We start from the raw sequence: 72,089 nt of genomic DNA on the forward strand, positions 1-72,089 counted from the left end.
GCCTTCCAGCATTTTGTAAATGAAATCTCCCTGACCTTTTTAAATGTATCAGTTGTACTATATAATTATGATATTCCAGTTCTTATCTTTGGGTAAAACAAGCATCTGAAAAACATCTTAAACAATCTCAAAAACATGATGCAAAAGCCGAGAAGTGTGAATTCCACAATTTTAGGGTTTTCTCCAACAATGGAATTAAAATGGTTTTCTGAAATTTTTATGCTGATGATGACCAAAGGACCTGCCAAAGGACCTGCTCTAAGCGTGATCTTGTGGTGACATCATCATTAGATGGATGCACTTCTTTCTAAGTGACTGTTAAAGTTTTTATTTCTTGTCAACTAAGCTCATCTCTAGTCAATTGGAACTTATCAGTAGATGTCCAACACCTCCACTGATCAGCTGTTTGAGAAGGCACTGGCTCTCCTGTGAGTGCCGCAGCTTTTTCCATGCTCACCAAGCACAGCACTGTAATTTATATTGCGGCTGTGCTTGGTCTCGCGCTCAACCCCATTTACTTTAAAGACCATGTGACTGATGAACGTGCCGCCACTGGCCTAGAAAAATCTGAGAGAAGGCTGCAAAGCTCACAGGAGTGCCGCTGCCTTCTTAAACAGCTGATCATCAGGGCCCCAGGTGTCGGATCACCAGCGATCAGATAATGATGACATATCCAGGGGATAGTTCATCAGTATAAAAAGATCTCATAAAATACCTTTAAGGATAATCCAAGAAGTTAATCAGGAATTTTTCTACCATTGTACAACCTCTTACTTCACTCACCAGCACAAAGAATGCTTTCCATTGGTCCAGTATGCACAATGAGTTTTTTAATGCTCCGCTTGTTGTGGTTGTTGATTGTTGCAGATAGGAAAATCCTGGCTATAAAATTAGCCCTTAAAGAATAGAAACATTTTTTTAAAGTGCTATTCATCCATTCTTGATTATTTCTGACGTCACAAAATTTGATTACCTCAGCAAAAACACTGAGGCCTCGACAAGCCAGAAAGATCCTTTTCTTTTTTCTCTTTTCATATTACCTAGCTCCCAAGATCCAAGAATGGCAGACTGGTTCTTTATCCAGAATGCACTCATTGAAATATTTGGCTCACCAAAGTTGTTGCTGTCAAATTGACATTACTAGCGCTGTCTTGGTGTTAAAGAGTTTGAAAGTAGTTACGTGCAGTATCGGAGATCTCAGAATGTCACGCAAGATTTTTCAAGGCAAGTGGAGCACTTTCAATTAGGGCTGAATTTGCTGTATTTTTTGTTTTATAAGACGCACATGATGAGAAGATGCACCTAAGTTTTAGAGCAGGAAATTAAGAAATAAAATATTTTTTATTAGATCAGACACTCTATCTTCATCAGATCTCCAAATGAAACCCCCAATTTTCATCAGACCTTAGATCAGACCCTTAACCTTCATCAGACGTTAGTTTAGACCCCCAATCTTTATCAGACCTCAGATCAGACCCTCTAATCAGACCCTCAATCCTTATAATACCTCAAATCAGACCCTCAATCTTCATAAGACCTCAGACCAGACAGTAAAATAAATAAAACAACTTACGTCATCCTTTTGCTCCAGACAGCATGCTCTTCTTGCACTCACCACACCTTGGTTTTCAGTCTGCACTGCACGGCAACCTGATATCACAAAGTGTCAGATAATAGGGCACCCCTATGTGCACTACATTCTGACACTGTATGCAGTCAGGACACAGCACACTGGGCATCTAAAAAATAGACTAGGGAGCGGTAAGGTCAGCCACCGCTAGCAGCATTACGCTTCCCATGCCACATGCCTCCTACATACTAATAAGTGCTTTATAAGATACACAATTTTGTGCGATTCAGAGCTGAAACCAATTTAATCTCTGTTTATAACATTTTGATGTAAATCTCCTTTGAGAAGGACAGTTTAAGCAGTAGAACTTAGAAAACTGCCATTAGTGTTTCCTAAACATTAGAAACCATTCAGTGTAACAAATGCCCAATAATAGGGAACATCTAAAAGGGGGGGGGGATAAATAATTTTTCTCTTCAATAGGCATTTTATTCTTTATTATCAGTACTTTTACCACACAAACTGCCAATACAATTATTTTGAAAATTCATTCCATACATAATTACCCTGAAGAATAAAGGCCCAAGAGGAATTATTAGCTTGCAGGAAAATCCCCAGGTGATATATCAAAGTTATATACAGTGAAGGGAATTGATACAATAAGCTTACTGAGGACACAAGCCATATAGCAAGAATACAGTATATATACTTATTGTACTGTATTGAGAGAGGTCATCAGGCCCAGACATTAGGATGCTTGTGCTTTAATCTCTCGATGGATAATACACTGACTGAGCCATACCAGCAACAGGCTCAAAAGATGTGCAAATGTGAAGCAACATTTTTAAGAAATGATTGCCCAAAATATACTACACCTCTCTAAACGTACACCTCTTTGAGAAGACCTTACTTGATCACATTTTTGTGTGATGGAGTTCCAACTGCCTTATATCATGTACATGGACTTTGAGATGATTATGCCTCTACAAGACAATACTTCAAAACTTTAAGGGTTATTCTGTTTATACAGCAGGTTTAGATTTGCTCTTGTTTTAAATGTAGCTTGTACTTACCTTACATGAACATCAGTTATTCTCAAGTATTATGAGTCACGTAAATTTATTTTATACAGCTCGTTTTACTGGGGGAAAAAAAAATTATCTACAGGATCACCAGAGTGTTTCCCAGAGAAGTAAACAAAAAAGTCAAGGCAAAGGGGATGACTCTAGAACAAGGTTCCAGGTGAATAAAGAGGGTGACAAATAGTGATGAGCACAGTTTTGAAAAATTGTATTTGATCGATTTGCCGAACTTCAACAAGAAATTTGATTCATTACAAATTAAATTGTCATGAATTGCAATAAATCAGGTACAGTTGCAAAAAAAATTATGTGAACCCTTTGGAATTATATGGATTTCTGCACAAATTGGTCATAAAATGTGATCTGATCTTGATATAAGTCACAACGATAGACAATCACAGTCTGCTTAAATTAATAACACACAAAGAATTAAATGTTACCATGTTTTTATTGAACACACCATGTAAACATTCACAGTGCAGGTGAAAAAAGTATGTGAACCCCTAGACTAATTACATCTCCAAGAGCTAATTGGAGTGAGGTGTCAGCCAACTGGAGTCCAATCAGGAGGTGTTGTTTATAGCTGCCCTGCCCTATAAAAAACACACACCAGTTCTGGGTTTGCTTTCCACAAGAAGCATTGCCTGATGTGAATGATGCCTCACACAAAAGAGCTCTCAGAAGACGTATGATTAAGAATTGTTGACTTGCATAAAGCTGGAAAGGGTTATAAAAGTATCTCCAAAAGCCTTGCTGTTCATCAGTCCACAGTAAGACAAATTGTCTATAAATGGAGAAAGTTCAGCACTGCTGCTACTCTCCCTAGGAGTGGCAGTCCTGTAAAGATGACTGCAATAAAACAGCACAGACTGCTCAATGAGGTAAAGAAGAATCCTAGTGTCAGCTAAAGACTTACAAAAGTCTCTGGCATATGCTAACATCCCCATTAGCGAATCTACGATACGTATAACACTAAGTAAAACAATAATTAATTTCATGGGAGGATACCACAGAGTTAGCCACTGCTGTCCAAAAAAACATTGCTGCACATTTACAGTTTGCACAAGAGCACCTGGATGTTCCACAGCAGTGCTGGCAAAATATTCTGTGGACAGATGAAACCAAAGTTGAGTTGTTTGGAAGAAACACACAACACTATGTGTGGAGAAAAAGAGGCACAGCACACCAACATCAAAATCTCATCCCAACTGTGAAGTATGGTGGTGGGCGCATCATGGTTGGGGCTGCTTTGCTGTGTCAGGGCCTGGACGGATTGCTATCATCAAAGGAAAAATGAATTCCCAAGTTTATCAAGACATTTTGCAGGAGAACTTAAGGCCATCTGTCCACCAGCTGAAGCTCAGCAGAAGATGGGTGTTGCAATAGGACAACGACCCAAAGCATAGAAGTAAATCAACAACAGAATGGCTTAAACAGAAGAAAATACGCCTTCTGGAGTGGCCCAGTTAGAGTCCTGACCTCAACCCGATTGAGATGCTGTGGCATCACCTCAAAAAAGCGATTCACACCAGACATCCCAAGAAAATTGCTGAACTGAAACAGTTCTGTAAAGAAGAATGGTCAAGAATTACTCCTGACCGTTGTGCACGTCTGATCTGTAACTACAGGAAACGTTTGGATCAAGTTATTGCTGCCAAAGGGGGTTCAACCAGTCATTAAATCCAAGGGTTCACATACTTTTTCTACCTGCACTGTGAATTTTTACCTGGTGTGTTCAATAAAAACATGGTAACATTTAATTCTTTGTGTGTTATTAGTTTAAGCAGACTGTGATTGTCTATTGTTGGTGACTTAGATGAAGATCAGATCACATTTTATGACCAATTTGTGCAGAAATCCATATCATTCCAAAAGGTTCACATACTTTTTCTTGCAACTGTATATGCCGGCTACTCTGCCTAATCATATTTATCCCAGTTATTGGCCCAATCTCAGTGTGAAGGCTTGAAACTTAAACTGCAGGGAATGTGCATTACATTCTAGTGCACCCAAATTAATTTTTAATCTGTTCTGTAGGTGCTGTGCTGTCAGTATTACAGGCAGTTGTATTTATCAATGTCTACATCACTGTGCAGGGCAACCAGATTTACAGTTAATCCTCTCTGTAAAAAGAAAAGGAAAGCATACAGCACCCTTCAGTAAAGCAAAAGAAAATGTGTGTGCTCCTGCATGAGCTGTGTCCAAATGTCACCTTAGTGGAACAAAATAAAGAAATGGAGGCAGGACCAATAAAGTAGTGGAGAATAAAAATTGTTATTTCAATGCATGTTGTGGGAGTCCAAACACATGCTTTTTAATCCCTTCTGTTAGCTGTCAAATCGCTGTGCATCAGTGGTACAGGTCATTGTTAGTGTCAGGTCTAGTTTATCACTGTGGACTTAACCATGCAGTGCCCTAAGATTCAAGTACAGGCCCAATGAGAGAGTGGGGAGGGTGGCTGCAGCAGTGGCAATAACAGTGACAATAGTGGTCCCATGACAAAGTGAGGAGGGTGGTAGCAGCGGCAGTAACCATGACAAAAGTGTTCAGATGACTAAGTAGGGACAGTGGCAGCAGTGACAGTAACTGTGACAAAAGTTTCCCAGTGACAGAGTGGGGGCAGTGGCAGCAGTAGTAGCAGCCCCATGAAAGAGTGGGGACGGTGGCATCATCAGTAGTGGCCCCATGACAGAGTGGGGATGGTGGCAGCAGTAGCAATAATAATCCCATAACAGAAGTGGGGATGGTGGCAGCAGTGACAGTAGTGGCCCCATAAAAGAGTGGGGAAGGTGGCAGAGACAGTGACAGCAGTGACCCCATGACACAGTGGGGAGGGGGGGGCAGCAACATTGGCAGTAATGTGTTAACATCACTGCTTACTTTTCTGTTCTTCTAATCCGTCTTCTAAACAAAAAGAACAGCTCAATATTTTGAGCATCCATAAAGCCTCTTTCAGGAGGTCAGTCTTTGGTCAGTGTTTTGCATCAATCTTTAATCAGTATGTGTAAGCCAAAAACAGGAGTGGGTCCAAAACAGAGATAAAGTGTAATGAATTATTTGCATCTCATCTGTCTATTAGATCTACTCCTGCTTTTGGATTACCAATTCTTATCAAATATTGATACAAAACACTGACGTGTGAAAGAGGCCATATGGATGCTCAAAATACAGGATCTATCTTTTTTTTTTTTCTGTTCTTTAGAAAAAATAAAAATATAACCGATGAAGTCAACACAGACAATATTGACTCCATAATAGAGTGGGTATGGGGGTCAACAGCAGTGGCAGTAACAGGGACAATAGTGGCCCTATGACAGAGAGGGAGGGAGGCAACAGCAGTGGCATACAGTACAAGATGGTGGCAGACCACAGTAGTAGCAGAACCCAACATTAGCAGTGTAATAACAAAGCCCCGTGGCATGCATATCATATAAAAAAAAAAAAATTCACATGTATATATCAGTAGGCCAAGAATCCTCTTTGTATGAATGGCAGTAGAGACAGCAGGTGGGTGGCAGTGTCAGAATGGTGGAAGCAGCACGTGTCCAGAAGTAATGGCCCATTTTGCAAAATATTCCAGTGTGCCAGTACACTACAGTATGATCATTAGTGGCAGAATGATCTATTATGTTGCATCAGGCGCTGGTGTCTGAAAATCCTGGTTGATCTACGCCTGATTCATCTTTATGAAGGTTAGTCTCTGAATATTTTCAGAGGAAAGGCAATTTTTTTTTAGGGGTAACTATGCCCCCCGCAGCACTGAAAACCCGCTTAGATGCCACACTACTAGACTGACAGGAAAGCATGCCCATGACAAGCTAGGTCACTTGTGGCCACAATTCAAGTTTGCATGTTCAGTAGTCCAGGGGATCTTGGATAATGGGTGACAGGGTGCAGTCGAATTATGCCACAACCTGCTGGTTGAGATTCTGCTGCATTTCATGCGGCTGTTGCTGGGTGGATTCTTCAGCAGGTGGCTAAAGAAAACTGCTCATCCTAGACTCCAAACATTACCACCTTGACCACGCCTCACCTTCTGCCTACATATCCTGCATACGGCCACACTATTATCCCCCATAGACTTGGTGAAAAATTCACACACTGCCGAGTATGTCACTGCCTTTATGAACCCGTGCACTGCTGGTGGGTTCCTAAGTAGTCTCCTGAGTAGCACACAGTGAACCCCTCAGGCATTTGGCTGCAGATCTCCCACTACTTCCATCCTGCTGTCTCACAGGCACTCGTCCATGCTGCTGTCTAATGGGCATGATGCCACCATGCTATCTCACAGGCCCTCTTAGAACTTGCTGTCTTATGGGCATGTTGCCACCCTTGCCCCTGATGATGATGATGCCCCCTCTTTAAAAAAACTTCCTCTTGCGATCGACAACATTGTCGCCTACATTGGTTTGTTCCTCACCTGTCTTTTGTGCACGTCCCTGATCTCTCACAACATGTGCTCCTACCTAACTGTCATCATCAGTAGAGGAGTTTGCAGGGGACCCTTCCTCCAAGTCTGTTCTGGCCTGTAACTGCTGACTGTCCGCAAAAAGCTCATCCTCGCTGAAAAGCAGAGCAGCACCTGCGGCATACCTTACTTGGCTAGCAAAAGGAGCAACAAAAGCAAGAGGGAGATTCAGGACAGGTGAGGACACAGTGGCAGTTCCTTTGCAATGCCAACTAAACAAGGTGTCAGAGGAAGCCACCGATTCCTGGCTGTGTGTATCTGTTGTCACCTGAGATGATGTTAAAGAGCGAGTCAACCATTCCAGTACAGCTGGACTGTTATTCAAAGCAGCTCTGGCCGCTGCTACAACCAACTCTTTTTTTGATATATTACACTGCCTGTTAAGACTAAGTCTGACAGACAGTAAGTCTATGTATTATAGAACAGATTAGGTATGTATGGTGCAGGCGGTGAACAAGATAAACGCGGATATATATTAGACCGCCTGTTGAGACTAAAACTACTTTCACTTCTGTGTTTTTAATGTACAGTTTTGAGTTCCGACATCTCCATTCTAATAATAACAGATCCGTCACATAATAACGGATCCGTCACTAAAAGCGTAAGTCAATGGGCGCTGGATCAGTTTTTTTATGTCTGAAAAAATGGATCCAACACCATTCACAGTAAGTGTATTTAAAACAAAACAGATTAAGTCTGAATAGTACAGTAGGTGAACAAGATGCACAGGACGATTCCACTGAGTCTGCACTGTCCCTGCAGTCTCCCTATGCTTTTATTGTGCTCTTCCTACAGTCTCTAAAAACTGTCTCTACGATCTCCTTGCATTGTCCTTACACTCTACCTCACCAATATTCTTTTTTTAAGTATTTGTAACAACACTGTCCCTAGCACATGAGTGCTTGTCACATCTCTAATTTCCGGGCTTCTTACTTTCATTTTGTAACACGTGCAGCAGCAATTTTAGAAAAAAATCTGATTTGTTACCACGAAGCGCAAGAAAATTTAGCTTTTCCGGCAAATTAAATTTTTCCAAAACTTCGGATTGAATTCCACTTTGGATGCTTCGATTCGCTCAACACTAGTGACAAAGTCAAGATAGAGAAAATTGGAGGTCACCTACAAATGACTGAAGCATTGGTTTCAGAAAACATTTGTTGTTTTCGGTCTGATGAAACCTCAATAAGGATATTCAAACACTACAATGTAACTGGATTTACCTGGTTGCGCTGCCAATGTATCTCGTGCTCTCTTCTTCATTATATCAACAGCTTTGCATGACGTGCCTGGAAGGAGAAGGCCTGTATCGGGTGTTGCACCCTCAGCGCAACCCTTCCAGTTGAAAAGCTCTAACACACAAGCTTACCACGATTTAAAAACATTCCTTCTTATGAAGCTGTGCTCTCCTTTTCTCTTCAAGCTCAGTGCATGGCAACAGTTCTAACCACTGTGCCACCGTGCTGCAAGTTTGCTTCATTTCCATGTGATATTGTGAGTCAAAGTGCATTTGTTTAAATTCATAAAGAACATAGTTCAGCAGTAAGATTCTTTAAATTTACACCTGCCTAATATTGTACAATTTCACAACTAAAATGTATGAAAATGTAGGAAAACTTTTGTTTTCCTTGAACCTCCATCTCCCATGTTAGTAGTGGCTATTACAAATTATACTGTACAAGAATGCAATAGCTGATGAACCTTGATGAGCAGCCATCTCAAGACACCTACTCTACATTGTTGTCAGTTATTAGTGTCATTATAATATTTCATATGTAATACCTTTAACCTATCACCACTCATTTGATGTAATTGATGAAATTGTAAATTTATATTTCTTCTTGGTTTTAAAATCGTAAAAAAATATTTTAAAAGAAAACCAAAGAATGCAGATTCCAACTAGATTCGAGTAACCACATTCCAGCTCTCATTTATCAGAGGCTCTGTTGAAAGTTGGCTTTCTTTATAGATCGTTCTTATTATTATGTTTATACAATGTCTTTTGTTGCTCACTAAACATTTCATATTTCAGGTATAAGTCACGTACTATAACAGCTACTTCATTCTTCTGGAGACTATGACAGTGACCATTGTAAAACCAAACCCTGATGAGATGTTCAATACTACTAAAAGTTTTCTTCTAATAGAAATACATTATACTAGATCTCTTCAGATCTTCATTTTCTCACTACTTCTAGTCTCCTACTTGATCACTTTGGCTGGAAACATTCTCATAGTTGCTCTAACATTAAATTGTCCAAGTCTCCACACTCCCATGTACTTCTTTGTGTCCAACCTGTCTATTGTAGAAATATGTGTCACTACAACAATCACACCAAAATTTCTGTCCATTGTTGGATTTGGCAACCGTGCAATCTCCTATTGGGGTTGTGTTTTCCAATGTTATTTCTATTTTGTATTAGCTTCCGTTGATTTCTTCCTCTTAGCAGTTATGTCTTTTGATAGGTATGTGGCAATATGTCAACCTTTACATTATGTTACTGTGATGAACCATAGAGTAATCCTGTACCTTGCTGCAGGTTCTTGGTTGTGTGGCTTTGCAGATACTTTACCAGCTACTATTCTTACCTTTAACCTACCATTTTGTGGTTCTAATGTTATTCAGCATTTTTTTTGTGACATTGATCCATTTCTAAAGCTTGTCTGTCAAGACACTAGCCTAATTGATCTTCTAAATCTAATAGCTTCTTCATTTACTGTTCTTGGATCCCTTCTCTGTATCACAGTGTCATATACACTTATTATCTCAGCCATTTGTAAAATACGGTCAAGTGGGCAGCGATGGAAGACTTTTTCCACCTGTTCTTCCCACCTTATCCTTGTTTTAATATTCTATTCAGGCTCTGTTTTCATGTGTTTGCGTTTCATTAGTGGATCTACTGTAGAATTCAACAAAATGGCAGTAGTCCTGAACACTATAATAGCACCAATGTTGAACCCTTTCATCTATACATTGAGAAACAACCAAGTAGAACATGCCATACGAGGAGTTTGTGGATGGAGCTAGAAGTATTTTCCTCTGATGACTGACATAAAGACTATTTTATTACTTTTCATACCTGATAAAAATTTTAAAAAGTAATTGCAGCTAAATATAGTGCGGTTTGTGTGATCAGGCAAACATAGTTGCGGTTGCCAATGCATGGCACGGGCGGCACACGTTCGGGTGCATGAACCTTAATAGAGATCTTTTAGGGTGAAAAGGATTTTAAAGAGTTTCTGTCTCCAGAATGAACCCTATTAAACTGGCTGACATTAGCGATGTGCTAATGTCAGCAGACTCTAACTGTACTATTTTTATGCTTATGGATGCCCCGGTTACTTCACAATTTTAACTTTGATCATATGCTAATTAGCCTCTAGGAGCAAGGGGGCGTTGCTCCTGCTCCTAGAGGCTCCGTTCTCCCACCTCAAGTCACGCCCTGCCGTCCTTGATTGACAGGGCCAGCATTTGTCTTCTCCACCGACGCTGTGTGCTGGATAAATCTTGTGCCTGCGCAGTCCTAGCACACACGGCTGGCAGGAAGAGACAAATGCTGCCTGGCCCTGTCAATCAAGGACGGCAGGGCGTGACTTGAGGTAGGAGAATGGACCCTCTAAGAGCAGGAGCAAGGCCCCCCCCTGCTCCTAGAGGCGAATAAGTATATAATCAAAGTTAAAATTGTGACGTAACCAGGGCACTCATAAGCATAAAAATAGTACAATTGGGGTCTGCTGACATTAGCACATAGCTTATGTCAGCCAGTTTTATAGGGTTAATTCTAGTGACAGAAAACCTTTAACATGCTCCATGCTCAGTTTTGCCTTGTGTAGAGCTTAGCTAGGAGGTTACTATGACAGCCCTGGGAGCCTTAACAGGCCCCAAGCTGTTATGGTAACCGATTGGAGCCCCTGCTGCCCCCGTATCTGAGGGGTTAAACAATGGGGTTTGGACTTGGAGAATCACGGCACTTGAAGTTTCAATAAAAAATAATATTTATTTAATTCTTAAGATTCACATATATAAATCACATCCAACGTTTCAGTCTGTCACAGACCTCGTTCATGGCCCAAACAGCATAGAGAAATGAGGTAGAAGGATGGCGTCTTTCTACCTCATTTCTCTATGCTGTTTGGACCGTGAACAAGGTCCATGACAGACCAAAACGTTGGCAGTGATTTCAATAAGTGCATCTTAAAGGGGATGTCCAGGTTCAGAGCTCCGGGATGTCCGGACATTCCTCCATTTTCACCCAGGCAGCTCCCCTGACTTGAGCATTGGAGCAGTTCATGCTCTGATGCTCTCCTTTGCCCTGTTCTAAATCGCACAGGGCAAAGGCATTTTCAGGAGTTCATGTGACGAACCGGGCTCTCCATGGGGCTGCCAGGAAGCCCAGTGACGTCACCGGCATGGATGGGCGAGCTTTAGCGCTGCCCTAGACAATTAAAACGGCTAGAGCAGCGCTCATAGGTGTGCACACAGGGTGTGCCGGGTGTGCCTGGGCACACCCTAACCACACCCCTGTCCTCCGCCCCCTGCACTGCCGCCTGCCAGCCCCGCACTAGTGTCCGCACAGCTTCAATGTATGACATACATCGACTGACGATGAGTATAATACTGTAGTGTATCCACTGCTCCTGTGCTCCGTGACTCTGTCTCCCGGCGGCTGGCCGCATAACGTCACTCACTCCGTCACACGCCTGCTCCGCCTGCTTCATTAATAAAGTGGGAGGAGCATGCGCGTGCGGCGTGATGGAGTGCGTGATGCCACGTTACGCTGCTGCCAGGCCGCTTAGTTTGAATGTTTGAAGAGCGGGAGCCTGTCTGCCAGCCCAGTGAATGGATGGTGATGTCTTTTATGCATTGTGAAAAACTGATGCGAATACTATCTGGAGTCCTGACTGTGCCAGTACGTTAGTGATAGATTATTAGATAGTAGTACAACTTGGCACAAGTTTATTTATAAGCTCACTTACATAAGGAACGGTGGGGTCTTACAATAGTTGCCGGCCTCCACCCCTGTTGGTGGTCAGTCACTGTCAGGGACACTGTTATGGGGGGGGGGGAAGATATATGTGGATGGTGACACATATATAGCTCAAGATGCTGCTGTATATGTGTCATCCACAGATTCCCCCGGCCCCCCATAACAGTGTCATCCACAGATCTCCCCGCATCTGTGTCAGATTCCACACAGATGCCCCCATAACAGTGCCATCCACAGATATCCCCTTAACAGTCTATTAAGGGGATATCTGTGGATCACACTGTTATGGGGGGGGATCTGTGGATGATACTTTTATGGGGGGGATCTGTGGATGACGCACTGTTAATAACAGTGCATCATCCACAGATGCCCCCATAACCGTGTGTCACCCACTGATGCCCATAACAGTACGTCATCCACAGATGCCCCCATAACAGTGTCATCCACAGATGCCTCATAACAGTGTGTCATCCACAGATGCCCATAACAGTGCGTCATCCACAGATGCCCCCATAATAGTGTCATCTACAGGAGCCCATAACAGTGAGTCATCCACAGATGCCCATAACCATGTGTCATCCACTGATGCCCATAACAGTGGAGTGTCATCCACAGATGCCCATAACAGTGTGTCATCCACAGATGTCCCCATAATAGTGTCATCCACAGATGCCCATAACAGTGCGTGATCCACAGATGCACCCATAGTAATGTCATCCACAGATGCCCCCATAACAGTGTCATCCACAGATGCCTCATAACAGTGAGTCATCCACAGATGCCTCATAACAGTGTGTCATCCACAGATGCCCAGAACAGTGTCATCCACAGATGCCCAGAACAGTGCGTCATCCACAGATGCCCCCATAATATTGTCATCCACAGATGCCCATAACAGTATATCATCCACAGATGCCCATAACAGCTGAGTGTCATCCACAGATGCCCATATGCAGTGTTATAGTGCTTCCTTGTTTGTGTGCTGGAAGTTTTGGTGGATTGTCTGCTCCAACTCATCTAAAGATAAGTCCTTTTTCCTTCTGTGTCTGTTTTTACTAGGCCCCTAGAGTGACGCTAGCTCCTTTGGTGGCTGAAGGAGCTGGTAGTCTCTTTCCCTTTCCCCTACTGCTGAGGGTTTGGTCCAGTGTGTTTCAGCTTAGGTACGTGGGCATGTGAATATCTACCATTGAGATATGCACATGGGCATAGCAGCGTAGGGAAATTCTTTTTTGGGATTGATAGAGGGTGACCCATTTGTTCCCTAGCTTTTGGAGCCTAGTCAGTTTTATTTTTGTTATGTATAATGCTTTTTGATAATAAATAAATGTAAATGTAGTGGTGCTGTAATGTGGACCCCAGGCCTCTCTGATGTCCTGCAGGCTGGGCTGTCACGGTGGAAGCATACGGTTGGTCAGGCAGCAGAAAGGCTCTGGGGCTGTCATTGTGTGCTCTGGAACTTTTCCCTTCACAGCCACTGCTATCTCTCTCTCGTACAGTGCAGACTCTACAAGAGGCATTCCGTTTGCTGTCCGTCCTCTTTAAAGTCTATGGGAATCAAAAAGGATCCATCTCGTTCCCGTTATGCAAGACGGAAAACAAAATCCTGTCGACAGGACTTTGTTTTCCCTCTTGCATAAGGGGACCCAGACGGATCCGTTATGCTTTGTCAGAACCTCCCAGGGAGCCAGTAGTGGGATGAGGAACCCACTGGCAGTAAGCAGCTGACAGCCCAGAATGCGGTACAAGTTTAGGGATAATCCAAGAGGGGTAGTCAATGTCCAATCCGGGTCGAGGCAGGCAGCGAAGGTTCAAGGCGGAAGACAGTCCAGGGGTCAGTAGCCGGGAAGGATACAAAGAAACAACAGGCAATAGAAGGATCTGCAGGGAGGCTAGGTGTTCACCATAAGGTGGAATAACTCAGCAATGAACCAGAGCTCAGGCCAGGTCTTTATAGCCAGGGAAGGTAGGAACCACCCTCCCCAGGAACCAATGGCAGGCGAGGAAGGTGGAAGGTGTGTACTGGGAATCTCCCTCAGCAAGGCTCACACCTGACAGCCGGATAATGCAGGAACTCTATGCACCCGGAAATGTGCGAGCAGCCTGTGTACTGCGCACACGCCGTGCACCCGCACCTCGGGCACCAGGTGTTCTACCGAGCTGAAGGGGAACCCGTGCCCTGCGCCGTGCCCGTGGTCCCAGAGTAGGGGTAACACCCCCTGCTTCCTGACAGAGCCCCCCACCAAGGAGCGGCCTCCGGACGCGACCCTGGGAAGGCCTCTCGGGGTGAGCCCGATGGAACGCCCGCACCTTGGCGGCCGCATGGACATTCCCCAAGGGCTCCCAGGAACGCTCCTCGGGACCGTACCCCTTCCAGTGGATGAGATACTCCAGGACCCCACGCCGGCGGCGGGAGTCCAGGATCTCCTGGACTTCATACTCATCATCGTTATTCACCTGGATGGGAGGTGGTGGAGCAGGTGCCCGGTCCGGGAATGGGTTGGCACGGTGTGGTTTCAACAAGGACACGTGGAATACCGGGTGGATTCCCAGGGAAGTAGGCAACTGGAGCTTGGCTGCAACGTTGTTGACCATACTCACGATCTCAAAGGGACCAAGGTAACGGGGTCCCAGTTTTCGGGAGGGACAGGACAGCTTGAGGTGCTGTGTGGAAAGCCACACCTTGTCCCCGTCTTTGTACCTGGGGAATTCTGTGCGTCTACGGTCTGCCTGCATCTTGTGCCGCTGCTGAGCGGCCTGGAGTTGTTGCGTTAGGGTCCGCCTCAGTTCTCGTAGGAGCCGGAGCCGTTGAGCCACTTCAGGCACTGGGACATCAAGGGGGAGATCCGGGAGAGTTGCGGGATGATAGCCATAGTTGGCATAGAATGGTGAGAGCCCGGTGGAGGAATGAAGCTGATTGTTGAAGGAAAATTCCGCGAAGGGGAGATGGCTCACCCAGTCGTCTTGTAGATGGGATGTGTAACAGCGAAGGAACTGTTCGAGAGTTTGGTTGGTCCTTTCGGTCTGCCCATTGGACTGGGGGTGATAGGCAGAAGACAGGCTGCGAGTGATATGAAGGCTACGGCAAAACTGGGTCCAAAAGCGGGAGGTGAATTGTGAGCCCCGGTCTGAGACGATGGAATCAGGGAGCCCGTGCAACCGGAACACGTGTTGGAGGAACAACTCTGAGGTTTTTTGGGCCGTCGGGAGACCGGAGGTCGGAATGAAGTGGGACATCTTGGTACATCTGTCCACCACCACCATGATGGTGGTACAGGCTTGTGAAGGCGGTAAGTCCACAATGAAATCCATGGCTATGTTGCGCCATGGAAGGGTTGGCACTGGCAGAGGCTGTAATAACCCAACAGGTTTTGAGGTGGGACGTTTGTAGAGTGCACACACGGAACAAGACTCTATGAAGGAGCGTACGTCGGCTGCCAAAGAGGGCCACCAAAACTGACGTAGGATGCATTCCATGGTGTTGCGCCTACCTCGGTGGCCTGCTGTGGGGTGGTCATGGTGATGCTGTAGTACAGGCAGTCGCTGGGAGACTGGGACGTAGATCCACTGTTGGTGGTAACAAAGCCCCTGCTTCATTGGCAGATGGGCTGCCTCCTCTGGAGCTGGCATGCTGGCCCGTCGGATCCTCTCGATCAAGGAGTGTTGGGTGGCTAGAAAGTATGCGGCTGGCAGGATCGGTTCCGGAGGTGCAGGATCGGCCTCGGAGGAGCACATACGGGACAAGGCATCAGCCTTGCCGTTCTTGGATCCCGGTCGATAGGTAATCTGGAGGCGAAAACGGGAGAAAAAGAGAGCCCACCTGGCTTGTCGAGGACGCAGTCGCTTGGCACTGCGGAGATATTCGAGGTTGCGATGGTCGGTGTACACCACCACAGGGTTTTCGGCTCCTTCCAGCAAATGTCTCCATTCCTCCAGGGCGTCCTTGATGGCGAGCAGCTCCCTCTCACCCACATCATAGTTGCGTTCGGCCCCGGTGAGTTTGCGGGAATAAAAGGCAACGGGATGGAGAAGCTGCTTCTCCCCTTGGACCTGGGAGAGAACAGCCCCGATAGCCCCCTCGGAGGCATCGGTCTCCAGAAAAAACGGGCAAGAGGCGTCCGGTTGTACCAGTATAGGTGCCTGTGTGAACAGCCTCTTAAGGTGCTGGAATGCCTGTTGGACCTTCGGGGTCCATTCAAACAGGGTGTTGCTCCTGGTCAGAGCAGTGATGGGAGCGCAGATCGCTGAAAAGTTCTGAATGAATCGGCGGTAAAAATTGGCAAAACCAATGAACTGCTGCACCATCCGCCGATTGCGGGGGACAGGCCAATTCTGGACGGCCTGGATCTTCCTGGGGTCCATCTCCACTCGACCTGGGGATAGGATGTAGCCCAGGAACTCAATGGACGAGACTTCGAAGGTGCTTTTTTCAAGCTTGCCATAGAGACTGTGGGTCCGCAGACGCTGGAGCACCGATTTGACATGCCGTTCGTGTTGTGGCAGTGATCTGGAGAAGACAAGGATATCGTCCAGATATACCACAACATGGGTATCCAACAGGTCACGGAAGACGTCATTGATGAAGCACTGAAATGTGGCAGGGGCGTTACAGAGCCCGAAGGGCATGACAAGGTACTCGTAGTGCCCAAACCGTGAGCGGAATGCTGTCTTCCACTCATCCCCCTCCCTGACACGAATCAGATTGTAGGCCCCACGGAGGTCGATCTTGGTGAAGAAACGGGCATCCTTGACTCTGTCCAGCAAGTCGGGAATGAGAGGGAGTGGGTACCGGTTTTTCTTGGTGATGTCGTTCAGGGCCCGGTAATCGACACAGGGCCGGAGACCCCCATCTTTTTTCCCCACAAAGAAGATGCCGGCCCCAACTGGAGAGGTCGAGGGACGGATGAACCCCTTCGCTAGGCTCTCCTCTATGTAGTCCTTCAGGGCCCTGGTCTCGGGTTCGGACAGATTGTACAAGCGCCCGTACGGCAGTGGGGCTCCAGGGAGCAGGTCAATGGGGCAATCATAAGGCCTGTGTGGCGGCAAGGCGTCTGCTCCTTTTTTTTCAAAAACGTCTGCATAGTCCCGATATTTGTCAGGTAGTCTGTGTTCAACGGTGCCCAGAACCGTAGGAGGGCTTGGAGCCGGAGACGCGTGAACAGGAGAACCGGAGGGGGGCGTGAAGGTGATGGAGCCAGAGGTCCAGTTAATCGTGGGGTTGTGTCTCCTAAGCCAGGGGATGCCTAAAATGACTGGAAACAAGGGGGAAGGCACGATGTCCCACACGATCTTCTCGGAATGGTAAAGGCCGATGCGGAGGAACAAGGGATGTGATTCCATGGCGATAGGTCCCGTCTTTAGGGTGCTGCCATCCACCAGATGCAGCTGGGATGGGTTCTTCTTAGGGCGCAACGGGATGCCTAGTTGGGAAGCCAGATCCTTGTCCATAAAACAGCTGCTTGCGCCCGAATCAATGATGGCAGAGAGATCAATATTGTTGTTGCCCAGCTGCAGGGAAACAGGGATGGTGAGATGAGACGAGTTGTTATACATAGGTAGGTTAATGCATACCGTGGGTGTCTCCGGCCTACCTTCGGGAGGTTTGATGGGACAGTCCTTCAGGAAATGGCCCGGTTTTGCGCAATATAAACACAGATGCAAGGTTCTTCTCCTGGTTCTCTCCACCGTGGACAGGGGACCCCGAACAGCCCCGATCTGCATCGGCTCCTCCTGGTTACCGTCTGCTGCCACAGGAACAGGAAGCCTTAAGGGTTCCGACCGGCGCTCCGTTAGAGGCGGGGTCTGTTGTCGCTCCTGTCGTCTTTCCCGGAAGCGGCGATCCAGGTGGGTTACTGAGTCCATCAGGCCCCCCAAGGAGCCCGGCACCCCAATGCGGGCGAGCTCATCCTTGAGCTGCTCGGACAAACCGATGCGGAATTGGTCAATCAAGGCCACCTCGTTCAAGCCCGTATCCGGGGCTACCTCACGGAATTCCATGATGTAATCCTCCACTGGACGTCTGCCCTGGCGGAGGGTGCGCAAGGTACCCCTGGCGGTTGAAGAACGCAGGGGGTCATCATAAAGTCTTTGCATAGCTGCGGCAAAGGACTTCCAAGATGCCAGCACTGGGTCATCGGCTAGTAGGAGTTGGTGCGCCCAGGTCTGGGGAGGCCCTGAGAGCAAGGAAATTGCCGTGCGTACCTTGACGAAGTCCGTGGCATATGTACGTGGCTTCAGGGAAAACAACAGCTCGCAGGAGATGATGAAGGAGCTGGTACTTCCTCCGATCTCCTGAAAACCGCTCAGGGAGGCTGACTGACGGCTCGCTAGAGACCACTTCCAGGGTGCGCGCCGGCGTAGGGGGAGGCGAGGGTGGTAGCGCGGTGCGCTCTGCGATGCGCTGCTCCTGTGTGGCAACCCTCTGCAGCAGGTGCTCATGACTCGCTTGCATCTCCTGGAAGGCCTGCGTCATGAGGTTAAGTTGCTGGGTCATGGCCGTCATGGGATCCACTGCTTTTGCGGGTTCCATGGTGAAGGCTGAGTTATTCTGTCAGAACCTCCCAGGGAGCCAGTAGTGGGATGAGGAACCCACTGGCAGTAAGCAGCTGACAGCCCAGAATGCGGTACAAGTTTAGGGATAATCCAAGAGGGGTAGTCAATGTCCAATCCGGGTCGAGGCAGGCAGCGAAGGTTCAAGGCGGAAGACAGTCCAGGGGTCAGTAGCCGGGAAGGATACAAAGAAACAACAGGCAATAGAAGGATCTGCAGGGAGGCTAGGTGTTCACCATAAGGTGGAATAACTCAGCAATGAACCAGAGCTCAGGCCAGGTCTTTATAGCCAGGGAAGGTAGGAACCACCCTCCCCAGGAACCAATGGCAGGCGAGGAAGGTGGAAGGTGTGTACTGGGAATCTCCCTCAGCAAGGCTCACACCTGACAGCCGGATAATGCAGGAACTCTATGCACCCGGAAATGTGCGAGCAGCCTGTGTACTGCGCACACGCCGTGCACCCGCACCTCGGGCACCAGGTGTTCTACCGAGCTGAAGGGGAACCCGTGCCCTGCGCCGTGCCCGTGGTCCCAGAGTAGGGGTAACACCCCCTGCTTCCTGACATGCTTTCTCATAAACTTCTTTTAGGACAGAGCAAAACGGAATGCCTTTTAAAGGTTTCCGTTTTGCATTCCATCTGGCCATTCCGTTATATTCCGTTTGAAACGGAACCTATAAAGGAATGGCATAACGCAAATGTGAACCCACCCTTAGGAATAGATTGTTTCTGAGTACTCAAGCCTACTGAGGAAGAAAGGAAAACTCATGAAAGCTTGTCTTTTAAGTATTAGGATAGTACAATAAAAAGGTATTCCCTGCATACCGCAATACTCTTGTATTTTGTAATCTTATTTATATATATACTTTTTTTTTTTTTTTCTGTAGTATGATTAAGTGGTGTTAATTATTAGTGCCCCCCCCCTATATATTGTTCCTAGAGTCGCAACTGCCTGTAACGTACGCATTCACATACACGCGTTCTGTGACATCACGCAGAGGTGGAGTCATGGCAACGCTAGGACAGCACAGTGTCAGAGCAGAGCCCGGCGTTTTCTCCCAGAACGGGTTCCAGGCGGCAGCCAGGTAGAGTAAGTTTAAAAAATGATTTCTTCTCCCTTCATCAGGCTGAAGCTTTTTTTTTTCACTCAAGGCATTATTCATTTACTTTCAGGGTCAGGGCGGCTCAGCTGTATCATCTAACTTAAAGGGTCAAATGTCTACTGCCTACTACTGATTAATAGTTAGTTTAGATTCAAATACAGATTTTTCTGACTATTTTAAACTTGGAAGATACACAGTCTGTTATCCTGAAAAGAGTAATTGCGAGATACAGAATTCCAAAGTATGGATCGGTTTGTTATCAAGAAACCAAAAAAAGCCAATACCTCAGACTCGGTGGCTAACACTGTGCCTGAGTATGTTCCTGATAAAAGTGCAGAAGAAGATATTTCTGTTGGTTCCGATTAGTTTAGTTTACACTCAGAAAATGTACCAGTTGATGACTCAGTGTGTAGCAGTGTATTACAAGCGTCAAGTCTTGATGAAGCTGAGGATGTTATTTTTTTTAGTTCTGAACAGAGCACTTCATATTTAAAGCCATCAGACATACAAACTGATGAACCAGAACCAAAGTGTAGTTCCAGTGAGTGCCAAGCGGCAGGTCAGGACCAAACAGAAGACATTATATATGTCATGGAAGGTGTACAGAAAACTAGAAGACACAAAATGAAGATCCGACTGACTGGATCCAAAACTAAGGAACAAAAGGGAGAGCCCTGCATTAGACCTGGCTCTCTCCCTAACTGCTCAGCCTATGCGAAACTCCCAATGGTAGATGATCGCATATCCTCGTACCTCGACTGTATAACACCTGAACACCCTATAATAGTGAGGGGACACGACCACCGGCTCCCTACACTTGATACGGAGGCAGTCAGGGTCACCTGGGATCCAGCAAACAGGAAAACACAAATGAACGAACAAAACTTATCTGTAGAAGACTCAGTAGTAGCATCAGCATGCACACACTCCAGGAAGTAATGTAAACCGCAAAGTGACGCAATATGGGGAGGGATTTAAAGGCATGCAATCAGTGCAACTACATGACAGCTGAGAGAGGCTAACGAGGTGAGAAAATGAAAGCAAAACAAAAGGAAACCTCAAGGAGGAGGTTCTGAAGGACGTCTGTCAGAGCTTCTCAGATGTCTGGTGGTGACAGTACCCCTCCTTCTACGAGTGGACTCCGGACACTCAGAGCATACCTTCTCAGGATGGGACCTATGGAAAGCCCTGATGAGACGAGTGGCCTTAATGTCCGTCACTGGGACCCACATCCTCTCCTCAGGACCATAACCCTCCCAATGAACGAGGTACTGGAGAGAACCACGGACAACACGAGAATCCACAATCCTAGAGACCTGAAATTCAAGATTACCATCAACCACAACTGGAGGAGGAGGCAAAGACGAGGGTACAATGGGTTGGACATAAGGTTTTAATAAGGGCTTATGAAAAACATTATGGATCTTCCAAGTCTGAGGAAGATCAAGACGGTAGGCAACAGGATTGATGACAGACAAGATTTTGTAAGGCCCAATAAACTTAGGACCCAACTTCCAGGAGGGAACCTTCAATTTGATATTTTTAGTAGACAACCACACCAGATCACCAACATTCAGGTCCGGACCAGGCACACGTCTCTTATCCGCCACACGCTTATATCTCTCACTCATGCTCTTTAGATTATCCTGAATCTTTTGCCAAATAGATGACAAAGACGAGGAGAATCTGTCCTCATCAGGTAAACCAGAAGACCCCTCTCCAGAGAATGTCCCAAACTGCGGATGAAACCCATATGCACCAAAAAATGGTGACTTATCAGAGGTCTCCTGACGACGGTTATTTAAAGCATACTCAGCAAGGGACAAAAAAGAACACCAATCCTCTTGATTCTCTGCCACAAAACAGCGCAGATATGTCTCCAGATTCTGATTGACGCGCTCTGTCTGACCATTCGACTGCGGGTGGAAAGCAGAAGAGAATGACAACCGAACCCCCAAGCGAGAACAGAAAGCCTTCCAGAATCTGGAAACAAACTGTGTGCCCCTATCAGAGACTACGTCCGAAGGAATACCATGCAATTTGACAATGTGATCAATAAATGCCTGCACCAGCGTCTTAGCATTGGGCAAGCCAGGAAAAGGAATGAAATGCACCATTTTGCTAAAACGGTCCACCACCACCAGAATCACAGTCTTCCCCGAGGAACGAGTCAGGTCCTTAATGAAGTCCATGGACAGATGTGTCCAAGGACGGGAAGGAATGGGTAAGGGAAGGAGAGGACCTGATGGCCGTGAATGAGGGACTTTGGTACGAGCGCAGGTCTCGCAGGCTGCCACAAAACCCTCAACCGACTTACGAAGCGCCGGCCACCAGAATCTCCGAGCGATGAGATCCACTGTGGCTCTTGCCCCCGGGTGCCCAGCAAGGACAGTATCGTGGTGTTCCTTAAAAATCTTGTGTCTTAAAGCGAGAGGCACAAACAACCTCCCAGGAGGACAAAGATCAGGAGCCTCTGACTGGGCTACCTGAACCTCTGCCTCCAATTCAGGATAAAGAGCAGAGACCACCACACCTTCAGCCAAAATGGGACCCGGGTCTTCAAAATTCCCACCTCCCGGAAAATAACATGACAGGGCATCCGCCTTAACATTCTTAACCCCAGGGTGGAACGTGACAACAAAATTAAACCTTGAAAAGAACAAAGACCATCTGGCCTGTCTCGGGTTCAGACGCTTGGCTGACTCCAAGTAGGCCAGATTCTTATGGTCAGTAAACACGGTAATAGGGTGTCTGGCTCCCTCTAGCCAATGGCGCCATTCCTCAAAAGCCAACTTGATGGCCAACAACTCCCTAACTCCCACATCGTAATTTCTCTCTGCGGTGGAGAGTTTCTTCGAGAAAAAGGCACACGGTCGCCATTTGGCAGGAGAGGGACCCTGAGACAAGACCGCACCCACACCCACCTCAGAAGCATCAACCTCAACTATGAAGGGTAGAGAAATATCAGGTTGTACCAAGATGGGAGCGGAAGCAAAACTCTCCTTGATATTAGAAAAGGCCTTACGCGCCTCTACCGACCAGGAGGAAAAATCTACTCCCTTTCTAGTCATATCAGTGAGTGGTTTACCAACAGAGGAATAATTCAAAATAAACTTCCTGTAATAATTGGCAAAACCCAAAAAACGCATCAGCGCCTTCTGATTCTCAGGAAGCTCCCACTCAAGCACAGTGCGGACCTTCTCGGGGTCCATGCGAAAACCAGAAGCGGAGAGAAGAAACCCCAGAAATTGAAATTTCTGGAACCGCAAACACACATTTTTTTTAAGTTTAGCGTATAATTTATTCTCCCGCAGGATGAGCAAGACCTGCCGTAAGTGCTCCTTATGAGTTTTGAAATCAGGAGAAAAAATGTCATCTAGATACACTAATACAAATTTCCCCATTAAATGATAAAAAATGCTGTTCACAAAATGCTGAAAGACGGCTGGAGCATTCATCAAACCAGAAGGCATAACCAAATTCTCAAAATGGCCCTCAGGGGTATTGAAGGCCGTCTTCCATTCTTCTCCTTCTCTGACCCTGACCAGGTTGTATGCCCCTCTTAGATCCAACTTGGAAAAAACTTTAGCCCCAAAAATCTGGTTAAACAGGTCCGGGATCAGAGGAAGCGGATAAGGGTCGCGAATTGTGATACTGTTCAGCTCCCTGAGATCCAGACATGGTCTTAAAGAACCATCTTTTTTCTTAACAAAGAAAAGAACAGCGGCAACAGGTGACTTCGAGGGTCATATGTGTCCCTTTCTCAGACTCTCAGAGATATAAGCACGCATAGCGACCCTTTCAGGTTGAAAGAGATTGTATAAACGAGATTTAGGTAGCTTGGCGCCTGGGGTGAGATTAATAGGGCAATCGTACTCCCTGTGCGGGGGCAAGTCCTGAACACCACTCTCAGAGAACACATCCGAAAATTCAGAGAGAAAAGATGGTACAGTCTTAGTAGAAACCTCAGAAACAGATGTTGTGAGGCAATTCTCTCTGCAAAAGTCACTCCAACCATTTATTTGCCTTGCTTGCCAATCAATGGTGGGGTTATGTTTAGTGAGCCAGGGTAGCCCCAACACTAGAGGAGTAGGCAACCCGCTTAGGACGAAACATGACACATCCTCAACATGAGTATCACTCACAATCAAACGGATATTGTGAACTATGCCCTTTAACGATTTCTGAGAAAGTGAAACGGAATCAATAGCAAAAACAGGTATATCCTTTCCCAAAGTGCATACCTGGAAACCATGAGTTATAGCAAATTGATTATCAATGAGATTGACAGCTGCTCCACTATCTACAAAAATCTCACAAAAAAATGTCTTGCTCTCTAGCGCCACCCTGGCAGATAGGACAAAACGGGAACTACAAGCAAACTGAAAACCTTCAATTTCCGCATCAAACTTGCCAATAGAAACAGATGGAATGTTTTTAGAGGATTTTTTCTTTTTGTTACTTTATTACTCTCAAAAAACTGCCTGAATCTCCTAGAGGGACAAACATTTGCCAAATGATTTATACCCCTACAACAGAAACAAACCTTCCTATGAGGGCTGAATCTTCTATTGTCAGAGGCAATCAAACCCAGCTGCATGGGCTCCTGCTCAGAAGGGATTGAGAGCGACTAAGACCCCTGTGCACTGAATGAGACCGCCGCACTGTCCTTGGACTGAGTATGACAGGAAGGAGTGAACTCTCCTCTCTCTTTAAGATGCCTGTCAATACGAACGGCCCGAGACATGGCAGAGTCCAAGGAGGTAGGTCTCTCATGAAAGGCAAATGCATCTTTCAATCCCTCTGAAAGACCATGGCAAAATTGACTTCGGAGTGCAGCATCATTCCTACCAGTATCAGCTGCCCATCTCCGAAATTCTGAACAGTATATCTCTGCGGACAGTTTACCCTGGCATAAAAGATGTAGTCTAGACTCAGCCATAGCAATACGATCCGGATCATCATATATCTGACCCAGGGCTAAAAAAAATTCATCCACTGAACGGAGGGGCCGTGCCCGCACTGGCAGCGAAAAGGCCCAGGACTGAGCGTTATCCCTGAGCAGCGAGATGATGATCCCCACCCTCCGCTCTTCATCACCAGAGGAATGGGGAAGTAGGCGAAAATGGAGATTGCAAGCCTCTCTAAAACAAAATTCTCACAACCCCCGGAGAACGTATATTAGGCTCAGAACAAACTCCATGAACGCAAGCTGAACCGGTCACCTGAAACTGAGAAAGAGTCTTACGGAGATCTGCTACCTCCAATGAAAGACCCTGCATGCGTTCAGTCAAAAGTGAAACCGGATCCATGCTTGAGACGGTTTTGGCAGTTTATAATGTCACGGAAGGTGTACAGAAAACTAGAAGACACAAAATGAAGATCCGACTGACTGGATCCAAAACTAAGGAACAAAAGGGAGAGCCCTGCATCAGACCTGGCTCTCTCCCTAACTGCTCAGCCTATGCGAAAATCCCAATAGTAGATGATCGCATATCCTCGTACCTCGACTGTATAACACCTGAACACCCTATAATAGTGAGGGGACACGACCATCGGCTCCCTACACTTGATACGCAGGGAGTCAGGGTCACCTGGGATCCAGCAAACAGGAAAACACAAATGAACAAACAAAACTTATCTATAGAAGACTCAGTAGTAGCATCAGCATGCACACACTCCAGGAAGTAATATAAACCGCAAAGTGATGCAGTATGGGGAGGGATTTAAAGGCATGCAATCAGTGCAACTACATGACAGCTGAGAGAGGCTAACGAGGTGAGAAAATGAAAGCAAAACAAAAGGAAACCTCAGGGAGGAGGTTCTGAAGGACATCTGTCAGAGCTTCTCAGATGTCTGGTGGTGACAATATATGTTAGTTCAGGTCTTTGTTCAACAAAGCAATCAAACATAGCAGCTAATGATCCAGTCTGTAGCATTCCCCAGAACAGATTTGAACGCCAGAATCGAGTAGCTAGAGGCCCTTTGAGCCAAAACTGAGGATGTTTCCGAGAACTAAAACAGGGAATAAACAAATAAATTTTCAGAGTGATTGGTATGGAAAATACAAGTGGCTTGAATACAGTCCAGCAAAAGATGCAGCATTTTGTTTCTACTGCCGTTGCTTTTCTTCTAGTGATGCAACACAAAAAGGTCACGTTGATCCAGCCTTTATGAAAGGGGATTCAGAAACTGGCACAGGGCTAATGAATGTTTTAAAACTTACCAACAATCCAAATCTCATATGCTGAGCACTTCTGCATAGTCAAAACTTTAGTGAAGGAAAACCTATTGATGTGTTACTAGTATGGATGAGCGAACTCGAACTGTATAGTTTGGGTTCGTACCGAATTTTGGGGTGTCCGTGACACGGACCCGAACCCGGACATTTTCGTAAAAATCCGGGTTCGGGTTCGGTGTTCGTCGCTTTCTTGGCGCTTTTGTGACGCTTTCTTGGCGCTTTTTGAAAGGCTGCAAAGCAGCCAATCAACAAGCGTCATACTACTTGCCCCAAGAGGCCGTCACAGCCATGCCTACTATTGGCATGGCTGTGATTGGCCAGAGCACCATGTGACCCAGCCTCTATTTAAGCTGGAGTCACATAGCGCCGCCCGTCACTCTGCTCTGATTAGCGTAGGGAGAGGTTGCGGCTGCGACAGTAGGGCGAGATTAGGCAGATTAACTCCTCCAAAGGACTTGATTATTGAACGATCTGCAGCTGTGGGTCATGCTGATACTCAATTGCTCACTGTTTTTAGGCTGCCCAGACCGTTTGGGGTGATCGGCGGCCATTTTGTGTCTTGTGGTGCGCCAGCACAAGCTGCGACCAAGTGCATTTAACCCTCAATGGTGTGGTTGTTTTTTGGCTAAAGCCTACATCAGGGTAAAGCTGTCACACCAAGTGCATTTAACCAGCAATAGTCTGTTTATTTTTTGGCCATATACTACATCAGGGGCAAGCTGCGCCTGTCACCAAGTGCATTTAACCCTCAATGGTGTGGTTGTTTTTTGGCTAAAGCCTACATCAGGGTGAAGCTGTCACACCAAGTGCATTTAACCAGCAATAGTCTGTTTATTTTTTGGCCATATACTACATCAGGGGCAAGCTGCGCCTGTCACCAAGTGCATTTAACCCTCAATGGTGTGGTTGTTTTTTGGATAAAGCCTACATCAGGGTGAAGCTGTCACACCAAGTGCATTTAAACAGCAATAGTCTGTTTATTTTTTGGCCATATACTACATCAGGGGCAAGCTGCGCCCGTCACCAAGTGCATTTAACCCTCAGTAGTGTGGTTGGTCAAGCTGTCACACCAAGTGCATTTAACCAGCAATAGTCTGTTCATTTTTTGGCCATATACTACATCAGGGGCAAGCTGCGCCTGTCACCAAGTGCATTTAACCCTCAATGGTGTGGTTGTTTTTTGGCTAAAGCCTACATCAGGGTGAAGCTGTCACACGAAGTGCATTTAACCAGCAATAGTCTGTTTATTTTTTGGCCATATACTACATCAGGGGCAAGCTGCGCCTGTCACCAAGTGCATTTAACCCTCAATGGTGTGGTTGTTTTTTGGCTAAAGCCTACATCAGGGTGAAGCTGTCACACCAAGTGCATTTAACCAGCAATAGTCTGTTTATTTTTTGGCCATATACTACATCAGGGGCAAGCTGCGCCTGTCACCAAGTGCATTTAACCCTCAATGGTGTGGTTGTTTTTTGGCTAAAGCCTACATCAGGGTGAAGCTGTCACACCAAGTGCATTTAACGAGCAATAGTCTGTTTATTTTTTGGCCATATACTACATCAGGGGCAAGCTGCGCCTGTCACCAAGTGCATTTAACCCTCAATGGTGTGGTTGTTTTTTGGATAAAGCCTACATCAGGGTGAAGCTGTCACACCAAGTGCATTTAACCAGCAATAGTCTGTTTATTTTTTGGCCATATACTACATCAGGGGAAAGCTGCGCCCGTCACCAAGTGCATTTAACCCTCAGTAGTGTGGTTGGTCAAGCTGTCACACCAAGTGCATTTAACCAGCAATAGTCTGTTCATTTTTTGGCCATATACTACATCAGGGGCAAGCTGCGCCCGTCACCAAGTGCATTTAACCCTCAGTAGTGTGGTTGGTCAAGCTGTCACACCAAGTGCATTTAACAAGCAATAGTCTGTTCATTTTTTGGCCATATACTACATCAGGGGCAAGCTGCGCCTGTCACCAAGTGCATTTAACCCTCAGTAGTGTGGTTGGTCAAGCTGTCACACCAAGTGCATTTAACCAGCAATAGTGTGGTTATTTTTTGGCCATATCCCAGTCTAATTCTGTCAGTAAATCCATACCGGTCACCCAGCGCCTAAATACTAGGCCTCAAATTTATATCCCGCTAAATCTGTCGTTACCGCTGTACTGTTGTGGCTGGGCAAGTTATTTAGTGTCCGTCAAAGCACATTTTTTGTTCTGGGTTGAAATACAATTCCCAATTTAGCAATTTCATAATTTAGTGGTTTCTGCTATATCAGAGCTATTTGAAATCTATCCCTAAAAGGGTATATAATATTCAAGGTGCACATAGGGTCATTCAGAATAACTTCACACACACGGTACTGTGCATTTCCAAGTCTAATTCTGTCAGTAAATCCATACCGGTCACCCAGCGCCTAAATACTAGGCCTCAAATTTATATCCCGCTAAATCTGTTGTTACCGCTGTACTGTTCTGGCTGGGCAAGTTATTTAGTGTCCGTCAAAGCACATTTTTTGTTCTGGGTTGAAATACAATTCCCAATTTAGCAATTTCATAATTTAGTGATTTCTGCTGTATCAGAGCTATTTGAAATCTATCCCTAAAAGGGTATATAATATTCATGGTGCACATAGAGTCATTCAGAATAACTTCACACACACGCTACTGTGCATTTCCAAGTCTAATTCTGTCAGTAAATCCATACCGGTCACCCAGCGCCTAAATACTAGGCCTCAAATTTATATCCCGCTAAATCTGTCGTTACCGCTGTACTGTTCTGGCTGGGCAAGTTATTTAGTGTCCGTCAAAGCACATTTTTTGTTCTGGGTTGAAATACAATTCCCAATTTAGCAATTTCATAATTTAGTGGTTTCTGCTGTATCAGAGCTATTTGAAATCTATCCCTAAAAGGGTATATAATATTCAAGGTGCACATAGGGTCATTCAGAATAACTTCGCACACACGCTACTGTGCATTTCCAAGTCTAATTCTGTCAGTAAATCCATACCGGTCACCCAGCGCCTAAATACTAGGCCTCAAATTAATATCCCGCTAAATCTGTCGTTACCGCTGTACTGTTCTGGCTGGGCAAGTTATTTAGTGTCCGTCAAATCACATTTTTTGTTCTGGGTTGAAATACAATTCCCAATTTAGCAATTTCCTAATTTAGTGGTTTCTGCTGTATCAGAGCTATTTTAAATATATCCCTAAAAGGGTATATAATATTCAAGGTGCACATAGGGTCATTCAGAATAATTTCACACACACGCTACTGTGCATTTCCAAGTCTAATTCTGTCAGTAAATCCATACCGGTCACCCAGCGCCTAAATACTAGGCCTCAAATTAATATCCCGCTAAATCTGTCGTTACCGCTGTACTGTTCTGGCTGGGCAAGTTATTTAGTGTCCGTCAAAGCACATTTTTTGTTCTGGGTTGAAATACAATTCCCAATTTAGCAATTTCATAATTTAGTGGTTTCTGCTGTATCAGAGCTATTTGAAATCTATCCCTAAAAGGTATATAATATTCAAGGTGCACATAGGGTCATTCAGAATAATTTCACACACACGCTACTGTGCATTTCCAAGTCTAATTCTGTCAGTAAATCCATACCGGTCACCCAGCGCCTAAATACTAGGCCTCAAATTAATATCCCGCTAAATCTGTCGTTACCGCTGTACTGTTCTGGCTGGGCAAGTTATTTAGTGTCCGTCAAAGCACATTTTTTGTTCTGGGTTGAAATACAATTCCCAATTTAGCAATTTCTTAATTTAGTGGTTTCTGCTGTATCAGAGCTATTTGAAATCTATCCCTAAAAGGGTATATAATATTCAAGGTGCACATAGGGTCATTCAGAATAACTTCACACACACGCTACTGTGCATTTCCAAGTCTAATTCTGTCAGTAAATCCATACCGGTCACCCAGCGCCTAAATACTAGGCCTCAAATTTATATCCCGCTAAATCTGTCGTTACCGCTGTACTGTTCTGGCTGGGCAAGTTATTTAGTGTCAGTCAAAGCACATTTTTTGTTCTGAGTTGAAATACAATTCCCAATTTAGCAGTTTCATAATTTAGTGGTTTCTGCTGTATCAGAGCTATTTGAAATCTATCCCTAACCCTGGGTTCACACCTGAGCGTTGCGCAAACGCGCGTTTTACGCGCGTTTTTGTCGCGCGTTTTTATGCGCGTTTTTTGTAATAGTAAACGCGCGTTTGACGCGCGTTTGTGTCATTGACTGCAGTGTCCTATGGCCACAAACGCGTGTCAAAACGCCCCAAAGAAGCTCAAGTACTTGTTTGAGCGTCGGGCGTTTTACAGCGCGTTCGTACGCGCTGTAAAACGCCCAGGTGTGAACCATTCCCATAGGGAAGCATTGGATTTCATGACTTGAGCGTTTTACAGCGCGTTTGAACGCGCTGTAAAACGCTCAGGTGTGAACCCAGGGTAAAAGGGTATATAATATTCAAGGTGCACATAGGGTCATTCAGAATAACTTCACACACACGCTACTGTGCATTTCCAAGTCTAATTCTGTCAGTAAATCTATACCGGTCACCCAGCGCCTAAATACTAGGCCTCAAATTTATATTCAGCTGAATTTGAATACAATACATTGGGCCAAATAATATTTTTGTTGTTGTGGTGAACGATAACAATGAGGAAAACATCTAGTAAGGGACGCGGACGTGGACATGGTCGTGGTGGTGTTAGTGGACCCTCTGGTGCTGGGAGAGGACGTGGCCGTTCTGCCACATCCACACGTCCTAGTGTACCAACTACCTCAGGTCCCAGTAGCCGCCAGAATTTACAGCGATATATGGTGGGGCCCAATGCCGTTCTAAGGATGGTAAGGCCTGAGCAGGTACAGGCATTAGTAAATTGGGTGGCCGACAGTGGATCCAGCACATTCACATTATCTCCCACCCAGTCTTCTGCAGAAAGCGCACAGATGGCGCCTGAAAACCAACCCCATCAGTCTGTCACATCACCCCCTTGCATATCAGGGAAACTGTCTGAGCCTCAAGTTATGCAGCAGTCTCTTATGCTGTTTGAAGACTCTGCTGGCAGGGTTTCCCAAGGGCATCCACCTAGCCCTTCCCCAGCGGTGGAAGACATAGACTGCACTGACGCACAACCACTTATGTTTCCTGATGATGAGGACATGGGAATACCACCTCAGCATGTCTCTGATGATGACGAAACACAGGTGCCAACTGCTGCGTCTTTCTGCAGTGTGCAGACTGAACAGGAGGTCAGGGATCAAGACTGGGTGGAAGACGATGCAGGGGACGATGAGGTCCTAGACCCCGCATGGAATGAAGGTCGTGCCACTGACTTTCACAGTTCGGAGGAAGAGGCAGTGGTGAGACCGAGCCAACAGCGTAGCAAAAGAGGGAGCAGTGGGCAAAAGCAGAACACCCGCCGCCAAGAGACTCCGCCTGCTACTGACCGTCGCCATCTGGGACCGAGCACCCCAAAGGCAGCTTCAAGGAGTTCCCTGGCATGGCACTTCTTCAAAAAATGTGCTGACGACAAGACCCGAGTGGTTTGCACGCTGTGCCATCAGAGCCTGAAGCGAGGCATTAACGTTCTGAACCTGAGCACAACCTGCATGACCAGGCACCTGCATGCAAAGCATGAACTGCAGTGGAGTAAACACCTTAAAACCAAGGAAGTCACTCAGGCTCCCCCTGCTACCTCTTCTGCTGCTGCCGCCTCGGCCTCTTCTGCTGCTGCCGCCTCGGCCTCTTCTGCTGCTGCCGCCTCTGCCTCTTCCTCCGCCTCTGGAGGAACGTTGGCACCTGCCGCCCAGCAAACAGGGGATGTACCACCAACACCACCACCACCTCCGTCACCAAGCATCTCAACCATGTCACACGGCAGCGTTCAGCTCTCCATCTCACAAACATTTGAGAGAAAGCGTAAATTCCCACCTAGCCACCCTCGATCCCTGGCCCTGAATGCCAGCATTTCTAAACTACTGGCCTATGAAATGCTGTCATTTAGGCTGGTGGACACAGACAGCTTCAAACAGCTCATGTCGCTTGCTGTCCCACAGTATGTTGTTCCCAGCCGCCACTACTTCTCCAAGAGAGCCGTGCCTTCCCTGCACAACCAAGTATCCGATAAAATCAAGTGTGCACTGCGCAACGCCATCTGTAGCAAGGTCCACCTAACCACAGATACGTGGACCAGTAAGCACGGCCAGGGACGCTATATCTCCCTAACTGCACACTGGGTAAATGTAGTGGCAGCTGGGCCCCAGGCGGAGAGCTGTTTGGCGCACGTCCTTCCGCCGCCAAGGATCGCAGGGCAACATTCTTTGCCTCCTGTTGCCACCTCCTCCTTCTCGGCTTCCTCCTCCTCTTCTTCCACCTGCTCATCCAGTCAGCCACACACCTTCACCACCAACTTCAGCACAGCCCGGGGTAAACATCAGCAGGCCATTCTGAAACTCATATGTTTGGGGGACAGGCCCCACACCGCACAGGAGTTGTGGCGGGGTATAGAACAAAAGACCGACGAGTGGTTGCTGCCGGTGAGCCTCAAGCCCGGCCTGGTGGTGTGCGATAATGGGCGAAATCTCGTTGCAGCTCTGGGACTAGCCGGTTTGACGCACATCCCTTGCCTGGCGCATGTGCTGAATTTGGTGGTGCAGAAGTTCATTCACAACTACCCCTACATGTCAGAGCTGCTGCATAAAGTGCGGGCCGTCTGTTCGCGCTTCCGGCGTTCACATCCTGCCGCTGCTCGCCTGTCTGCGCTACAGCGTAACTTCGGCCTTCCCGCTCACCGCCTCATATGCGACGTGCCCACCAGGTGGAACTCCACCTTGCACATGCTGGACAGACTGTGCGAGCAGCAGCAGGCCATAGTGGAGTTTCAGCTGCAGCACGCACGGGTCAGTCGCACTGCGGAACAGCACCACTTCACCACCAATGACTGGGCCTCCATGCGAGACCTGTGTGCCCTGTTGCGCTGTTTCGAGTACTCCACCAACATGGCCAGTGGCGATGACGCCGTTATCAGCGTTACAATACCACTTCTATGTCTCCTTGAGAAAACACTTAGGGCGATGATGGAAGAGGAGGTGGCCCAGGAGGAGGAGGAGGAGGAGGAAGAGGGGTCATTTTTAGCACTTTCAGGCCAGTCTCTTCGAAGTGACTCAGAGGGAGGTTTTTTGCAACAGCAGAGGCCAGGTACAAATGTGGCCAGCCAGGGCCCACTACTGGAGGACGAGGAGGACGAGGATGAGGAGGAGGTGGAGGAGGATGAGGATGAAGCATGGTCACAGCGGGGTGGCACCCAACGCAGCTCGGGCCCATCACTGGTGCGTGGCTGGGGGGAAAGGCAGGACGATGACGATACGCCTCCCACAGAGGACAGCTTGTCCTTACCCCTGGGCAGCCTGGCACACATAAGCGACTACATGCTGCAGTGCCTGCACAACGACAGCAGAGTTGCCCACATTTTAACGTGTGCGGACTACTGGGTTGCCACCCTGCTGGATCCACGCTACAAAGACAATGTGCCCACCTTACTTCCTGCACTGGAGCGTGATAGGAAGATGCGCGAGTACAAGCGCACGTTGGTAGACACGCTACTTAGAGCATTCCCAAATGTCACAGGGGAACAAGTGAAAGCCCAAGGCCAAGGCAGAGGAGGAGCAAGAGGTCGCCAAGGCAGCTGTGTCACGGCCAGCTCCTCTGAGGGCAGGGTTAGCATGGCAGAGATGTGGAAAAGTTTTGTCAACACGCCACAGCTAACTGCACCACCACCTGATACGCAACGTGTTAGCAGGAGGCAACATTTCACTAACATGGTGGAACAGTACGTGTGCACACCCCTCCACGTACTGACTGATGGTTCGGCCCCATTCAACTTCTGGGTCTCTAAATTGTACACGTGGCCAGAGCTAGCCTTTTATGCCTTGGAGGTGCTGGCCTGCCCGGCGGCCAGCGTTTTGTCTGAACGTGTATTCAGCACGGCAGGGGGCGTCATTACAGACAAACGCAGCCGCCTGTCTACAGCCAATGTGGACAAGCTGACGTTCATAAAAATGAACCAGGCATGGATCCCACAGGACCTGTCCGTCCCTTGTCCAGATTAGACATTAACTACCTCCCCTTAACCATATATTATTGTACTCCAAGGCACTTCCTCATTCAATCCTATTTTTATTTTCATTTTACCATTATATTGCGAGGCTACCCAAAGTTGAATGAACCTCTCCTCTGTCTGGGTGCCGGGGCCTAAATATATGCCAATGGACTGTTCCAATGTTGGGTGACGTGAAGCCTGATTCTCTGCTATGACATGCAGACTAATTCTCTGCTGACATGAAGCCAGATCCTCTGTTACGGGACCTCTCTCCTCTGCCTGGGTGCTGGGCCTAAATATCTGACAATGGACTGTTGCAGTGGTGGCTGACGTGAAGCCTGATTTTCTGCTATGACATGCAGACTAATTCTCTGCTGACATGAAGCCAGATCCTCTGTTACGGCACCTCTCTCCTCTGCCTGGATGCTGGGCCTAAATTTATCAAAATGGACTGTTGCAGTGGTGGGTGACGTGAAGCCTGATTCTCTGCTATGATATGAAGACTGATTCTCTGCTGACATGAAGCCAGATTGTCTGTTACAGGACCTCTCTCCTCTGCCTGGGTGCTGGGCCTAAATTTATGAAAATGGACTGTTGCAGTGGTGGGTGACGTGAAGCCTGATTCTCTGCTATGACATGAAGACTGATTCTCTGCTGACATGAAGCCAGATTGTTTGTTACGGGACCTCTCTCCTCTGACTGGGTGCTGGGCCTAAATATCTGACAATGGACTGTTGCATTGGTGTCTGACGTGAAGCCTGATTCTCTGCTATGACATGAAGACTGATTCTCTGCTGACATGAAGCCATATTGTCTGTTACGGGACCTCTCTCCTCTGCCTAAGTGCTGGGCCTAAATTTATGAAAATGGACTGTTGCAGTGGTGGGTGACGTGAAGCCTGATTCTCTGCTATGATATTAAGACTGATTCTCTGCTGACATGAAGCCCGATTGTCTGTTACGGACCTCTCTCCTCTGCCTGGGTGCTGGGCCTAAATATCTGACAATGGACTGTTGCATTGGTGGCTGACGTGAAGCCTGATTCTCTGCTATGATATGAAGACTGATTCTCTGCTGACATGAAGCCAGATTGTCTGTTACGGGACCTCTCTCCTCTGCCTGGGTGCTGGGCCTAAATTTATGAAAATGGACTGTTGCATTGGTGGCTGACGTGAAGCCTGATTCTCTGCTATGATATGATGACTGATTCTCTGCTGACATGAAGGCAGATTGTCTGTTACGGGACCTCTCTCCTCTGCCTGGGTGCTGGGCCTAAATTTATGAAAATGGACTGTTGCAGTGGTGGGTGACGTGAAGCCTGATTTTCTGCTATGGCATGAAGACTGATTCTCTGCTGACATGAAGCCAGATTGTCTGTTACGGGACCTCTCTCCTCTGCCTGGGTGCTGGGCCTAAATTTATGAAAATGGACTGTTGCAGTGGTGGGTGACGTGAAGCCTGATTCACTGCTATGACATGAAGACTGATTCTCTGCTGACATGAAGCCAGATTGTCTGTTACGGGACCTCTCTCCTCTGCCTGGGTGCTGGGCCTAAATTTATGAAAATGGACTGTTACAGTGGTGGGTGACGTGAAGCCTGATTCTCTGCTATGACATGAAGACTGATTCTCTGCTGACATGAAGCCAGATTGTCTGTTACGGGACCTCTCTCCTCTGCCTGGGTGCTGGGCCTAAATTTATGAAAATGGACTGTTACAGTGGTGGGTGACGTGAAGCCTGATTCTCTGCTATGACATGAAGACTGATTCTCTGCTGACATGAAGCCAGATTGTCTGTTACGGGACCTCTCTCCTCTGCCTGGGTGCTGGGCCTAAATTTATGAAAATGGACTGTTGCAGTGGTGGGTGACGTGAAGCCTGATTCACTGCTATGACATGAAGACTGATTCTCTGCTGACATGAAGCCAGATTGTCTGTTACGGGACCTCTCTCCTCTGCCTGGGTGCTGGGCCTAAATTTATGAAAATGGACTGTTACAGTGGTGGGTGACGTGAAGCCTGATTCTCTGCTATGACATGAAGACTGATTCTCTGCTGACATGAAGCCAGATTGTCTGTTACGGGACCTCTCTCCTCTGCCTGGGTGCTGGGCCTAAATTTATGAAAATGGACTGTTGAATTGGTGGGTGACGTGAAGCCTGATTCTCTGCTATGATATGAAGACTGATTCTCTGCTGACATGAAGCCAGATTGTCTGTTACGGGACCTCTCTCCTCTGCCTGGGTGCTGGGCCTAAATTTATGAAAATGGACTGTTGCAGTGGTGGGTGACGTGAAGCCTGATTCTCTGCTATGACATGAAGACTGATTCTCTGCTGACATGAAGCCAGATTCTCTGTTACGGGACCTCTCTCCTCTGCCTGGGCGCTGGGCCTAAATATCTGACAATGGACTGTTGCATTGGTGGCTGACGTGAAGCCTGATTCTCTGCTATGACATGAAGACTGATTCTCTGCTGACATGAAGACAGATTCTCTGTCACGGGACCTCTCTCCTCTGCCTGGGTGCCGGGGCCTAAATATCTGAGAATGGACTGTTCCAGTGGTGGGTGACGTGAAGCCAGATTCTCTGCTATGGGACCTCTCTCCAATTGATTTTGGTTAATTTTTATTTATTTAATTTTTATTTTAATTCATTTCCCTATCCACATTTGATTGCAGGGGATTTACCTACATGTTGCTGCCTTTTGCAGCACTCTAGCCCTTTCCTGGGCTGTTTTACAGCCTTTTTAGTGCCGAAAAGTTCGGGTCCCCATTGACTTCAATGGGGTTCAGGTTCGGGACGAAGTTCGGATCGGGTTCGGATCCCGAACCCGAACATTTTTGGGAAGTTCGGCCGAACTTCTCGAACCCGAACATCCAGGTGTCCGCTCAACTCTAGTTACTAGATGAGAGCAAGAAAGTTTATCTATGAAAAGAAGAAGAAAGGTGCAAGAACAGAAATCTATGGCAGCGACTAACATTGTTCGGTGTTTGGCAACAGGTGGCAGACCATTTCGAGGTCACAATGAAAAAACAGATAGCCACGAGAGAGGTTTATTTCTAAATATTGTCAATCTACTAAAAAAATATGATCCTGTCATGCAAAGACATTTGCAAGAATCTCTTCGAAATGCAACATATCTGAGTAAATGCATACAGAATCTCTTCGAAATGCATACAGAATGATTTAAATATGGCCTTACATAATATTGTGCAACAAAAAATGGTGTCAGCAATAAATTGAAAAATGATCTCAATAATTGCAGATGATACTGCTGACTGTGGACACCATGAACAGATGTCTGTTGTTGTACGATATTTTAATAATGAACAGCAAGGTCCAGCTGAGCATTTTGTTTCAATTCAAAGGCTCTTAAAAGTTGATGCTCAGTCGATTTTTGACCAAATAAATAATGTTCTTGAAATTTTTAAAACCAACTGGTCATCAGTGATCTCTGTGTGCTTTGACGGAGCATCTACTATGTCTGGATGCACTGCAGGTGTTCAGATGAAATGTAAAGAAAAAAAAACATGAAATACTCTATGTACACTGCTATGCACATTGTTTAAACCTTGTCCTTGTTGATGCATGCACCTTAAGTAGACAAAACAGAACAGTGTTTGACTTCTTTGGCATTATTCAGACTCGTTATGCCTTCATGGAGAGAAGTCCTGTGAGACGTGCTCTAATGGAGAAGATTTCTCAAGAAGTAGTGTCACGAGGGTGTCAAGAGCCACGTCTGACTCCGTTATACCCGGGGTCAGGAAGTCGCAGCGGGTGGCTGCGCGCTCTATGTCTAAAGATCACAGTGTTTCTTAGTGTTTGTTTTCTGTGTTTGCCTTGCTATCCTTTTTGTCTCACTCAGGGATCCGTAGCTTCTCCTCCTCAGCTGTTTCTTGTCTGCCACTCCCAAACTCCTTATATTCTCCTCTCACACTTCTCTTGTTGCCAGTTATAGAGCTTCCTGCCTGGACATCTATGCTGACCCACTGGAGCTGAGAATCTGGTTGTTGTTCCAGAGTGCTACCCTCCGCTTTTGTTGTCTCCTGTTGTTGCCCACCTGGGATTATATGTTTAGTTTGTATTGTCTGTCCTCCCCTTGGTGTTTTCCTTTAGAGCTAGTGGTGCGGACTAGTGTTCCCACCGCCCTGTTCACTATCTAGGGCTCATCCTAGGGAAAGCCAGGGTTTTAGGCACGTGATCGGCGTACGGGTGAGGAACCCGTCTAGGGACGACAGGGCAGCCAGGCGCCAGCCGCAAGGTGAGTCAGGGGTCACCACCTTCCCTCTCACTAGGGCAGGGCCTCCCTCTTTTCCTCCCTCCGTGTCACGTATGTGACAGTTACGCCGATCGTGATAAGTAGGAACTCAGTTAAAGACTGTAAAGTCACTGTCAAACACAAGGTGGGCTTTACAGTGTTACCTGTGACAAGCTGTTCATGTGAAAGAGCCTTTTCAAAACTGACACATGTAAAAACCAAACTGAGGAGTACAATGTTCCAAGAACGCCTGGATGCACTCATGATATTATATATTGAGCTTGGTCGGCTACTTATAACGAGGTCATTAAATACGGGTGCAAGTCCTCCTGGGGGCCTGAGACCAAGGTCCCGAATGTATATAGAAAAAAAAAGGCAGCACTCCAAATTGTGATGAAAAAACTGTGGACGGTTTATTCACCCATCTAGTAGCAATGTTTCAGTTCTCTCATTGGAGCCTTTGTCCAGCTAAATAACATGTGCATAGTGGCATACATAAGTAGTGCAAACTATTTCATAATTACAAATCGATGATTAAACAATAAAGTGCAAGAGCATCAAAAGTTTAACAGTGTTAAAAATACAATTCATCTGTTGCCATGATTTTATCCCAAATAGTTGTGAACATGATCATATGAAGTACATATTGAGATCGGTACAGTGAAAAAATCTATAAACATACATGATTGCCAATCAAATATAGTAAAGTGTACACAGTGTGTGGCAATGATAAATCAATTAAAACATTAAAAAACCTTGAATAAGCCACGTTGAATCATAGAAACCTGGTGGAATCTGCTGGCGTCCGGAAAGTGAGGTTTTTCCTCACTCGCAATTATTTTCTGTTTCAAGATGATTTTTTTCTGCAATTGCGGGGGACCGCGATGGGGTCCAATGTAACATAGTAACATAGTACATAAGGCCGAAAAAAGACATTTGTCCATCCAGTTCGGCCTGTTATCCCGCAAGTTGATCCAGAGGAAGACCCCTCTCTAGTAGCTATAGCCTGTAATATTATTAAGCTCCAGAAATACGTCCATGGCCCTCTTGAATTCCTTTATTGTACTCACCATCACCACCTCCTCAGGCAGAGAGTTCCATATTCTCACTGCTCTTACCGTAAAGAATCCTTTTCTATGTTTGTGTACAAACCTTCTTTCCTCCAGGCGCAGAGGATGTCCCCTCGTCACAGTCACAGTCCTGGGGATAAATAGCTGATGGGATAGATCTCTGTACTGACCCTTGATATATTTATACATATTAATTAGATCTCCCCTCAGTCGTCTTTTTTCTAAAGTGAATAACTCTAATTTTGATAATCTTTCAGGGTACTGTAGTTGCCCCATTCCAGTTATTACTTTAGTTGCCCTCCTCTGGACCTTCTCCAGCTCTGCTATGTCTGCCTTGTTTACAGGAGCCCAGAACTGTACACAGTACTCCATGTGTGGTCTGACTAGCGATTTGTAAAGTGGTAGGACTATGTTCTTATCACGGGAATCTATGCCCCTTCTGATGCAACCCATTATCTTGTTGGCCTTGGCAGCAGCTGCCTGACACTGGTTTTTGCAGCTTAGTTTGCTGTTTATTAAAATTCCTAGATCCTTTTCCATGTCAGTGTTACCGAGTGTTTTACCATTTAGTATGTACGGTTGACTTGCATTTTTCCTTCCCATGTGCATAACTTTACATTTATCAGTGTTAAACCCCATCTGCCACTTATCTGCCCAAGCCTCCAGTCTATCCAGATCCCTCTGTAGTAGTATACTGTCCTCATCAGTGTAAATTACTTTACACAGTTTAGTGTCATCTGCGAAAATTGATACTTTACTATGCAAGCCTTCTACAAGATCATTAATAAATATATTGAAGAGAATAGGGCCCAATACTGACCCCTGAGGTACCCCACTAGTGACAGTGACCCAATCTGAGTGTGTACCGTTAATAACCACCCTCTGTTTTCTATCACTGAGCCAGTTACTTACCCACATACAGATGTTTTCTCCCAGTCCGAGCATTCTCATTTTATATACTAACCTTTTATGTGGTACAGTGTCAAATGCTTTGGAGAAGTCCAGATATACGACATCCATTGATTCGCCGCTGTCAAGTCTAGAACTTACCTCCTCATAGAAACTGATTAAATTAGTCTGACATGACCGATCCCTCACGAAGCCATGCTGATATGGCGTTATTTGCTTATTTCTGTTGAGATGCTCTAATATAGCATCTCTCAGAAAACCTTCAAACAGTTTACCCACAACAGATGTTAAACTTACCGGCCTATAGTTTCCAGGGTCTGTTTTTGGCCCCTTTTTGAATATTGGCACCACATATGCCATGCGCCAATCCTGTGGGACATTCCCTGTCAGTATAGAGTCTGCAAATATCAGAAATAAGGGTCTGGCTATGACATTACTTAATTCCTTTAGGATACGGGGGTGTATGTCATCCGGTCCTGGCGATTTGTCTATTTTAATCTTTTTAAGTCGCTGATGTACTTCTTCCTGGGTCAGACAGGACACTTTTAATGGGGAATTTATTTTTGCATTCTGCATGTCATCTGACAATTTATTTTCCTCAGTGAATACATTGGAGAAAAAAATATTTAACAGCTTTGCTTTCTCCTCATCGCTCTCTGCGACTTCCCCCTCATTACTCTTTAAAGGGCCGACACCTTCAGATTTATACTTTTTAACATTTATATAATTGAAGAACATTTTAGGGTTAGTTTTACTCTCTTTGGCAATTAATCTCTCGGTCTCTAGTTTGGCCGCTTTTATTTGTTTTTTACATGTTCTATTTTTTTCCTTATAGTTTTTCAGTGCTTCCGTGCTCCCCTCCTGTTTCAGTGAATGATATGCTTTCTTTTTGTCATTTATTGCTTTCGTTACAGTTCTATTTATCCACATTGGTTTCTTTTTATTCCTTAACCTTTTATTACCATACGGTATGTACCTCTCACAATGAGATTTTAGGATGTTTTTAAAGATATCCCATTTTGTGGCTGTATTTTTATTTTTGAGGACTTTGTCCCAGTTAGTTTGGCCTATGGCCTCTCTTAGTTGGCTAAATTTAGCTTTTTTGAAGTTTGGTATTTTTGTTCCTCCCTGTAGAAACGCTCTTTTGAATGATAATTGGAAGGTTATTACTTTGTGGTCACTATTTCCCAGGTGTCCCCCAACCTGCACATCTGTTGTTCTGTCCGGCCTATTGGTTAATACTAAGTCCAGTATGGCCGTCCCTCTAGTCGGGTCCTGAACCAGTTGGGAGAGGTAATTGTCTTTGGTTATTGCCAAGAACCTGTTTCCTTTATGAGATATACAAGTTTCAGTTTCCCAGTCTATATCTGGGTAGTTGAAGTCCCCCATAATAACCACCTCATTATGATTTGCCGCCTCGTCTATCTCGTTTAGTAATAGATTTTCTGTGGACTCTGGTATATTAGGTGGTTTATAGTAAACTCCTATTAGTAATTTATTGTTGTTTTTAGCTCCATGTATCTCTACCCACAGTGACTCCACATGTTCATGTCCCTCATTTATATCTTCGCGGAGTGTGGGCTTTAGACCGGACTTTACATAGAGGCAGACCCCTCCTCCTCTCCGGTTTTGACGATCCTTTCTAAACAGACTGTAACCTTGTACATTAACCGCCCAGTCATAGCTATCATCCAGCCATGTCTCAGTTATTCCCACTATGTCATAGTTCTCCTCACACATCACTAATTCCAGTTCACCAGTTTTATTAGTCAGGCTTCTGGCATTAGTATACATACATTTGAGAGGTTTATGTATATTTTTTACCCTACACCTTTCCTTCTGAACTGTTCTAGTCCCTCCTTCCATTCCTCCCCCAGTCCCATTACTTTGCCCCCGGTCTCTATCTGCACTATCTTCCCGTCCTATAACGTAATTACCCTCCCCCCCAGTCCCTAGTTTAAACACTCCTCCAACCTTCTAGCCATCTTTCTCCCCAGCACAGCTGCCCCTTCCCCATTGAGGTGCAGCCCGTCCCTACGATAGAGCCTGTAGCCGATAGAAAAATCGGCCCAGTTCTCCAGGAACCCAAACCCCTCCTTCCTACACCAGTTCTTGAGCCACTTGTTAATCTCCATAATCTCCCGCTGCCTTTCTTGTGTGGCTCGTGGTACAGGCAGTATTTCGGAAAATACTACCTTTGAGGTCCTTGCCCTCAGCTTTTGACCTAAATCCCTGAAATCATTTTTAAGGACTCTCCACCTACCTCTAACTTTGTCATTGGTTCCGATATGGACCATGACCGCTGGATCTTCTCCAGCCCCTCCCAGTAATCTGTCAACCCGATCCGCAATGTGTCGAACTCTAGCGCCAGGAAGACAGCACACTGTTCGGCGATCACGGTCTTTGTGACAGATTTCCCTATCTGTTCCCCTAATAATGGAGTCGCCCACTACCAGCACCTGTCTGGCCTGCCCTGCTCTCCTGGTTCCCTGCTTACTGGAGCTGACATTCCCCTGACTGGCAGAGGAAGTGTCCGGCTGCAGCAGTGCCGTCCCCGGACTGACATCCCCCTCATCTGCCAAACGTGCAAACTTGTTGGGGTGTGTCAGATCAGGGCTAGCCTCCCTGGCACTCTTCCCTCTACCCCGCTTTCTAACTGTTACCCAGCTAGCTACCTCACTTTCCTCAGCCTCCTCTCTGTCACCCTCCCCCTCATCTACCCCAAAGAGTGCTTGCTCGGTGAGAAGCAAACTCTTTTGCAAATTATCAATGCCTCTCAGTGTTGCAACTTGCCCGTTTAGAGACTCGATTTGCGATTCCAAACGGGTTATTTGCTCACATCTAGAACAAAGATATGCACCCTTGAACTCCTGTTCCAGGACTGCATACATCATGCAAGATGTGCACTGGACTGCGTTGTAAATTGTGCAACACATACTAAATGGGGATTACAACAGTAAAAAAGTAAAACAGTATATATGATTCAGACCTAGACCCTGTCTGCTGTAGCCGAAGGGCTACGCTAAACCAAGCCAACAACACACAAGGAAATTATATCCAACCTTAGTTTCCAAACTCCTTTTCTTAAACTCCTTGTTTTTTTAACTCCACTTAATAAGAAGCCCACTTAGTAGAGCAAGCCCCAGGAAGAGCAGGCTCTGTGGTGCCGACCTACGCAAATCTTTACATGACACATCTTGAGGAGTCTGTCGTCTATGTGAGCCACCACTTCAGCCATGTGCTGGGGTGGTGGCGATACATCAACTACATTTTCCTGATTTGGGTCGGTGCCACAGAGGACCTCATGGCGTTTCACCTCTTTTTGAACACTATTGACCCCAGTGTCAAATTCATGTTGATGCATTCTGAGGAAACTATACAGTTTTTGGACACTCAGGTCAGCATTTGTAATGACAGGCTTGTCACTAACTTATATGTGAAGCCCACAGACAAAAATACTTTGCTACGTTTTGAGAGTCATCATCCTAGACCTATGATTAGGTCACTTCCTTTTAGCCAATTACTTAGAATTAAGAAAATTGTGCAAGACCCCACCTCAGTAGATTATGTATTAGTCTGCAAGAAATGGGGTCCAAATTTCGTACACGTGGATACCCTAAAAAACGTATCCAAGAACATCTAGGCAGAATTAAGCCCCTCACCAAAGAGGCCACCAGGGAGGGATTAGGTGATACTAAATGTTCCAAAGCCAGTATACCTTTTGTGTCTGAGTTCAGTACTAATAGTGATAATATTTCAGCTATTTTAAAAAAGCATTGGAGATTATTGACCAGTAATTTTGAGAATGTTGAAGAATTTTAATCTTTGCCTTTATGCTCATACCGGAGAAGTCGCAATCTGGGTGACAGATTGGTTAAGTCCGATATAGGTTCATCTAGGGAAACTTGTGAGACATATTTTGGATCCCCCCGCAAAGGTTGTTTTCCATGCTATAACTGTGTAAATTGCAACCTGATGTTACGGGGTGATTCATTTGTTCACCCGGTCTCCGGCCAAATGATTAAAATTAAACAATATCTAACATGTGACTCGTCCCATGTTATTTATTTGTTGACCTGCCCCTGCCACCTTCTATACATAGGTGAAACCACCTGGGATGTCAAAACTCGACTCAATCAACATCGGCATTCCATTAGAAAACAAAAAAATGGATCTTCCCGTATCTAAACACTTTACTGAGGCGAAACATACTGAAAAGGATTTACGGTTTAGATTTTTGGAACAAATACCTCTTTTGAGACGAGGTGGTGATAGAACCAAATTATTGAAAAGAAGAGAGCTTTATTGGATTTACACGCTAAGTACTTTGAAGCCACAGGGCTTAAATGTAGAATTTAGGGTAATCTAGTCACCAGTTAAGTATGTGCTCTCGCCTTGTATTCTATTTAGGGAAAACAACATGTCCTATATGTCTAACTGTGTTCTCTTTTTTTTGTAGGACAATATCTTTGACTTTATTATCATGAATGGTCACGTTTGGTGAAGACTGGAGGAGCTATGCAGCGATCCATTTATATGCTATTAAACAATTAATTATGTTGGGATACCACCTCCGGAATTTTTTAAATAGTGACAATCCCTGTCTGTGATTTGATGCCACTCTAGCCCCATTCGGGACTTGAGTGACACTGACTCCTGACGGGTACATCTGTTTAGTTGTCATTATGCAATGCTCTGATGCAGTTCATCTGTGACTCCACCCGCTGAGACAGGGAATCGGGATCACATCATTGTGGTGGGTTCTTGTCATGGAGCAGACATGCTGACAGATCTGGACAGAGGGGGGTATGCGGTTTGATAGGCCGTGATGCCCCCCTGATACAGACATTCCATTACGGAGACTGGTGCTCACCCGCCGATCTTCCGTTTGTGGATCAGCTTTATCTGCTTTAAACTGCGGAGCTCTGGACACTGTAAGTGTCTCTTGTAATTCTGTACAGGGAACTTGCCGGCCTGTATGGGCACGAGCATGTGCCCTGGTGCAAAGTTGGACAGCGGCCATCTTTAATGTGGTTCCTGTATTCTCTGTCATTATCACGTGTCTCGTGAGAGCACATGGAGCTGCGCATGCGCTGATTACCTTTCCGGACGCCAGCAGATTCCACCAGGTCTCTATGATTCAACGGGACTTATTCAAGGTTTTTTAATGTTTTAATTGATCTGTCATTGCCACACACTGTGTACACTTTACTATATTTGATTGGCAATCATGTATGTTTATTGATTTTTTCACTGTACCGCTCACGATATGTGCTTCATATGATCATGTTCACAACTATTTGGGATATAATCATGGCAACAGATGAATTGTATTTTTAACACTGGTAAACTTTTGATGCACTTGCACTTTATTGTTTAATCATCGATTTGTAATTATGAAATAATTTGCACTACTTATGTATGCCACTATGCACATGTTATTTACCTGGACAAAGGCTCCAATGAGAGAGCTGAAACGTTGCTGCTAAATGGGTGAATAAACCGTCCACTTTTTTTCATCACAATTTGGAGTGCTGCCTTTTTTCTTCTATATATATATATATATAGAGAGAGAGAGAGAGAGAGAGAAACCGACAGCACTTCCCATAGAAAACCGTGATTTATTCAGCCCATGTGGCACAGTAAGGCAACGTTTCGACTTGAACACAGAGCCTTTCTCAAGCATGCTTGAGAAAGGCTCTGTGTCCGAGCCAAAACGTTGCTTCGCTGTGCCACATGGGCTGAATAAATCACGGTTTTTGTAATGGAAGTGCTGTCCGTTTCCTTCTATCTTTCTGGGTAAGAAGTTACACCCTGGGACATAGCACGTGTGAGTACTTTTGTGGATTGGTGCGGCCATATTTTTTCTATATATATATATTTATATAGTCGGAAAAGGACAGCACATCAAGTAGTACAAAAAATCTTTATTGGGCCACAGTGGCACAGTGAGGCGACGTTTCGGCTCAAAATCCAGAGCCTTTCTCAAGCATCAAAACACAAGTGAAAATAAGTGTACATGATTAAGAAATAACAATGATCAATAATCACAATTAGTGTAAAAAATCAATATATAAATCAATATACAGTGATTACAAAAATGACATCACATAGAAAAAATATATGGTGATACATGATTATGTGTATAATTTACAACAAGGTAATATACCATAACAAAATCCAAAATATAAATATAAGTGGCACCAATATAAATCAGCTGCTTTATATATATTTAATGATATTAAATAAAAACAGGAGGAGCTAAAGATAACGGTGGTTACCTACCACATAGAGTCAGCGTGTATCCACATCCCCGCAATGGCCACAGTTGGCGTCAAGTTCGATGGAATGCGCAGGCGTCAAGATGCGTCCCGGCAAAATCGCATCATGCTACGTCTAAACTAGACATCTCACGTCACAGCTTGCGCCGCGGGATCGATCCTGTCCATTGCTCTCCAGTGCGCATGCCCACAGTATTATGAGTGCAGGCACGCCATATTTGGCACTGGACAGGTTGCCCATAGTTGCTTGATAAATGTAATATATGGCTAGCAGGAGGCAAAGCGAGGGAACCACACATCCCTGTCAAGGGGGCCTGGTATCCATACATTGGGCGTGCAATATGAGTCAGATCCGCACCTCCGTGCCGATCGTGCATACAAGTGCCGCCCCAATTACGCCTCCTGAAGATGCCACAAATAGGGTTCTCCTCATGGGTATATATTATTATTAAATCAATGCATATAGGATCTGCCGTGACACAACCCGACCCAAAGCACAATCCAATCTAAATGCAACCAAATAATGGACAGAGTCAGACGTGGGACACGGTGTCTCCTAATATGGCAGGACAGCATCATCATCATATTGCTCCTCTTCTTATATTGACCGATCATCTATGATATAAGATGAAAAAATTAGAGAAAGAATACAAAATGTAGGTTAGATCTTATAGTAACATTTGTGTTTGATTAATACCTACAACATAATGAAAGCCGAATGGTAGATGATACATGACACCAAGGGCAAACCACCTTTTATGTACAAACCCCTAAATTAAAGTCCACATTGAGACCATAAGGCCTCAGAGTATTCAACGTATGTATCCAGAACAGCTCTTTCCTTTTTAATAATAGAATTCTATTACCTCCTCGTCTGGGTAGAGGAATATGATCTATAATCCAACATTTCAATTTATGTTCTGTATGGTTCATCTCCACAAAGTGTTTAGGGATGCGTAGATCCCAACGTTTTTTTCTGATGGTGGAACGGTGATTGTTTAATCGAGTTTTTAAATCAGTGGACGTCTCACCTACATACAATAGTTTGCAGGGGCAACTTAAAATATAAATTACAAAATTAGAGTTGCAAGTGAGATGGAAGGAGATAGAATACCTCACATTGGTCATTGGATGTATGAAGGTTTTTCCTTTGCAAATATGTTTACAATTGACACAACTGAGACACGGAAAACATCCCGTGCTCCGTTGTGTCAATGTTGTTTGCGTCAAACCAGGTCCAGGACCTATATCCGCATGTACTAATTGGTCTCGTAGATTTCTAGATCTTTTAAAGGAGAACAGGGGAGGAGATCTGAATTCAGGCACTAGGCTAAGGCAACCCCCTAGGATACCCCAATGTTTGCTAATGATACGATTAATTGTACCACTGTGTTCTGTGTATTTCGTAATAAAGGGGATCCTATTATGCGGACCCTTCCTCTCCTTTCTCAATAACGTATCATTTCTATCCAAATGTTGGACCCGATCTACTTGGGATTTTAATAGCTCAGGAGGATAGCCTCTGTGTATAAATTTTTCAACCATGGTCTCCAATGATTTTTCCAATGCATTAGGGTCAGAAATAATCCTCTTGGCCCTAAGGAACTGGGAAAAAGGAAGATGCTTCACCATGTTCCGCGGATGGCTGCTCTGGAAATGTAGGAGAGTGTTTTTATCAGTAGGTTTGGTGAATAGCTTAGTCTGTAACCGACCTTCCTGATAAATGACAGTGGTGTCCAGAAATTGAATTTCAGTACTAGAGTGTATCAAAGTGAATTGTAACTCCTTATTGATACTATTGAGATACCCTTGAAACTCCAATAGTTCAGAGCAGTCACCAGTCCATATGAGGAAGATGTCGTCGATGTATCTCCACCATCTCAGAATTTTGCTGCTGTGGTGGGACACATGGACAACATCTTCCTCAAAGCACCTCATAAAAATATTGGCGTACGTGGGGGCCACATGAGACCCCATCGCCACGCCCCTAATTTGTTGGCAGTTTGACAATAATATGTCCAACCAGAAAGACAGAAATAAAAATAAAAATATACAATCATCAGGAATAGAACAATCAACTCCTTTTTTAGGATACAGAGGCAGCAACCAGCACAAAAGAGAGGCCGTACCAGACGCGGTGGCCGTAGACATCGACGAACTTCCAAAACTGCGCAACAACAAAATTTGTGCACAGGGCAACAAATTACAGACACAGAAGAAGAAATAACTGTTATTAATTTATCATCTAAAATACTTACCCCCATACAAGTAAGTGTCCTGAATAAGGGACTAACTTTTTGTCCATCTGCCCCACTGAATGTATTTGATTTAGATGTGGATCTATCTGCTTTTTTTCACAGGATCAAGCTGAAAGCTTGGTTCTGTGATAAGATGCGAACCAACATGGCCCAGTCTAGTGAACTCACATTGGGTGGTCTTGATTTGCACCTTAAAAGTAATTTTACCCCTGTGGTCAGCGAGTCTGCCATTGATGCCTACATAACTGCTGTTAAATCTGAAGTGTCGCAATATAAACAATCTTGTGACACTAATATGTTCAAGAGCCCCAATCTTACTCGACTAGAGATTGAGGCGATTGAACAATTGAGAAATGACCCACTCCTTACTGTGAAACCCGCGGATAAGGGGGGTGGGATTGTCGTCTTGGATACCGCCAAATACATCGCGGAGATCAGACGACAGCTCGGCGATACTGAAGTGTATCTAGCACTTCAGGCTGATCCAAAATTTGATATTGCTAGAGTTATTCAAAAATGTCTAAATAATGCGGTTGTAGCTGGCATCATTGACAATGATCTCGCAGAGTTTTGTACTATTAATCATCCGATTACACCGGTACTTTATGTACTCCCCAAAGTACACAAATCATTGGTCGACCCTCCAGGTCGTCCAATAGTATCGGGCTCAGACTCTATCTTCAGTAACATCTCTATCTTTCTAGATAAACTCTTACATAATTATGCGTGTGGGGCCGAATCCTATATTCAGGACACAACGGATTTTCTATGTAAATTGAGAAATGTCGATTGTGGGTTAACAGAGAAAATCATTTCAGCGTCATTTGATGTGACATCTCTATATACGTCAATCGACCATGATCTTGGCATTAAAGTGGTTAGACGATTGTTAGACTTGTCATCCTTGACTGTAGAAACTTGTGACTTTGTAATTGACCTAATGTAATTGAATTATTTTCTGTTCCAGGATATATTTTACAAACAAATTAGGGGCGTGGCGATGGGGTCTCATGTGGCCCCCACGTACGCCAATATTTTTATGAGGTGCTTTGAGGAAGATGTCGTCCATGTGTCCCACCACAGCAGCAAAATTCTGAGGTGGTGGAGATACATCGACGACATCTTCCTCATATGGACTGGTGACTGCTCTGAACTATTGGAATTTCAAGGGTATCTCAATAGTATCAATAAGGAGTTACAATTCACTCTGATACACTCTAGTACTGAAATTCAATTTCTGGACACCACTGTCATTTATCAGGAAGGTCGGTTACAGACTAAGCTATTCACCAAACCTACTGATAAAAACACTCTCCTACATTTCCAGAGCAGCCATCCACGGAACATGGTGAAGCATCTTCCTTTTTCCCAGTTCCTTAGGGCCAAGAGGATTATTTCTGACCCTAATGCATTGGAAAAATCATTGGAGACCATGGTTGAAAAATTTATACACAGAGGCTATCCTCCTGAGCTATTAAAATCCCAAGTAGATCGGGTCCAACATTTGGATAGAAATGATACGTTATTGAGAAAGGAGAGGAAGGGTCCACATAATAGGATCCCCTTTATTACGAAATACACAGAACACAGTGGTACAATTAATCGTATCATTAGCAAACATTGGGGTATCCTAGGGGGTTGCCTTAGCCTAGTGCCTGAATTCAGATCTCCTCCCCTGTTCTCCTTTAAAAGATCTAGAAATCTACGAGACCAATTAGTACATGCGGATATAGGTCCTGGACCTGGTTTGACGCAAACAACATTGACACAACGGAGCACGGGATGTTTTCCGTGTCTCAGTTGTGTCAATTGTAAACATATTTGCAAAGGAAAAACCTTCATACATCCGATGACCAATGTGAGGTATTCTATCTCCTTCCATCTCACTTGCAACTCTAATTTTGTAATTTATATTTTAAGTTGCCCCTGCAAACTATTGTTTGTAGGTGAGACGTCCACTGATTTAAAAACTCGATTAAACAATCACCGTTCCACCATCAGAAAAAAACGTCGGGATCTACGCATCCCTAAACACTTTGTGGAGATGAACCATACAGAACATCAATTGAAATGTTGGATTATAGATCATATTCCTCTACCCAGACGAGGAGGTAATAGAATTCTATTATTAAAAAGGAAAGAGCTGTTCTGGATACATACGTTGAATACTCTGAGGCCTTATGGTCTCAATGTGGACTTTAATTTAGGGGTTTGTACATAAAAGGTGGTTTGCCCTTGGTGTCATGTATCATCTACCATTCGGCTTTCATTATGTTGTAGGTATTAATCAAACACAAATGTTACTATAAGATATAACCCACATTTTGTATTCTTTCTCTAATTTTTTCATCTTATATCATAGATGATCGGTCAATATAAGAAGAGGAGCAATATGATGATGATGCTGTCCTGCCTTATTAGGAGACACCGTGTCCCACGTCTGACTCTGTCCATTATTTGGTTGCATTTAGATTGGATTGTGCTTTGGGTCGGGTTGTGTCACGGCAGATCCTATATGCATTGATTTAATAATAATATATACCCATGAGGAGAACCCTATTTGTGGCATCTTCAGGAGGCGTAATTGGGGCGGCACTTGTATGCACGATCGGCACGGAGGTGCGGATCTGGTTCATATTGCACGCCCAATGTATGGATACCAGGCCCCCTTGACAGGGATGTGTGGTTCCCTCGCTTTGCCTCCTGCTAGCCATATATTACATTTATCAAGCAACTATGGGCAACCTGTCCAGTGCCAATTATGGCATGCCTGCACTCATAATACTGTGGGCATGCGCACTGGAGAGCAATGGACAGGATCGATCCCGCGGCGCAAGCTGTGACGTGAGACGCCTAGTTTAGACGTAGCATGATGCGATTTTGCCGGGACGCATCTTGACGCCTGCGCATTCCATCGAACTAGACGCCAACTGTGGCCATTGCGGGGATGTGGATACACGCTGACTCTATGTGGTAGGTAACCACCGTTATCTGTAGCTCCTCCTGTTTTTATTTAATATCATTAAATATATATAAAGCAGCTGATTTATATTGGTGCCACTTATATTTATATTTTGGATTATGTTATGGTATATTACCTTGTTGTAAATCATACACATAATCATGTATCACCATATATTTTTTCTATGTGATGTCTTTTTTGTAATCACTGTATATTGATTTATATATTGATTTTTTACACTAATAGTGATTATTGATCATTGTTATTTCTTAATCATGTACACCTATTTATAAGATGCATTTTCACTTGTGTTTTGATGCTTGAGAAAGGCTCTGGATTTTGAGCCGAAACGTCGCCTCACTGTGCCACTGTGGCCCAATAAAGATTTTTTGTACTACTGGATGTGCTGTCCTTTTCCGACTGTATCTAAGGGTAAGCAGTGAATTCCCTGGACATAGCACCCGTCCAACATTGTGTGAATTGGTGCTGCCATACGTTTCCTTTTATATATTTATATATATATATATATATATATATATATATACACACACACACAAATACACTTAGCATACATGCAGACCCACACTCATAATTATCAATCTAAACAAACATTTAAAAAACGTATTAAAACTTTTTTTATTAAATAAGCATTTAGCAATGTAAACAAGTTGAGTGCTCTCATTAAGAGCAATGTAAACAAATTGAGTGCTTACTAGTTTTCTATTGGCTAACACTGTACCAGACTTTTTCCTTTTTCTTTTGACACAATATAAACAAACATTTAACATTTTTAAACTTAAAAAAACATTTAAAATAAATAAGCTGTCATAACTGTAACAAATCTAAGTAAACATTTTCACACAAAGTGCATGGTACGTGGGAATTTTCCTCATCTTTATGCTCTAGAGAAGAAGACGTCGCACACAAAGTGTTATGGACTTAAATTCTTTAATGACCTCATTATAAGTAGCCGACCAAGCCAATTCTTGCTCAATATATAATATCATGAGTGCATCCAGGCGTTCTTGGAACATTGTACTCCTCAGTATGGTTTTTACATGTGTCAGTTTTGAAAAGGCTCTTTCACATGAACAGCTTGTCACAGGTAACACTGTAAAGCCCACCTTGTGTTTGACAGTGACTTTACAGTCTTTAACTGAGTTCCTACTTCTTGAGAAATCTTCTCCATTACAGCACGTCTCACAAGACTTCCCTACATGAAGGCATAACGAGTCTGAATAATGCCAAATAAGTCAAACACTGTTCTGGTTTGTCTACTTGAGGTGCATGCATCAACTAGGACAAGGTTTAATCACTTCAACCCTGCTAGCTGAAACCCCCTTCATGACCAGGCCACTTTTTACACTTCTGCACTACACTACTTTCACCGTTTATCGCTCGGTCATGCAACTTACCACCCAAATGACTTTTACCTCCTTTTCTTCTCACTAATAGAGCTTTCATTTGGTGGTATTTTATTGCTGCTGACATTTTTACTTTTTTTGTTATTAATCAAAATGTAACGATTTTTTTGCAAAAAAATGACATTTTTCACTTTCAGCTGTAAAATTTTGCAAAAAAAACGACATCCATATATACATTTTTCACCAAATTTATTGTTCTACATGTCTTTGATAAAAAAAAAATGTTTGGGCAAAAAAAAAAAATGGTTTGGGTAAAAGTTATAGCGTTTACACACTATGGTACAAAAATGTGAATTTCCGCTTTTTGAAACAGCTCTGACTTTCTGAGCACCTGTCATGATTCCTGAGGTTCTACAATGCCCAAACAGTAGAAAAACCCCACAAATGACCCCATTTCGGAAAGTAGACACCCTAAGGTATTCGCTGATGGGCATAGTGAGTTCATAGAACTTTTTATTTTTTGTCACAAGTTAGCGGAAAATGATGATTTCTTTTTTTCTTTTTTTTCCTTACAAAGTCTCATATTCCACTAACTTGCGACAAAAAATTAAAAATTCTAGGAACTCGCCATGCCCCTCACGGTATACCTTGGGGTGTCTTCTTTCCAAAATGGGGTCACTTGTGGCGTAGTTATACTGCCCTGGCAATTTAGGGGCCCATATGTGTGAGAAGTACTTAGCAATCAAAATCTGTAAAAAATGACCGGTGAAATCCGAAGGTGCACTTTGGAATGTGGGTCCCTTTGCCCACCTTGGCTGCAAAAAAGTGTCACAAATCTGGTATCGCTGTACTCAGGAGAAGTTGGGGAATGTGTTTTGGGGTGTCATTTTACATATACCCATGCTGGGTGAGAGAAATATCTTGGCAAAAGACAAAGTTATTATTTGACCAAGATATTTATCTCACCCAGCATGGGTATATGTAAAATGACACCGCAAAACACATTCCCAAGCTTCTCCTGAGTACGGCGATACCAGATGTGTGACACTTTTGCGCATCTAGGCTGCAAAAGTGCCCAAATTCCTTTTAGGAGGGCATTTTTAGACATTTGGATGCCAGACTTCTTCTCACGCTTTAGGGCCCCTAAAAAGCCAGGGCAGTATAAATACTCCACATGTGACCCCACTTTGGAAAAAAGACACCCCAAGGTATTCAATGAGGGGCATGGCGAGTTCATAGAAATGTATTTTTTTGGCATAAGTTAGCGGAAATTGATTTTTTTTTTTCTCACAAAGTCTCACTTTCTGCTAACTTAGGACAAAAATTTAAATCTTTCATGGACTCAATATGCCCCTCAGCGAATTCCTTGGGGTGTCTTCTTTCCAAAATGGGGTCAGTTGTGGGGTGTTTGTACTGCCCTGGCATTTGAGGGTCTCCGCAATCATTACATGTATGGCCAGCATTAGGAGTTTCTGCTATTCTCCTTATATTGAGCATACAGGTAATGAGATTTTTTTTTTCCGTTCAGCCTCTGGGCTGAAAGAAAAAAATGAACGGCACAGATTTCTTCATTCGCATCGATCAATGTGGATGAAAAAATCTCTGCCCAAAAAAAAAAAAGGAGGGGAAAGGCGTCTGCCAGGACATAGGAACTCCGCCCAACATCCATACCCACTTAGCTCGTATGCCCTGGCAAACCAGATTTCTCCATTCACATCAATCGATGTGGATGAATAAATCATTGCCGGGATTTTTTATTTTTATTTTTTTTTACATACAAAGTGTTTGCCAAAGCATAGGAACGCCGCCTCCTCCTCAGCTCGTATGCCTCGGCAAACGTATCTGTTACTGCAGAGTAGAAATCTCGTCTTGCAGCGCCGCATACACCGACTTGCGTGTAATCTGACAGCAGCGCAATGCTTCTGTCAGAATGCACATCAGTGCTGCAGCTAGTCGATCGGTTAGTCCACCTGGAAGGTAAAAAAAGAAAAAACCAGGCCGCAACGCAATAATTTTATTAACTTTGGAACAGAACATATAAACTTTAACTTTTTGAACTAAACATTAACCTTTTTGCTTACTGGTGTTTTTTTTTTTTTTTTTTTTTTTACCTTTATAGAACAAACCTCTCCTTCCCCATGGGTCAATGTGCAAAGCGCAAATCGCCCAAAGATGTGGCGAAGTGCGTTATGCACTTTGTCCCAGGTGAAATGAAAGGTTTGCAGCAGCTGTATGTGAATGGGCCCTAATAGCCCTGTGTGCCTGTCCTGGTGAGATGATCCCTATGCTAGGTGTACCTGTGTGTGGTACTTCCGGAAACACTCTCCAAAGCATAGGGCAGGGTGGTCAGGACAGTCAGGACAGAAATAGCGGGTGTCACGCCTTATTCCACTCCTGCTACAGACACGACATTTTTTTCGGGGTGGCGGTCGGTTTGAGGTACCAGGAACGACACTGGGGAAATGTCGCTCGTGTAGACGGCTAACTACACTGGTGGATGGGGCCACGGAACCTCCTGGGTACAGGAGGTTCGCGATGATCTCTTCCTGAAATTTGAGGAAGGATCCAGTTCTCCCAGCCTTACTGTAGAGAACAAAACTATTATACAGAGCCAATTGAATTAAATATACAGACACCTTCTTATACCAGCGTCTGGTTCTGCGAGACACTAAATACGGAGCCAACATCTGGTCATTGAAGTCCACCCCTCCCATGAGCAAATTATAGTCGTGGACTGAGAGGAGCTTTTCAATGACACGGGTTGCTCGCTCAATTTGGATTGTCGTGTCTGCGTGAATGGAGGAGAGCATGTAAACGTCACGCTTGTCTCTCCATTTCACCGCGAGCAGTTCTTCGTTACACAGTGCGGCCCTCTGCCCCCTTGCAAGACGGGTGGTAACGAGCCGTTGGGGGAAGCCCGCGCGACTAGTTCGCGCGGTGCCACAGGCGCCAATCCGTTCTAGAAACAAATGCCTAAAGAGGGCCACACTTGTGTAAAAATTGTCCACATAAAGATGTTACCCCTTGCCGAATAAGGGTGACACCAAGTCTCAGACTGTCTTCCCACTGCTCCCCAGGTAGTCAGGGCAACCGACCGGCTCCAGGGTCTGATCTTTTCCCTCATAGATCCGAAATTTGTGGGTATAGCCTGTGGCACTTTCACAGAGCTTATACAATTTGACCCCATACCGGGCGCGCTTGCTTGGGATGTATTGTTTGAAGCCAAGGCGCCTGGTAAAATGTATCAGGGACTCGTCTACGCAGATGTTTTGCTCAGGGGTATACAAATCTGCAAATTTCAGGTTGAAATGGTCTATGAGGGGCCGAATTTTGTGGAGCTGGTCAAAAGCAGGGTGGCCTCTGGGACGGGAGGTGCTGTTATCACTAAAGTGCAGGAAACGCAGGATGGTCTCAAATCGTGTCCTGGACATAGCAGCAGAGAACATGAGCATGTGATGAATTGGGTTTGTGGACCAATATGACCGCAATTCATGCTTTTTAGTTAAACCCATGTTGAGGAGGAGGCCCAGAAAAGTTTTAATTTCGGAAACTTGGACTGGTTTCCACCGGAAAGTCCAAGAGCTCCGCAGTCAAGAACAGCTCTAAAAATCCCAGGGCCGAACCGATCTGAGCTGTCTCAACCTGAACTCCAGACTGGGCAGTGAAAGGGAAAACTACAGGTGCGGATGAAGTTGGGGACTGCCAATCAGGGTTTGCCAGCACCTCAGGGATTCTAGGGGCTCTACGGGCACGTCTTTGCGGTGGCTGCGACGGGGTCACTACTGCTCGTGCCACCGTACCAGCTTCAACTGCCCTTCTGGTGCTCACCACTTCACCAGGTTGTACAGCAGTGCTGGTACTAGGTCCAGGAAGGGCTGGGCTGCTGGTGTATGCCTCACCACGTAATCCGACAGCACCAGCCCCACTCTGCTGCTCTTGAAGCGGATCCTGCGCAACCTGCGGTCTAGTGACATGGGGCCGGGTACGCCTGGTGCTATCAGGGACCTCAGCCTCCTCGTCCGAACTTTGGGTCAGAGAGCCACTGCTTTCTACAGGTTCGTATTCTGACCCGCTAGATTCGTCAGATGAGGGTTCCCATTCCTCATCCGACTGGGTCAGAAGCCTGTAGGCCTCTTCAGAAGAATACCCCCTGTTAGACATTTGGGCAACTAAATTTAGGGGTATTCCCTGAGACTACCCAAGAAAAAAAAGCAAGCCTGTCTTACAAAGGGGAGGCTAGCGAAGTACCGGAGGCCGCTGCGTCTGATAAAAAATATCAAAACTGATTTTTTTATCGCCGCAGTGCGTGTAAAGTGAATGTGCAGTGATCAAAAAAAAAAAATTTGTCACTGCGGTGGGGCGGGCGTGGGTGAACGCACGTGTGGGCGACCGATCAGGCCTGATCGGGCAAACACTGCGTTTTGGGTGGAGGGCGAACTAAAGTGACACTAATACTATTATAGATCTGACCGTGATCAGTTTTGATCACTTCCAGATACTATAAAAGTACAAATGCTGATTAGCGATACGCTAATCAGCGAATCAGTGACTGCGGTGCGGTGGGCTGGGCGCTAACCGATCCCTAAACTACCTAACCAAGGGGCCTAAACTATCCTAAAACCTAACAGTCAATACCAGTGAAAAAAAAAATGTGACAGTTTGCACTGATCACTTTTTTCCTTTTCACTAATGATTGACAGGGGCAAGAAGGGGTGATCAAAGGGTTAATTGGGTGCTGGGAGGTGGTCTGGGGGCTAAGTGTGGTGTTGGTGGGTACTCACAGTGATGTGTGCTCCTCTGCTCCTCTGCTGGAACCAACCGACCAAAAGAAGGAGCAGAGGAGCACAGCAGCCATATAACCACATCATATTTACTAATATGATGGGTTATCTGGCTGCTGATTCGTTTTTTTGAAAATCAGCAACCTGCCAGCCGCGATCATTGGCTGGCAGGTTGCTGACGAAATTGTCTTTTGAAATCTGCCGGCCCGCGATGCGCATGCGCGGGCCGGCTTCCCCCGAAATCTTGCGTCTCGCGAGAGGACGCACCGGCGCGTCCACCCAGAAGAGCGCGACCGCCGAGAAGACGCAATCCTGCGTACGGCGGTCATGAGCAGGTTAAACAATGTGCATAGCAGTGTACATAGAGTATTTCATGTTTTTTTTTTCCTTTACATTTCATCTGAACACCTGCAGTGCATCCAGACATAGTAGATGCTCCGTCAAAGCACACAGAGATCACTGATGACCAGTCAGTTTTAAAAATTTCAAGAACATTATTAATTTGGTCAAAAATCGACTGAGCATCAACTTTTAAGAGCCTTTGAATTGAAACAAAATGCTCAACTGGACCTTGCTGTTCATTATTAAAATATCGTACAAGCACAGACATCTGTTCATGGTGTCCACAGTCAGCAGTATCATCTGCAATTATTGAGATCATTTTTCAATTTATTGCTGACACCATTTTTTGTTGCACAATATTATGTAAGGCCATAATTAAATCATTCTGTATGCGGTTACTCAGATATGTTGCATTTCGAGGAGATTCTTGCAAATGTCTTTGCATGACAGGATCATATTTTTTTAGTAGATTGACAATATTTAGAAATAAACCTCTCTCGTGGCTATCTGTTTTTTCATTTTGACCTCGAAATGGTCTGCCACCTGTTGCCAAACACCGAACAATGTCAGTCGCTGCATTAGATTTCTGTTCTTGCACCTTTCTTCTTCTTTTTTTGATAGATAAACTTTCTTGCTCTCATCTAGTAACACATCAATAGGTTTTCCTTCACTAAAGCTTGACTATGCAGAGGTGCTCAGCATATGAGATTTGGATTGTTGGTGAGTTTTAAAACATTCGTTAGCCCTGTGCCAGTTTCTGAATCCCTTTTCAATAAAGGCTGGATCAACGTGACCTTTTTGTGTTGCATCACTAGAAGAAAAGCAACGGCAGTAGAAACAAAATGCTGCATCTTTTGCTGGACTGTATTCGAGCCACTTGTATTTTCCATACCAATCACTCAGAAAATTTCTTTGTTTATTCCCTGTTTTAGTTTTCGGAAACATCCTCGGTTTTGGCTGATAAGGGCCTCTAGCTACTCGATTCTGGCGTTCAAATCTGTTTTGGGGAATGCTACAGACTGGATCATCAGCTGCTATGGTTGATTGCTTTGTTGAACAAAGACCTGAACTAACATATGTAATGTCTTCTGTTTGGTCCTGACCTGCTGCTTGGCACTCACTGGAACTACACATTGGTTCTGGTTCATCAGTTTGTATGTCTGATGGCTTTGGATATGAAGTGCTCTGTTCAGAACTTAAAAAAATAACATCCTCAGCTTCATCAAGACTTGACGCTTGTAATACACTGCTACACACTAAGTCATCACTGAGTGTAAGCTGCACTGATCGGAGCCAACAGAAATATCTTCTTCTGCACTTTTATCAGGAACATACTCAGGCACAGTGTTAGCCACCGAGTCTGAGGTATTGGCTTTTTTTGGTTTCTTGATAACAAACCGATCCAAATTTTGGAATTCTGTATCTCACAATTACTCTTTTCAGGATAATAGACTGTGTATATCTTCCAAGTTTAAAATAGTCAGAAAAATCTGTATTTGAATCTAAACTAACTATTAATCAGTAGTAGGCAGTAGACATTTGACCATTTAAGTTAGATGATACGGCTGAGCCGCCCTGACCCTGAAAGTAAACGAATAATGCCTTGAGTGAAAAAAAATGCTGCAGCCTGATGAAGGGCGAAGAAATAATTTTTTAAACTTTAATAATAATTTACACCACTTAATCATACTACAGAAAAAACTAAATAAGTATATATAAATAAGATTACAAAATACAAGAGTATTGCGGTATGCAGGGAATACCTTTTTATTGTACTATCCTAATACTTAAAAGACAAGCTTTCAAGAGTTTTCCTTTCTTCCTCTGTACGCTTGCGTACTCAGAAACAATCTATTCCTAAGGGTGGGTTCACATTTGCGTTATGCCATTCCTTTATAGGTTCCGTTTCAAACGGAATATAACGGAATGGCCGGATGGAATGCAAAACGGAAACCTTTAAGAGGCATTCCGTTTTGCTCTGTTCTAAAAGAAGTTTATGAGAAAGCATAACGGATCCGTCTGGGTCCCCTTATGCAAGAGGGAAAACAAAGTCCTCTCGACAGGACTTTGTTTTCCGTCTTGCATAATGGGAACCAGGTGGATCCGTTTTGATTCCTATAGACTTTTATGAGGACGGACAGAAAACGGAATGCCTCTTGTAGAGTCTGCACTGTACGAGAGAGAGATAGCAGTGGCTGTAAAGGGAAAAGTTCCAGAGCACACAATGACAGCCCCAGAGCCTTTCTGCTGCCTGACCAACCGTATGCTTCCACCGTGCCAGCCCAGCCTGCAGGATATCAGAGAGGCCTGGGGTCCACTTTACAGCACCACTACATTTACATTTATTTATTATCAAAAAGCATTATACATAACAAAAAAAAACAATTTTTTACTGTCCCTTTAAGCAAAAGCCAGAATATAATTAAAGACAAAAACAGACATTAAACTACATTTATTATAAAACTATTTACTTACAAAAGAAGCTATTCAGTCGTCTGCTGTGCCGTCCTCTGCTTGCTTCCACGGATTCTTTGCACTCCTTTCTGTCTCTCCCCTACTGTTATGGGGGATCTGTGGATGACACACTGTTATGGGGACCTATGGATGATTCACTGTTATGGGTGTCACGGTAGGTAAGATAAGGGAAAGAAACAGGAAACAGCAAAGCAAACAAAACAACTGACTAGGGAACAAAGGGGTCACCTCCTATCAATCCCTAAAAGAATTTTCCTACGCTGCTATGCCCATGTGCATATCTCAATGGTAGATATGCACATGCCCACGTACCTAAGCTGAAACACACTGGACCAAACCCTCAGCAGTAGGGGAAAGGGAAAGAGACTACCAGCTCCTTCAGCCACCAAAGGAGATAGCGTCACTCTAGGGGCCTAGTAAAAACAGACACAGAAGGAAAAAGGACTTATCTTTAGATGAGTTGGAGCAGACAATCCACCAAAACTTCCAGCACACAAACAAGGAAGCACTATAACACTGCATATGGGCATCTGTGGATGACACTCAGCTGTTATGGGAATCTGTGGATGACATACTGTTATGGGCATCTGTGGATGACAATATTATGGGGGCATCTGTGGATGATGCACTGTTATGGGCATCTGTGGATAACACTGTTAGGAGGCATCTGTGGATGACAATGTTATGGGGGCATCTGTGGATGAAGCACTGTTATGGGCATCTGTGGATGACGAACTGTTATGGGCATCTGTGGATGACACTGTTATGGGCATCAGTGGATGACACACTGTTATGGGCAACTGTGGATGACACTATTATGGGGGCATCTGTGGATGACACTCCACTGTTATGGGCATCAGTGGATGACACATGTTTATGGGCATCTGTAGATGACTCACTGTTATGGGCTTCTGTAGATGACACTATTATGGGGGCATCTGTGGATGATGAACTGGTTTGGGCATCTGTGGATGACACACTGTTATGAGGCATCTGTGGATGACACTGTTATGAGGGCATCTGTGGATGACGCACTGTTATGGGCATCTGTGGATGACACTCCACTGTTATAGGCATCAGTGGATGACACACGGTTATGGGGGCATCTGTGGATGATGCACTGTAATTAATAGTGCGTCATCCACAGATCCCCCCCCATAACAGTATCATCCACAGATCCCCCCCATAACAGTGTCATCCACAGATATCCCCTTAATCGACTGTTAAGGGGATATCTGTGGATGGCACTGTTATGGGGGCATCTGTGTGGAATCTGACACAGATGCAGGGGGATCTGTGGATAACACTGTTATGGGGGGCCGGGGGAATCTGTGGATGACACATACATAGCAGCATCTTGTGCAATATATGTGTCACCATCCACAGATATCTCCCCCCCCCCCCCCATAACAGTGTCCCTGACAGTGACTGACCCCCAACAGGGGGTGGAGGCCAGCAACTATTGTAAGACCCCGCTGTTCCTTATGTAAGTGAGCTTGTAAATAAACTTGTGCCAAGTTGTACTACTATCTAATAATCTATCACTAACTTACTGGCACAGTCAGGACTCCAGATAGTATTCGCATCAGTTTTTCTTTTTCACATTGCACAAAAGACATCACCATCCATTCACTGGGCAGGCAGGCAGGCTCCCGCTCTTCAAACATTCAAACTAGGCGGCCGGCGGCAGCGTAACGCGACATCATGCACTCCATCACGCCGCACATGCATGCCTCCTCCCACTTTATTAATGAAGGAGGTGGAGTAGGCATGTGACGTCGGAGTGAGTGATGTTATGCGGCCAGCCGCCGGGAGACAGAGTGACGGAGCACAGGAGCAGTGGATACACTACAGTATTATACTCGCCGTCAGTCGATGTAGGTCATATATTGAAGCTGTGCGGACACTAGTGCGGGGCTGGCAGGCGGCAGTGCAGGGGGCGGAGCACAGAGGTGTGATTAGGGTGTGCCCAGGCACACCCGGCACACCCTGTGCGCACGCCTATGGCCCTGATAAAGCTAAGGGAGCATAGAGAACAGTTTCATAGCAGCAAAGCACAGACCAGTGAGTCTGCATCTGAATATAGCTAGTGGACTTCATAAGCACCAGTGACCTCGGAGAAATCCTAAAAGCACCTGTACATAACTGCATGATTGTTGCGCAAAATTGTCTTTTACCACATAACTCTACGGACATAGTGGACCATAATTCTTCAGTGAGCATCCTGCACAAAGAATGGAGCAAAAGACTGATGCCTGCTGTTAGGGAGACCGCCCTGTGGATTGCTTCTGAGATAAATATATGGGGAAGCGGGTGACATTTTACATACCACAGTTGTCTGTGCTGACAAACTTTGCGGCCTCGAAGCAACACATACTCCCTGCTGCTGACGCAGTCTGGTGCACAACAAAATTGTTTACGGCTCTCTGCTGCTCATACAGACGCTTGAGTATTTACAAAGTTGAATTCCAGAGAGTTCAGATGAAGCAGTGTAGTGACAGGCTGTCCAGCAGAGCGTTCCTCGCCACATAAGAATGGCTGATATGCAAGCCAGTGTACTTATTTAAAAAGCTTTGCACGACAAGGTTGATGACATGCCTCATACAGGGAACATGTGTTATTTCCCCCAGGTTAAGGGTAGCCACGATGCTGTGCCCATTGTCATGGACCACCTTGTCCAGTGGGAGTTGGCAGAATGACAGACAGTGGGATGTTTACTACTTGATTTACTTTAGCAACTGCTCGCCTGTGTGGTTACTCTCGCTCAGGCCAATCAGCTCGAACACGGTGTGACAAGGCTTTACTTGACACATTTGATAGGAAGTAGGAGGAGTGGGAACAATCCTGTACCCTGCTGCTGTTGGGGAGGGGAGTAGCTGGAGGAGGCAGATAAGTGTCTGGTGTAGGGTCCAGGATAATTAAGTCTTGGGGGGAGTCAAAAGGACCTGGCCTTGTTGCCCCGCAACTACCACAAAAAATATTGACCTAGTGAGCCGTGATATACATATACTGGCAGTTACTGTAAGAGCTGCTCCAGGTGTCCAATGTGGCATTAACCTTGCTGCAAAGCGAGAATCGCAGAGAGGCAGGGATGGATTTTTGGAATAAAAAATGGTGGTAGCGAGGTATCTTCCAGCAAGGCTAAGTGCACGTCATTAGCTCCCTAAAGGCAGCAGACTTGACAAAATGGTATGGCACCACCAGAAACTTGGCCAGGTAGGAATTAGGTTTGCACACCATTGTATTGCTGCCCATTAGAGATGAGCGAATCGAAGTTGACAAGCGGTATTTAGAGTTGAGCGAACACCTGGATGTTCGGGTTCGAGAAGTTCGGCCGAACATCCCGGAAATGTTCGGGTTCGGGATCCGAACCCGATCCGAACTTCGTCCCGAACCCGAACCCCATTGAAGTCAATGGGGACCCGAACTTTTCGGCACTAAAACGGCTGTAAAACAGCCCAGGAAATGGCTAGAGGGCTGCAAAAGGCAGCAACATGTAGGAAAATCCCCTGCAAACAAATGTGGATAGGGAAATGAATTAAAATAAAAATTAAATAAATAAAAATTAACCAAAATCAATTGGAGAGAGGTTCCATAGCAGAGAATCTGGCTTCCCGTCACCCACCACTGGAACAGTCCATTCTCAGATATTTAGGCCCCGGCACCCAGGCAGAGGAGAGAGGTCCCGTAACAGACAATCTGGCTTCATGTCAGCAGAGAATCAGTCTTCATGTCATAGCAGAGAATCAGGCTTCACGTCAGCCACCACTGCAACAGTCCATTGTCATAAATTTAGGCCCAGCACCCAGGCAGAGGAGAGAGGTCCCGTAACAGAGGATCTGGCTTCATGTCAGCAGAGAATCAGTCTGCATGTCATAGCAGAGAATCAGGCTTCACGTCAGCCACCACTGCAACAGTCCATTGGCATATATTTAGGCCTAGCACACAGGCAGAGGAGAGAGGTCCCGTAACAGACAATCTGGCTTCATGTCAGCAGAGAATCAGTCTGCATGTCATAGCAGAGAATGAGGCTTTACGTCACCCACCACTGCAACAGTCCATTGGCATATATTTAGGCCTAGCACACAGGCAGAGCAGAGAGGTCCCGTAACAGACAATCTGGCTTCATGTCAGCAGAGAATCAGTCTGCATGTCATAGCAGAGAATGAGGCTTCACGTCACCCACCACTGCAACAGTCCATTGGCATATATTTAGGCCTAGCACACAGGCAGAGCAGAGAGGTCCCGTAACAGACAATCTGGCTTCATGTCAGCAGAGAATCAGTCTGCATGTCATAGCAGAGAATGAGGCTTCACGTCACCCACTACTGCAACAGTCCATTGGCATATATTTAGGCCTAGCACACAGGCAGAGCAGAGAGGTCCCGTAACAGACAATCTGGCTTCATGTCAGCAGAGAATCAGTCTGCATGTCATAGCAGAGAATGAGGCTTCACGTCACCCACCACTGCAACAGTCCATTTTCATAAATTTAGGCCCAGCACCCAGGCAGAGGAGAGAGGTCCCGTAACAGAGGATCTGGCTTCATGTCAGCAGAGAATCAGTCTGCATGTCATAGCAGAGAATCAGGCTTCACGTCAGCCACCACTGCAACAGTCCATTGTCATAAATTTAGGCCCAGCACCCAGGCAGAGGAGAGAGGTCCCGTAACAGACAATCTGGCTTCATGTCAGCAGAGAATTAGTCTGCATGTCATAGCAGAGAATGAGGCTTCACGTCAGCCACCACTGCAACAGTCCATTGGCATATATTTAGGCCTAGCACCCAGGCAGAGGAGAGAGGTCCCGTAACAGAGGATCTGGCTTCATGTCAGCAGAGAATCAGTCTGCATGTCATAGCAGAGAATCAGGCTTCACGTCAGCCACCACTGCAACAGTCCATTGTCATAAATTTAGGCCCAGCACCCAGGCAGAGGAGAGAGGTCCCGTAACAGACAATCTGGCTTCATGTCAGCAGAGAATTAGTCTGCATGTCATAGCAGAGAATGAGGCTTCACGTCAGCCACCACTGCAACAGTCCATTGGCATATATTTAGGCCTAGCACACAGGCAGAGGAGAGGTTCATTCAACTTTGGGTAGCCTCGCAATATAATGGTAAAATGAAAATAAAAATAGGATTGAATGAGGAAGTGCCCTGGAGTCCAATAATATATGGTTATGGGGAGGTAGTTAATGTCTAATCTGGACAAGGGACGGACAGGTCCTGTGGGATCCATGCCTGGTTCATTTTTATGAACGTCAGCTTGTCCACATTGGCTGTAGACAGGCGGCTGCGTTTGTCTGTAATGACGCCCCCTGCCGTGCTGAATACACGTTCAGACAAAACGCTGGCTGCCGGGCAGGCCAGCACCTCCAAGGCATAAAAGGCTAGCTCTGGCCACGTGGACAATTTAGAGACCCAGAAGTTGAATGGGGCCGAACCATCAGTCAGTACGTGGAGGGGTGTGCACACGTACTGTTCCACCATGTTAGTGAAATGTTGCCTCCTGCTAACACGTTGCGTATCAGGTGGTGGTGCAGTTAGCTGTGGCGTGTTGACAAAAGTTTTCCACATCTCTGCCATGCTAACCCTGCCCTCAGAGGAGCTGGCCGTGACACAGCTGCCTTGGCGACCTCTTGCTCCTCCTCTGCCTTGGCCTTGGGCTTCCACTTGTTCCCCTGTGACATTTGGGAATGCTCTCAGTAGCGCGTCTACCAACGTGCGCTTGTACTCGCGCATCTTCCTATCACGCTCCAGTGCAGGAAGTAAGGTGGGCACATTGTCTTTGTAGCGTGGATCCAGCAGGGTGGCAACCCAGTAGTCCGCACAGGTTAAAATGTGGGCAACTCTGCTGTCGTTGCGCAGGCACTGCAGCATGTAGTCGCTCATGTGTGCCAGGCTGCCCAGGGGTAAGGACAAGCTGTCCTCTGTGGGAGGCGTATCGTCATCGTCCTGCCTTTCCCCCCAGCCACGCACCAGTGATGGACCCGAGCTGCGTTGGGTGCCACCCCGCTGTGACCATGCTTCATCCTCATCCTCCTCCACCTCCTCCTCATCCTCGTCCTCCTCGTCCTCCAGTAGTGGGCCCTGGCTGGCCACATTTGTACCTGGCCTCTGCTGTTGCCAAAAACCTCCCTCTGAGTCACTTCGAAGAGACTGGCCTGAAAGTGCTAAAAATGACCCCTCTTCCTCCTCCTCCTCCTCCTCCTCCTGGGCCACCTCCTCTTCCATCATCGCCCTAAGTGTTTTCTCAAGGAGACATAGAAGTGGTATTGTAACGCTGATAACGGTGTCATCGCCACTGGCCATGTTGGTGGAGTACTCGAAACAGCGCAACAGGGCACACAGGTCTCGCATGGAGGCCCAGTCATTGGTGGTGAAGTGGTGCTGTTCTGTAGTGCGACTGACCCGTGCGTGCTGCAGCTGAAACTCCACTATGGCCTGCTGCTGCTCGCACAGTCTGTCCAGCATGTGCAAGGTGGAGTTCCACCTGGTGGGCACGTCGCATATGAGGCGGTGAGCGGGAAGGCCGAAGTTACGCTGTAGCGCAGACAGGCGAGCAGCAGCAGGATGTGAACGCCGGAAGCGCGAACAGACGGCCCGCACTTTATGCAGCAGCTCTGACATGTCGGGGTAGTTGTGAATGAACTTCTGCACCACCAAATTCAGCACATGCGCCAAGCAAGGGATGTGCGTCAAATTGGCTAGTCCCAGAGCTGCAACGAGATTTCGCCCATTATCACACACCACCAGGCCGGGCTTGAGGCTCACCGGCAGCAACCACTCGTCGGTCTGTTGTTCAAAACCCCGCCACAACTCCTGTGCGGTGTGGGGCCTGTCCCCCAAACATATGAGTTTCAGAATGGCCTGCTGACGTTTACCCCGGGCTGTGCTGAAGTTGGTGGTGAAGGTGTGTGGCTGACTGGATGAGCAGGTGAAAGAAGAGGAGGAGGAAGCCGAGAAGGAGGAGGTGGCAACAGGAGGCAAAGAATGTTGCCCTGCGATCCTTGGCGGCGGAAGGACGTGCGCCAAACAGCTCTCCGCCTGGGGCCCAGCTGCCACTACATTTACCCAGTGTGCAGTTAGGGAGATATAGCGTCCCTGGCCGTGCTTACTGGTCCACGTATCTGTGGTTAGGTGGACCTTGCTACAGATGGCGTTGCGCAGTGCACACTTGATTTTATCGGATACTTGGTTGTGCAGGGAAGGCACGGCTCTCTTGGAGAAGTAGTGCCGGCTGGGAACAACATACTGTGGGACAGCAAGCGACATGAGCTGTTTGAAGCTGTCTGTGTCCACCAGCCTAAATGACAGCATTTCATAGGCCAGTAGTTTAGAAATGCTGGCATTCAGGGCCAGGGATCGAGGGTGGCTAGGTGGGAATTTACGCTTTCTATCAAATGTTTGTGAGATGGAGAGCTGAACGCTGGCGTGTGACATGGTTGAGACGCTTGGTGACGGAGGTGGTGGTGGTGGTGTTGGTGGTACATCCCCTGTTTGCTGGGCGGCAGGTGCCAACGTTCCTCCAGAGGCGGAGGAAGAGGCCGAGGCGGCAGCAGCAGAATAGGCCGAGGCGGCAGCAGCAGAAGAGGTAGCAGGGGGAGCCTGAGTGACTTCCTTGGTTTTAAGGTGTTTACTCCACTGCAGTTCATGCTTTGCATGCAGGTGCCTGGTCATGCAGGTTGTGCTCAGGTTCAGAACGTTAATGCCTCGCTTCAGGCTCTGATGGCACAGCGTGCAAACCACTCGGGTCTTGTCGTCAGCACATTGTTTGAAGAAGTGCCATGCCAGGGAACTCCTTGAAGCTGCCTTTGGGGTGCTCGGTCCCAGATGGCGGCGGTCAGTAGCAGGCGGAGTCTCTTGGCGGCGGGTGTTCTGCTTTTGCCCACTGCTCCCTCTTTTGCTACGCTGTTGGCTCGGTCTCACCACTGCCTCTTCCTCCGAACTGTGAAAGTCAGTGGCACGACCTTCATTCCATGTGGGGTCTAGGACCTCATCGTCCCCTGCATCGTCTTCCACCCAGTCTTGATCCCTGACCTCCTGTTCAGTCTGCACACTGCAGAAAGACGCAGCAGTTGGCACCTGTGTTTCGTCATCATCAGAGACATGCTGAGGTGGTATTCCCATGTCCTCATCATCAGGAAACATAAGTGGTTGTGCGTCAGTGCATTCTATGTCTTTCACCGCTGGGGAAGGGCTAGGTGGATGCCCTTGGGAAACCCTGCCAGCGGAGTCTTCAAACAGCATAAGAGACTGCTGCATAACTTGAGGCTGAGACAGTTTCCCTGGTATGCATGGGGGTGATGTGACAGACTGATGGGGTTGGTTTTCAGGCGCCATCTGTGCGCTTTCTGCAGAAGACTGGGTGGGAGATAATGTGAACGTGCTGGATCCACTGTCGGCCACCCAATTGACTAATGCCTGTACCTGCTCAGGCCTTACCATCCTTAGAACGGCATTGGGCCCCACCATATATCGCTGTAAATTCTGGCGGCTACTGGGACCTGAGGTAGTTGGTACACTAGGACGTGTGGATGTGGCAGAACGGCCACGTCCTCTCCCAGCACCAGAGGGTCCACTAACACCACCACGACCATGTCCACGTCCGCGTCCCTTACTAGATGTTTTTCTCATTGTTATGGTTCACCACAACAACAAATATATTATTTGGCCCAATGTATTGTATTCAAATTCAGCGGAATATAAATTTGAGGCCTAGTATTTAGGCGCTGGGTGACCGGTATGGATTTAGTGACAGAATTAGACTTGGAAATGCACAGAAGCGTGTGTGTGAAGTTATTCTGAATGACCCTATGTGCACCTTGAATATTATATACCCTTTTAGGGATAGATTTCAAATAGCTCTGATATAGCAGGAACCACTAAATTATGAAATTGCTAAATTGGGAATTGTACTTCAACCCAGAACAAAAAATGTGCTTTGACGGACACTAAATAACTTTCCCAGCCACAACAGGACAGCGGTAACGAGAGATTTAGCGGGATATAAATTTGAGGCCTAGTATTTAGGCGCTGGGTGACCGGTATGGATTTAGTGACAGAATTAGACTTGGAAATGCACAGAAGCGTGTGTGTGAAGTTATTCTGAATGACCCTATGTGCACCTTGAATATTATATACCCTTTTAGGGATAGATTTCAAATAGCTCTGATATAGCAGGAACCACTAAATTATGAAATTGCTAAATTGGGAATTGTACTTCAACCCAGAACAAAAAATGTGCTTTGACGGACACTAAATAACTTTCCCAGCTACAACAGGACAGCGGTAACGAGAGATTTAGCGGGATATAAATTTGAGGCCTAGTATTTAGGCGCTGGGTGACCGGTATGGATTTAGTGACAGAATTAGACTTGGAAATGCACAGAAGCGTGTGTGTGAAGTTATTCTGAATGACCCTATGTGCACCTTGAATATTATATACCCTTTTAGGGATAGATTTCAAATAGCTCTGATATAGCAGGAACCACTAAATTATGAAATTGCTAAATTGGGAATTGTACTTCAACCCAGAACAAAAAATGTGCTTTGACGGACACTAAATAACTTTCCCAGCTACAACAGGACAGCGGTAACGAGAGATTTAGCGGGATATAAATTTGAGGCCTAGTATTTAGGCGCTGGGTGACCGGTATGGATTTAGTGACAGAATTAGACTTGGAAATGCACAGTAGCGTGTGTGTGAAGTTATTCTGAATGACCCTATGTGCACCTTGAATATTATATACCCTTTTAGGGATAGATTTCAAATAGCTCTGATATAGCAGGAACCACTAAATTATGAAATTGCTAAATTGGGAATTATACTTCAACCCAGAACAAAAAATGTGCTTTGACGGACACTAAATAACTTTCCCAGCTACAACAGGACAGCGGTAACGAGAGATTTAGCGGGATATAAATTTGAGGCCTAGTATTTAGGCGCTGGGTGACCGGTATGGATTTAGTGACAGAATTAGACTTGGAAATGCACAGAAGCGTGTGTGTGAAGTTATTCTGAATGACCCTATGTGCACCTTGAATATTATATACCCTTTTAGGGATAGATTTCAAATAGCTCTGATATAGCAGGAACCACTAAATTATGAAATTGCTAAATTGGGAATTGTACTTCAACCCAGAACAAAAAATGTGCTTTGACGGACACTAAATAACTTTCCCAGCCACAACAGGACAGCGGTAACGAGAGATTTAGCGGGATATAAATTTGAGGCCTAGTATTTAGGCGCTGGGTGACCGGTATGGATTTAGTGACAGAATTAGACTGGGATATGGCCAAAAAATAACCACACTATTGCTGGTTAAATGCACTTGGTGACGGGCGCAGCTTGCCCCTGATGTAGTATATGGCCAAAAAATGAACAGACTATTGCTGGTTAAATGCACTTGGTGTCACAGCTTGACCAACCACACTACTGAGGGTTAAATGCACTTGGTGACGGGCGCAGCTTGCCCCTGATGTAGTATATGGCCAAAAAATGAACAGACTATTGCTGGTTAAATGCACTTGGTGTGACAGCTTCACCCTGATGTAGGCTTTAGCCAAAAAACAACCACACCATTGAGGGTTAAATGCACTTGGTGACAGGCGCAGCTTGCCCCTGATTTAGTATATGGCCAAAAAATGAACAGACTATTGCTGGTTAAATGCACTTGGTGTGACAGCTTCACCCTGATGTAGGCTTTAGCCAAAAAACAACCACACCATTGAGGGTTAAATGCACTTGGTGACAGGCGCAGCTTGCCCCTGATTTAGTATATGGCCAAAAAATGAACAGACTATTGCTGGTTAAATGCACTTGGTGTGACAGCTTCACCCTGATGTAGGCTTTAGCCAAAAAACAACCACACCATTGAGGGTTAAATGCACTTGGTCGCAGCTTGGATGCACTTGGTCGCAGCACCGCACAAGACACAAAATGGCCGCCGATCACCCCATAAAAAAGTGACTGACAAACGGTCTGGGCAGCCTAAAAACAGTGAGTGAGCATTTGAGTATCAGCAGCTCAATGATGCACAGCTGCAGATCGATCGATTAATCAAGTGAAGTCCTTTGGAGGAGTTAATCTGCCTAATCTCGCCCTACTGTCGCATCCGCAACCTCTCCCTACGCTAATCAGAGCAGAGTGACGGGCGGCGCTATGTGACTCCAGCTTAAATAGAGGCTGGGTCACATGGTGCTCTGGCCAATCACAGCCATGCCAATAGTAGGCATGGCTGTGACGGCCTCTTGGGGCAAGTAGTATGACGCTTGTTGATTGGCTGCTTTGC

General features: G+C 45.6%; 1 protein-coding gene across 1 annotated transcript; it reads left to right on the top strand.

Moving 5' to 3' along the window:
• Nucleotides 1-9,194: 9,194 nt before the first annotated feature.
• LOC122928248 (olfactory receptor 6C75-like) lies at nucleotides 9,195-51,238 on the top strand. The gene is made up of 4 exons (XM_044280894.1): nucleotides 9,195-9,779; nucleotides 44,793-44,833; nucleotides 48,975-49,334; nucleotides 51,235-51,238. Exons 1-4 carry the CDS (start codon nucleotides 9,195-9,197, stop codon nucleotides 51,236-51,238), a joined length of 990 nt encoding a protein of 329 aa, XP_044136829.1.
• The last annotated feature ends 20,851 nt before the right edge of the window (nucleotides 51,239-72,089 follow it).

The sequence above is a fragment of the Bufo gargarizans genome, chromosome 1 (assembly GCF_014858855.1).
Source record: "Bufo gargarizans isolate SCDJY-AF-19 chromosome 1, ASM1485885v1, whole genome shotgun sequence".
Lineage (NCBI taxonomy): Eukaryota > Metazoa > Chordata > Amphibia > Anura > Bufonidae > Bufo > Bufo gargarizans.

What these genes read in the sequence shown, in the direction of transcription:
- LOC122928248 (XM_044280894.1), top strand. Translation starts at nt 9,195, where the DNA reads ATGACAGTGACCATTGTAAAACCAAACCCTGATGAGATGTTCAATACT. An exon ending in TTGATCCATTTCTAAAGCTT is followed by an intron (nt 9,780 to 44,792) that starts GTCTGTCAAGAC and finishes TTTTTTTTGTAG; the next exon opens with GACAATATCTTTGACTTTAT. An exon ending in ATCATGAATGGTCACGTTTG is followed by an intron (nt 44,834 to 48,974) that starts GTGAAGACTGGA and finishes TTTTTTTCACAG; the next exon opens with GATCAAGCTGAAAGCTTGGT.